Source organism: Miscanthus floridulus, chromosome 1 (genome assembly GCF_019320115.1).
Source record: "Miscanthus floridulus cultivar M001 chromosome 1, ASM1932011v1, whole genome shotgun sequence".
Taxonomy (NCBI): domain Eukaryota; kingdom Viridiplantae; phylum Streptophyta; class Magnoliopsida; order Poales; family Poaceae; genus Miscanthus; species Miscanthus floridulus.
Genome location: NC_089580.1, coordinates 73,368,296 through 73,440,384, shown reverse-complemented (window position 1 = coordinate 73,440,384; position 72,089 = coordinate 73,368,296). Strand labels below are relative to the sequence as shown.

At 43.2% G+C, this 72,089-nt stretch overlaps 1 protein-coding gene and 1 pseudogene across 1 annotated transcript; both read left to right on the top strand.

Annotated features, from left to right (window-relative positions):
* The first annotated feature begins 25,817 nt into the window (after positions 1 to 25,817).
* Positions 25,818 to 31,733, top strand: LOC136536149 (probable 3-ketoacyl-CoA synthase 20). Its single transcript, XM_066528538.1, has 2 exons — positions 25,818 to 26,644; positions 30,302 to 31,733. Exons 1-2 carry the CDS (start codon positions 25,931 to 25,933, stop codon positions 31,130 to 31,132), a joined length of 1,545 nt encoding a protein of 514 aa, XP_066384635.1. The 5' UTR covers positions 25,818 to 25,930; the 3' UTR covers positions 31,133 to 31,733.
* A 5,235-nt stretch (positions 31,734 to 36,968) lies between these two features.
* Positions 36,969 to 58,700, top strand: LOC136458665 (protein argonaute 16-like; annotated as a pseudogene).
* Positions 58,701 to 72,089: the final 13,389 nt, after the last annotated feature.

Here is a 72,089-nt window from a genome sequence, read left to right as displayed (position 1 = left end):
TACTGTGAGGCTAGCCAAACAAGGAAAACTTCAAGCAAAAAGGAAGGACCATCACGAGTCATCTACCCTTCGTCACATGGTGTCATCATGCTCCAGTGACAAAGGTAACATCCTAAGGTAAATGGTCATTATTTAAAAAGTTTTTCCTTGACTTTGGTAGGCACATAAATAAGAAACAAACATGTTTGAGTTACAAATTTACTTGATCCAATCTGATTAACTTAACATGTTTAGTTCTTTAAACTTGTTCCCAGCACCACTTTCTTGATCTCATAGTCTTAACCAAATAAGCTAAAAGGGTGCACACCTTATCTCTAGAAGATGATAGTCATAATCATGTAAAGATTAATAACTTATGCACAATCCTTCCAAGGGTTAAGAAACTCAACCCTTTTGGCCAAATGAACTTAAATGCTACATTCATGCTCAATCTTCTGATCTTATCACCCACGACATAATTGAACAAAGTACATAACATCAACTTCATCTTGGTCAATGTGCCTAAGGATAGAGAAGGATAAATTAAGTTTTGGTTCTGTTGGTGTTTTTCCACCAATAGAGTACATGCACTTGATCTCTACCCTGTCTTATGAGTAGGACACGCTTCAAGCAAAGTGTGGGAGAGTCAGTTGATTCCCCAATTTCTACAAGTAAAAGTTTTGAACCTGTCAACCCAAAATCAAAACTCAAAACCAAGACAGTTTTGGCGGAAGAAGGTGACATCACCATTAGAGGCGTCATCACAAGAATCCTCATCTTTAGAGCAAACCGAGGTACTTGATCAATGAACTTCACAAGGAGAAGTCCGGTTCGAAGGACTTACAATACCAAACCCTCACCGAAAGAGCTAGCTTGGGGGAGAAGCACTCCCGTGTATCTAGGTAAGTATGCTTTCCCTTTGTTCTAGTTTTAGCTTTATTTTAAATAGTTAAAAGAATGGTGAATGAAAAACAAAATAAAAAGTTATCTATATAATAAATATATAGTTATAGTAATAATGTGTGATCTAATAAAATTGAAAACAAAATAAAGGTGTGTCTAGTTTGATTTAATTCATTTTTAGAAGTTAAATAAAATAAAGAGGACTTAGAATAATCTCTTAAAAGGAAATGATGAATAGTTGCTCTGTTGTAATTCCTTTCAAGTACCTAGTTTTCAGCCACGAATTCTCCCGAGCTTTGGATATGACTGATTTGATATAAAGATTTACTCTAAACTTGAAACTCGTGGGTAGCAAATTCTTGATCTAAGTCTAGGTAATTAACGGATATGATATGAGAAGGTCTAAGCTGCTATTTATCTTGTTCCTTGTGACACTAAAGTTTTGGAGATTTATGTTTTGAAAAACATAAAAATTCTACGTGATGAGTTCCTGTACAACAAAGATTGAATTCCCACTAGAGCCACAGTTGTTATTTAGGCTAGAAAAACTTTCACATGTATGCTGCTTGCTTTTGCATTGAGTTTTGTCAAGCTTTGTTGACCCTTATGAGAGGTTTGTCATGCTCTTAAAATCAAGATCACGTACACACCACCCAAATATGCACTACTCCTACACTGGGGGTAGGCGCAAAAACATGCCTTCCATCTAGATCCACCCAAAAATATTCTATTCCTACACTGAGAGTGAACAACAAAAATATGCTTGATAGGTTTTCCATTCACCAAATAAATGCTCCAAATTCTTGTTGTTATCTCTCAAAGTTTTGTTGCAGAAAAGAGACATGGGGCTATGCAAAAGTTATTCATAAAAAAAAGGAGAAGAAAAAAAGAGTTGAAAAAATGGACAAGTGTCCGAGATAGCTAAAACAATAGGTACTTAGATACCCTCCTAAAAAAGATGAATAAGATAGCCCCTACTCTCTAGCAAATGTTTCTAAGTTTCCAAAGAGAGATAAGTTTTCAAGGAGCATAGTGGAATTAGGTTAGCCACCATATATTCCACACACATGAACATCTTGATTTGATTGTATGACTCAACTCTCTTTGGATCCATTGTTTGACTTTACAATATATGCATTGCAAGTATGCCCTAGCTTTCTTCCTGCCTATGAACTTCATATAAAGCCTTAATAGTAGGAAGAGAAGAAGGCATAACATCATTGTTGCCTTGGTGAGGATCCACAAATACCACATATATTGAGAGATTTGAGAGTGTCATACAATGGAATCTCTGAGTTTTATTTTGAAAACTTATAAAAAAACTCTGGAACAATGGTGGAACAAAGAAACTTGAGACATAGTGCTTGACTTGATCGTTCTATCTTTCAATTACTCAAGACCCAAGTGAAGGCTGAGAAGCCCCATGGTTGAAGGTAATATGGGTAACTTTGAAAGTTAGATCAGTTTATTCTAATCCAGAGATTTTTTTATTAAACACATGTGTACTTTTGAGGCGTGAAAGCATAGTAGCAACTCCTGATCCATTGCTGAGTTTAGCTTTGCTAAGGGACTAGCAAAGGTTAAGTTTGGGGGAATTGTTGACGGTAGTTAACAACCATTATAAACCACCAATTAAACACATATAAGGGCATAAATATAATCACCAATGAAGGTTTAGGGGTTTAAACTAATAAATTCCTTGAGTTTTGGTGAATCTATGTTTCTAGCAGGGTTTTATCAGAAAACCGCCAAGGAGGACCTAATCATCAAAGGAAATTACGGAATTCCACTATGGTACCTACGTGGGAAGAATCTAGAAAGTTCCAGAAGACACCTCGCCAAAGCTTGGGCCATTTAGCCATAATAGTGGGCCAGCTAACCCACTAGGGAGGCCACCTGGCCCAGTCCAGAGCCCAATCATTCTACCCTTCAACGTGGACTCTCCCACCGCCTTTGAGGATGCATCTAAGCCGTTGCTTAAGTTAGTTTGATCTAAGGGCTCACGTTCGACCCTCAGGGCTATATATACCAGCCCCTACCCCCCTCCCTCAGTAGATCCTAAAACCCTAATTCATATTCTCTTCATGAGGATCAAAGCTAGCTGTCAAGAGAAGATTAGTCCTCCATAGGATCTAGTCTTATAAATAGAAATAGTGAGATAGAGAGTGAGGGAAGAGTTTGGAGGAGATGTCGGCCTATCGGTGCTTGACTTGATCGTTCTATGTATCAATTACTCAGGACCCAAGTGAAGGCTGAGAAGCCCCATGGTTGAAGGTAATATGGGTAACTTTGAAAGTCAGATCAGTTTATTCTAATCTAGAGAATTTTTTGATTAAACACCTATGTACTTTTGAGGTGTGAAAGCATAGTAGCAACTCCTAATCCATTGCTGAGTTTAGCTTATCTAAGGGACTAGCAAAGGTTAAGTTTGGGGGAATTGTTGATGGTAGTTAACAACCATTATAAACCACCAATTAAACACGTATAAGGGCATAAATATAATCACCAATGAAGGTTTAGGGGTTTAAACTAATAAATTCCATGAGTTTTGGTGAATCTGTGTTTCTAGCAGGGTTTTATTAGAAAACCGCCAAGGAAGACCTAATCATCAAAGGAAATTATGGAATTCCACTATGGTACCTATGTGGGAAGAATCTAGAAAGTTCCAAAAGACACCTCGCTGAAGCTTGGGCCATTTGGCCATAATAGTGGGCCAACTAGCCCACTAGGGAGGCCACCCAGCCCAGTCTAGAGCCCAATCGTTCTCCCCTTCGACATGGACTCTCCCACCGCCTTTGAGGATATATCTAAGCTGTGGCTTAAGTTGGTTTGATCTAAGGGCTCACATTCGACCCTTAGGGCTATATATACCAGCCCCTACTCCCTCCCTCAGTAGATCCTAAAACCCTAATTCATATTCTCTTCATGAGGATCAGAGCTAGCTATCAAGAGAAGATTAGTCCTCCATAGGATCTAGTCTTATAAATAGAAATAGTGAGATAGAGAGTGAGGAAAGAGTTTGGAGGAGATGCCGGCCTATCGGTGCTTGACTTGATCGTTCTATCTATCAATTACTCAAGACCCAAGTGAAGGCTGAGAAGCCCCATGGTTGAAGGTAATATGGGTAACTTTGAAAGTTAGACCAGTTTATTCTAATCTAGAGAATTTTTTATTAAACACCTATGTACTTTTGAGGTGTGAAAGCATAGTAGCAACTCCTGATCCATTGCTGAGTTTAGCTTTGCTAAGGGACTAGCAAAGGTTAAGTTTGGGGGAATTGTTGACGGTAGTTAATAACCATTATAAACCACCAATTAAACATGTATAAGGGCATAAATATAATCAGCAATGAAGGTTTAGGGGTTTAAACTAATAAATTCTATGAGTTTTGGTGAATCTGTGTTTCTAGCAGGGTTTTATCAGAAAACCACCAAGGAGGACCTAATCATCAAAGGAAATTATGGAATTCCACTATGGTACCTACGTGGGAAGAATCTAGAAAGTTCTAAAAGACACCTCACCGAAGCTTGGGCCATTTGGCCATAATAGTGGGACAACTAGCCCACTAGGGAGACCACCCAGCCCAGTCTAGAGCCCAATCGTTCTCCCCTTCGATGTGGACTCTCCCACCACCTTTGAGGATGCATCTAAGCCGTTGCTTAGGTTGGTTTGATCTAAGGGCTCACGTTCAACCCTCAGGGCTATATATACCAGCCCCTGCCCCCTCCCTCAATAGATCCTAAAACCCTAATTCATATTCTCTTCATGAGGATCAGAGCTAGCTATCAAGAGAAGATTAGTCCTCCATAGGATCTAGTCTTATAAATAGAAATAGTGAGATAGAGAGTGAGGGAAGAGTTTGGAGGAGATGCCAGCCTGTCGGTGCTCTCTCTATGGCTTGTACCTTGGTGGATCCAAGTTCTACTTGAGCTTGTCTTTGAGATATCTCTAGTAATTAACTTCTGATTCAAGTAAGCATCTTGTTTATATTGTTCTTTAGGTTCATGACTCTTTTATGAGTGCTTTATTCTCTTCCTAGGGGGAGTAGAGTATTAATCGTAAGTGTAAGCGTGGTGCTTAGACTTAGGTTAATCGTGGATGCCCCCTGCATTACAGATCGGTGGTAGATCGCGTGTCTGACATCAGTACTATATAGCATCGTACTATATAGCATCATTGATCCTTTGTACTCCACCTTCTATCTGTAGGCGCACGTAGGACCCGGTTACTAAGGAAAGCATCCTCTGCTGGTGTCTTTCTTTAAGTAATATTCCCAGTTGAACAGTAAAAGACATAGGCTTACCCAAGTCCGAACTAGAGAACCTCATTTGTCCTCTCTACACTCCTGTTTTTCCTAACCTTGTTGCTACTCCTAGATAAATTAACCCTTAACCTATTCACTACCCCTCATTAAGTTAGACCATAGTTAGTCTCACACGTTTTCCTATGGATACGATACTTGGAATATTTTTGGGTGAAAGCTACACCGGTATCCATGCGTTTATGGATTTATCTGTGTTTGTTAAATATACCAACAGTCATGGATGAGTAACTATAGGTCCCATAGGTACACGTCAGATGGAGAAGGTACCGTGTGGAGATCTATGATGAAGCACCATCATTACAGATCGAGTATTGTTCGTCACAGATCAGAAATTAATTCAATGACGAAGCCTGTTCATCATAGTTCTGAATAAGATTGTCACAGACGAGCAGGAACAGTCATGCGAGTGATCTATGACAAAATCCTATGATGTTCTATGATGTTTTTTTGTGACGATACCTAATTTCATCATAGATAAGGGGGGTTCGAGGTTCATCACGGCGATCTATGACGAAACCAAAATTTTCGTCATAAAAAGCGATTTTTATGATGGTTTCGGATTCGTCATTAAAATTTTTATCATAGAAGTGGATATTCCTAGTAGTGTCTCTAGGAACACATTCATTACATCTTAACTTAGCGAAATAGTTATAATAGTAGAAATGCAATCCCTTGGACTTTGCTCCTAGTGATTTCAATGTTCTCTAGGAACATAATCAGGGTGCCATGTAAATAGCTCATTTACTTAGAATCTCATTTCTTATCCTTAGCTAGACTTTACTTATGTCTTGCTTAGTTTTTGCCTAGTAAAACTTGTATGGTAAAATATTCATCAATCAGCTTTGGCCAAAATGACAAATATAAGGCATATAAGTCTCCAAAAACAAGCTCTATGAACTAGTCTAATCAGCGTTGGCCAGAATAAACTAGAACAATATCTTGGTGAACATGCAAACACTAATCATCGTTGGCCAAAAATAGTGAAAGCAAGTCATACTTCAATTAGAGACTAATGTGGTCTTAGGGACAAAAATTAGTATGAATTATTTATTTCTCAAGTCCCATGCTTTATAATCTTATTTGAATAGAGCATCTCTTTCCTAATGAGACAGTCAATTCTCCCCTTCGAAATGTGGCTTAACTGTAGTGACACAATTTCAACAAGGTCTCATCATCTTGACTAATGATTAACTTAAAGATAAAACTAACATAAAGAAAACTCATATTACAGGAAATAAATCTCTTTGCCAACTAATAAGATAAATCGTAATGGAATAAATTTGATGATGTGTCCATAAACTCCAAACTCAAGAACATTTGTTTAGGATACAATGGATTTATCAAAAAAATTAAGATAGCTTATGCATCATCAAAAGCTAAACTTAAATCTGATATAATGCAAAGCTCCAAGGCTCGACTTCATATTTATTCCATCAATGGCTCCTTAGACTTTGCTCCCCTTTCTCCCCTTTCACTTATGGTTGGCAAGACCTGAGGAGAATTTAAGATATGCATTATTGCACCTTAGTTAATCCACCATCTGTTGAGGAAATATCTAAAGTAAAACTTATGAGACAACTTAAATTACATATCTTTTGAAGCCATTCTTATACTTATCATCAATTTGGTAACTTACAAATTTTGCAGACCATTGGAAACTTATCATGGTTTTCTGGCATAGAATTCATAAGACAATTTACCATAAACTCATTGGACACATCTAATCCAAGTGCCTTCAATTCATAAGCCATATCAAACAAGCTTTTAATGTGGTTACCCAAACCACTTATCCCATCAATATGGGAATTAATTAACTTATCAAAAAGGAAAACCTTTCTAAAGTATGCTTTTATGGAGTTGTGAAGCGCCTTAGCACTTAATCCCTTGGTGTTCTTTCCATCAGAAAGAAACCTCCTCATCATGTTAACTGAGAGGGAGCATCTTATTATCATTTTGGCAATCCTGTCTGATTTCTCCCATTTTTCTAGTTTTGGGATGTACTCCTTCATCCTCTCATCATAGTACTCATAAATAGGAGAAGGAGCATGTGGTTTTTACTCATTAAGTGCATAATCAAGGTCTAGCTCCTTGAGAATGGCATGCACCTGATTATTCTAAGTAGGAAAATTAGTGCAACTTGGGGGTTCTATGGTACTTAAATAGTCTGCATAATTTACTGAAAATTTTGAAGCAAAATAATGTCTCAATTAGTAAAATGTATATAAGATGTACTTAAAGCATGAAGTTAAAACAACGTTGGTCAGTATTAACATCATGCTTAAGAATTTTAGTTTGCATCAATGTTGGACATAAATTAATTATCAGTAATCTCCGATGAAACTTCTTGTTGGTTCCAATTAATCAGAGACCATCTCATTATACAGTGGTGGATATATTTGTATATACAAAAACTTATAATTGAATGCAAATCAAGCAAAACTTAATCTTAGGCATTAATAAAGCATAAAATGCTCATGAAAGCATAAGAATAATACTGGAACTAACATTAAAGACTCTGACTTAAAACTTATTTAAATCATGCATAAAAATATCTGAGTGAATTGCAGTAAAGAAAGATTTCTTAAACTTAAACATAAAATTTTCAGCAACATATCCCCAAAACTTGCTTAAAATAACTTAAAGATTACTAAATAAAAGGGATACTTAAAATTTATATGAAGTGGGAATACAAATCATTAAGTTGCTGATAATAAAATTGAAGCTAAAAATACTAAACATAATGAGGGCACTAAAACTTAAAACTTAATTAAAACACTTAAATAATGCACTAATAGTAAAGGAAACTTATTCCAAAAATAAATCTTAGTTCACCTCTTAAAAATAGGCACAACAGTAGCTCAAAAGTATTATGCTAGGGTACGGACTACTCATGGCCGAGTCGGCCTAGCCAGTTCTCCCCTCAAAAACTGAATAAACGGCCCACTTAGAAAATCCTGGTGGCTAGGATGAACTCATCTCAACGGACGACTAGGATTTGGCTAGACAAAAACTCATGGGTATAAATACACGTCAAAAACCCTAATATCGATAGATACTCATTTTCTTTTCTGCTTCTTTGCGTAGTAACCACATAGGGGAACTCATAAAACTCAGTGAACAAATTTATATTAACATAAACTAAACTCATAAATAATGAAAATTAACATTAACTTAGTCAAAATGTATATTAAAATGCTCAAATAAAGCGCTAAGAACAAATAATGAATCAATCTCAATTCTAAAAAACTCAATTTTGGCCTTAAAACTGAAAAGGCCCAGCAAATGGCCCATGGGGACGCCTCAGCAGGCGTGGCCTATTAGGCCCGGTGGCTCCCCACGAGGCCCAGTAGCGCCCCAAGATGGGAAACCCTAGCTACTGAGCAATCTGAGCCACCCATCTTAATCAGACCATCATAGTTTGTTCGAAACTCATATAGAAACAGGGATGAAACCCTAAACTCACTCAGCCACTTACTCTCACTCTCTCCCCTTCTTCAGTTGCCGCATAGAGTAGACAAGGAGAGAGCAGATTGGGACGGTGTGGCACAGCGGCGCTCGGCTCGCTGGTGTGCGCGTGCGACAGAGCCATGCATGTTTCCATCGAGCCCGGCACCAGGCGCCCTTATGTCGGTGTAGCAGTACCAGCAGCAGGTGGCGACGCTCATGGCCACCGACGAAGGCGGCCCTTCACTGTGCGCGTGAGGCGATGATGGCTACCGGCCCTGGGCGGCATGTGCGTGGCGGCAGCGATGACCTACCCCTAAGGGCATGCTGAAAGCTCTAGTTTGGTTTTGGTGAATTGATGAAACCCTAAGTGCTAACCTAGTTTATCAAAGTGATTATGAGATAGGTAGCACTACTCCAAGTGATTAAGCAAATGAAGATCATGACATGATGATGCTGATGGCATGGTGAAGATTAAATGCTTAAGACTTGGAAATGAAGAAAGAAAAACAAAAAAGCTCAAGGCAAAGGTGATATTGATAGGAGCTTTTCGGTTTAGTGATCGAGACACTTAGAGAGTGTGATCACATTTAGGATCGATAGCCATACTATTAAGAGGGGTGAAACTCGTATCGAAATGTGATTATCAAAGTGCCACTAGATGCTCTAACTCATTGCATTTGCATTTAGGATCTAGTGGAGAGCTAACACCCTTGAAAATGTTTGTTAAAATATGCTAACACACGTGCACAAGGTGATACACTTTGTGGTTAGCACATTTGAGCAAGGGTGGAGAAGTTGGTGAAATGAAGGAAGTGATAGTCACTGAGATACAGTGACCGGACGCTAGTCACGCAGTGACCGGACTCTGACCTAGAGTCCGGTCAGTGGCGCGCAGTGAAGGCCGTCCTTGGTCTCTTGACCGGACATAGGTGACTGGACTCTAGCTAAACACTATTTAGCATCCGGTCCTACTGATGTGGCAGCGCACAGTGAAGACGGTGAGTGATCGGACGCTGGGCGAGTCCGGTCAGGCATGACTGGATGCGTTCGGTCGTGAGTGAAACCTTACTGGAAGTGACCAGACGCTGGGGTCCTGTGTCTGGTCCTACACTGTAGTGCGTCTGGTCACAACCTTACTGCAAGCATGTGAACCTCGGGAGAAAATTGGTTGTCGCTTGCCCTTTAGTATTCTCCCGATGATTGAATTATTATTCATCTTGTGATTGGTTCACTCCTCTATGCGGTGGTATAATCACCTTACTTACTCATTTACATTTCTGCAAACTAGTTGTGACAAGCTCTTTAGTGTAACTAGAATTGAGAGCTTACTTTGTAACTTAAGTTCATCTAGTGGAGCTCTTTAGAGTAGCAAATGTGAGAGCTCTTAGTGAGTAGTGACGTAGTAAATTGTGTGTCTAGTGATCATAGTAACTAGAATTGTTGGATATGTGGCTTGCAATCCTTGTAGAGCTAGAGCAAGTTTGTTTTTTGCTACTTGTCATACTAATCAAATTACTCTAGTTGGTTTGTAGATTTTTAAATAGGCTATTCACCCCCCTCTAGTCATATTAGGACCTTTCAAGTGGTATCGGAGCTATGGTCACCATTTGATTGAAGGCTTAACAACCTCGGTGTCAAATTATAGCTCAAGTTGTGTTCAACCTTGTGGGGAGCAAACCACCATTCTTTTATGGCACAAGCTATGATTATTGGAAAAGAAAGATAAAGATGTATCTTGGTTCAATCAATGATCAAGTATGGGATGTGACCGAGAATGACTATGCTATCATTAATCCCAACAATCTCACCAACCAAGATAAGACCAACAAGCAATGCAATATAATGGCCCTCAACACCATATACAATGCCATTGATTCCAAGGTGTTTGAGCAAATCAAGGATTGTGATAGAGCAAATGAGGTGTGGAAGAGATTGAAGGAAACATATGAGGGCACACCGGAGGTGAAGAGTGTCAAGTTGTATATTCTCAAGGACAAGTTGACAAGTTTCAAGATAAAGGAAGATGAGAGCATTCCTGAGATATTCTATCGATTGCAAATGATTGTCAATGATTTGAAGGCATTGGAAGAGAAGATCAAGAATGATGATGTCTCTTATCGGTTCTTGATGTGCTTACCTCCAAAATTTGAGATGTTGAGATTGCTTATCATAAGAGGAGGATTGAAGGAGATTACCCCTAACTAAGTACTAGATGATGTCATGACACAAGAGACATACCATGTGGAAAGGGCAGGGGTTGACAAGGATGACAAGAAGGAAGACGAAGACAAGAAGAAGAAGAGTGTGGCATTCAAGGCTAGCTCATCATCCAAGAACAAGGGCAAGTCCAAGAAAAAATCAAGTGATGATGAGGATCTTAGTGATATTGATGATGAAGCCATGGCTCTATTTGAGTGCAAGATGGGCAAATTCATGAAGAAGAAGGGCTATGGTGCAAGAAAGTGAAGAGATCACACCAAAAGCAAAGAATATGTGAAAAGATGCTACAATTGCAAGAGCCCCGGTCATGTTGTAGTGGATTATCCCTACAATAGTGACAATGATGAGGATGAGAAAAAGAAGCACAAGAAGGACAAAAAGGAAAAGAAGGAGAAGAGGATGACCTTCCAAAAGAAGAAGGGTGGAGGATATGTGGTCACTTGGGATAGTGATAGTTCTTCGGATAGTGATGGCTCTAGTGATGATAGCAAGAAATCTATCAAGAAAGCACTAGCAAGCATTGCCATCAACAACAAGCCCTCCATCTTCGACACTCCATCGACATGCCTCATGGCAAAGCCTACCAAGGTAAAATATGATGTGAGTGATGATGATGAATGTGAAAGTGATGCTTGTAGGAGTGACGATGATGATGAGTACACCAAGGAGGAGCTCATGGAAATGTGTGAGCAAGTGCACACTTGTTTTGAGATGAAGAGAAAGGAGTGCAAAGAATTGCACAAGAAAGTCAAATTTCTTGAGAAATCTCTTGATGAGCTCAAAGCCACTCATGAGAGACAATTAGAAGCCCATGAGAAGCTTGGCAAAGCTCACTCTAAGCTTGAAAAGGCTCACTCTTCTCTCATTGAGAAAGTCAAAATAGAGGAAGCCAAGAAGGAGCAAGTGATCATGTCTTGTGATGTGGGACTAACATGTGATATTATTGATGAATCTTTTTATAAGCCTATTGTAGTTGCTCCCACTAACCCTTTTTGTAGCACTTCTACTTCAACTTCACTTTTGAGTGATGGTCTCACTTGTGATGCCTCATTAATGGTGGAAAATGAGACTCTCAAGAAGGAGGTGAATGAGCTCACTCGTGCTTTAGGCAATGTCTATGGTGGAGATGCATGCTTGCTAAAGTGCTTGGGTAGCCAAAGGTTTTCTCTCAACAAAGAGGGATTAGGCTATACTCCCAAGAAAGGTAAGGTGGCCTTTGTCACTCCCAAAGCTAGCTTTGTGAAGGGCAATGGTCGGTTTTGCAATAGATGCAAGCAAGTTGGCTATATAGAGCAATATTGTAGGATTAACAAGAACAAGCTACCTAATGTATGCTCAATTAGATTTGATTCTTGTTACATGCTTGTTAAGGGTGCCAATGGTGTGAAGGCTAAGTTCATTGGTACACCAATTGTGGGCCCAAAGAAGAAGGCCATTTGGGTACCAAAGACCTTGGTAACTAACCTTCAAGGACTCAAGCAAGTTTGGGTACCTAAAAAGAATTGATCTTCTTCTGTAGGTCAATTATAAAGCTGGAGGAAGGCATTGGGTGCTTGATAGTGGGTGCACACAACACATGATCGGTGATCCAAGAATGTTCAATTCAATCAATGAAGATAAGAGCAATGGGATTGATAGTATCACATTTGGTGACAATGGCAAAGGCAAGGTCAAAGGTCTTGGTAAGATTACAATATCCAGTGACTTGAGTATTTCCAATGTGCTACTAGTAGAGAGCTTGAATTTCAACCTATTATCCATAGCTCAATTGTGTGATCTTGGTTTCAAGTGCATATTTGGTGTGGATGATGTAGAGATCATAAGTGTAGATGGCTCTAACTTGATATTAAAAGGATTTAGATATGAGAATCTATACTTGGTTGATTTCAATGCTAGAGAAGCTCAATTGTCAACATGTTTGCTCACTAAGTCTAGCATGGGTTGGTTATGGCATAGAAGGCTTGGTCATGTTGGACTGAAACAATTGAACAAGTTGATCAAGCATGACTTAGAGGCTTGAAAGATGTCATATTTGAGAAGGATAAGCTATGTAGTGCATGTCAAGCCAGAAAGCAAGTGGGTAACACACATCCTAAGAAGAGCATCATGAGCACATCTAAGGCAATTGAGTTGGTGCACATAGACTTGTTTGGACCAACAACATACACTAGCATTGGTGGAAATAAATATGGATTTGTAATTGTGGATGATTTCACTAGATATACATGGGTGTTCTTTCTTGTTGATAAGAGTGATGTGTTTGCAACCTTCAAGACATTCATCAAGAGAATTCATAATGAGTTTGAAACAACCATCATGAAAGTGAGAAGTGACAATGGAAGTGAGTTCAAAAACACTAGAGTGGATGATTTGTGTGATGAGTTTGGAATTAGGCATCAATTTTCGGCCAAGTATACTCCACAATCAAATGGCCTAGTTGAAAGAAATAATAGAACTTTGATTGACATGGCAAGATCAATGTTGAGTGAGTACAATGTAAGTCATTCATTTTGGGCCGAAGCAATCAATATGGCTTGCTATTATAGCAACCTACTCTATTGTCACCCCATGATGGAGAAGACACCTTATGAGCTTTTGAATGGAAGAAAGCCCAACAAAGCACACTTTTGGGTTTTTGGTTGTAAATGCTACATATTGAAGAAAGGCACTAGATTGAGCAAGTTTGAAAAGAAATGTGATGAAGGTTTCTTGCTTGGTTACTCCACTACTAGCAAGGCATATAGAGTTTGGAATTTGGCTAGTGGTACTCTTGAGGAGGTTCATGATGTGGAATTTGATGAAACAAATGGTTCCCAAGAGGAAGATGAGAATCTTGATGATGTGAGAGGCACTCAATTAGTCAATGCAATGAAGAACATGGACATTGGTGATATAAGACCTAAAGAAGTGATTGATGTTGAAGATGACAAGAATCAAGTGCTCTCTAACTCAAATGAACAAGCTAGTGGTTCTCAAGATCAAAGTCAAGCAAGTGCTAGTGTTGATAAAGTGCAAGATCAACAACAAGTGGCTAGTTAATCATCCCAACGAAATGATCAATCAAATGCAAGCAATCAAATGCAAGTGCTCCAACCAACAAATGTTGCAAGAGATCATCCATTGGACACTATCATTGGTGATATTTCAAGAGGTGTGCAAACTAGATCAAGGTTGGCTTCATTTTGTGAGCACTTCTCATCTGTGTCATCCATTGAACCTAAAAAGATAGATGAAGCTTTGAAGGATGTTGATTGGGTCAATGCTATGCATGAAGAGCTAAACAACTTCAAGAGAAATCAAGTATGGGAGTTAGTTGAGAGGCCTATGGATCACAATGTGATTAGAACCAAGTGGGTCTTTCGGAACAAGCAAGATCAAGATGGGATAGTCATAAGGAATAAAGCAAGATTAGTGGCTCAAGGTTACACTCAAGTTGAAGGTCTTGACTTTGGAGAAACATATGCCTCGGTTGCTAGATTAGAAGCAATTCGAATCTTGCTAGCCTATGCTTGTGCCCACAACATCAAACTCTATCAAATGGATGTCAAGAGTGCATTTCTCAATGGGTACATTAATAAGCTTGTGTATGTTGAGCAACCTCCTGGTTTTGAAGATGAAAAGAAACCCAACCATGTTTTCAAGTTGAGAAAGGCTTTGTATGGATTGAAACAAGCACCAAGATCATGGTAAGAGAGATTGAGGGATTTCCTACTCTCTAAGGGATTCAAGATGGGAAAGGTTGACACTACACTCTTCACCAAGAAGCTTAGAAATGACTTGTTTGTATTGCAAATCTATGTTGATGATATCATATTTGGGTCAACAAACCAAGATTTTTGTGAGGAGTTTGGCAAGATGATGGCAAGTGAGTTTGAGATGTCCATGATTGGAGAGCTTAATTACTTCTTTGGTCTTCAAATCAAGCAAATGAAGAATGGCACATTTGTGAGTCAAGGCAAGTACATCAAAGACATGCCCAATAAGTTTGGCATGAGTGATAGCAATGCCATTAGGACACCAATTGGGACAAATGGCAATTTGGATAGTGATGCAAGTGGAAATATGGTGGATCAAAAATTGCATCAGTCTATGATTGGAAGCCTACTCTATGTGACCGCATTAAGACTGGATGTCATGTTTAGTGTATACATGTGTGCAAGATTTCAAGCCTCACCAAGAGAAAGTCATTTGAAGGCAACAAAAAGAATATTGAGGTACTTGAAGCATACACAAAATGTTGGTTTGTGGTATCCCAAAGGAGCAAAGTTTGAGCTAGTTGGTTACTCCAACTTGGATTATGCGGGATGCAAGGTTGAAAGGAAGAGCACCTCAGGCATATGTCAATTGTTGGGAAGATCACTTGTTTCATGGTCATCGAAGAAGCAAAATAGTGTTGCATTATCAACTGCCGAAGCCAAATACATATCCACCGGTAGTTATTGTGCACAAATACTTTGGATGAAGGCCACTTTGAGTGACTTTGGAATCAAGTTCAAGAAAGTGCCATTGCTATGTGATAATGAGAGTGCAATGAAGTTAACCAAAATCCGGTTCAACATGCAAGAATAAAGCACATTGATGTCCGCCATCATTTCATAAGAGATCATCAACAAAAAGGGGACATTTGCATTGAGAGTGTAGGCACCGAAGATCAACTTACCGATATCTTCACCAAGCCACTTGATGAGAAGAGGTTTTGCAAGCTAAGGAATGAATTGAACATACTTGACTTCTCAAATATGTGTTGATGCACCCCCCCCCACACACTTATATGACATGCCTCTCCTTCGAGCAATCCAAGGTAAAAGTTGATTGGCATGGCATACATCCTTGCTAAGGACATGTTTAGTACATTTAGTCATTCCTATCATGTTCTAGGCTCATTCATGAAAATCAAATGAATTTGATGCTTGTATGGTATCACTATTGCTTCTATGCTTAATTTGGTCTAGTGGTAGCATATGACATGTTTGTGGATTTGTAAACCTAGTACTTAATATAGAAAATGAGCTATAAGTGTTTAACTCAACATGGTACAAGATAACCCTTATTTGGAGGTGTGAAGAAGCTTGTCCTTGGATCAAATCGAGTTAAATATCTTTAGCAAGTGATCTAGATTGAACCAAATTAGGAAAATGATCCTCACTTCACATGGTTTCACTCCAACCTATCTAAAATTTGAGCTCGCCTTTTGTGCTAATTATTGACAAAGGGGGAGAGAAATTCACAAAGATAGTAAGATAGGGAGAGCAAACAAATGAAATGACATTGTAAGGGGATCAATCAAAATTGCACATAATTAAGGGGGAGCAAGCTCATAAACTTGTATGTTGTATTTAAATGCGCATTTCATATATTTGCCTGCATAAGCACAAGTTTTAAATTTCAATATCCATGCTTGTGTGGTGTATGCTAGTTGTAGGTTTGAATCATGAAATGGAAAACTAGCATGTATAGGTTAAGTAACTAGACTTATGCTCACATTATGAAAACTAGACCCTTACTTCTAATGTTGATCTCATAGGGTATTCTAGTTTTTGTGTATGTGTAGTTACTAATGGTGCTAAGGATGGTATATTGGTGCACTCCGATTGGTATCACGCTTCAAAGGTCCATCTCTTATACCTTAGCATCAATTGGTAGACATTGACTCCTATATTTCCTATCTAAGCATATGTGCAAGCTACAATCTAAACTCTTAGCACATTTGTAGGGGGGAGCAATTGCTACCACTTGGGGTTCATGAAACTTGTCCATATCCTTTTACACATGGTAAATATGCTTGGGCAAGCAACATGGATTCAATTAAATCTCAATTCATATCTTTGTAAAACGGTTGTCATCAATTACCAAAAAGGGAGAGATTGAAAGCTCTAGTTTGGTTTTGGTGAATTGATGAAACCCTAAGTGCTAACCTAGTTTATCAAAGTGATTATGAGATTGGTAGAACTACTCCAAGTGATTAAGAAAATGAAGATCATGGCATGATGATGGTGATGGCATGGTGATGATTAAATTCTTAAGACTTGGAAAAGAAGAAAGAAAAACAAAAAGCTCAAGGCAAAGGTGATATTGATAGGAGCTTTTCGGTTTAGTGATCAAGACACTTAGAGAGTGTGATCACATTTAGGATCGATAGCCATACTATTAAGAGGGGTGAAACCCGTATCGAAATGCGGTCATCAAAGTGCCACTAGATGCTCTAACTCATTGCATATACATTTAGGATCTAGTGGAAAGCTAACAACCTTGAAAATGTTTGTGAAAATATGCTAACACACGTGCACAAGGTGATACACTTGGTGGTTAGCACATTTGAGCAAGGGTGGAGAAGTTGGTGAAATGAAGGAAGTGATAGTCACTGAGATATAGTGACCGGATGCTGGTCATGCAGTGATCGACCTCTGACCCAGAGTCTGGTCAGTGCCACGCAGTGAAGGCCGCCCTCGGTCTCTTGACCGGACGCAGGCGATAGGACTCTGGCTAAACACTGTTTAGCGTCTGGTCCTGCTGATATGGTAGTGCACAGTGAAGACAGTGAGTGATCGGACACTAGGCGAGTCTAGTCAGGCGTGACCGGACACATCTGGTCGTGAGTGGAACCTTACTAGAACTGACCGGACGCTGGGGTCCTGTGTCTAGTCCTACACTGTAGTGCGTCTGGTCACAACTTAAATGTACTGATGACCGTTGAGATCAAGCGATCAGCATTTGAAGCAGGGCCACGTGGCGTGCATCGCGTAATCAGACGCTAGGGTCCTACGTCTGGTCGATCTGCCCGGTGCGTCCGGTCGCCCTAACTTTTCAATGAACTGAGAGCCAATGGCTCTATTCGTTAGGGCTCTCTATTTAAGCCCCATGGCTGGCTCAAGCTCACTCTCTTGGCCATTTATATTGACATAGCAACCTTGTGAGCTTAGCCAAAGCCCTCCCACTCATCTCCATCATTGATTCATCATCTTTGTGAGATTGGGAGAGAATCCAAGTGCATTGCTTGAGTGATTGCATCTAGAGGCACTTGGTGTTCGTGTTTCGCTGCCGGATTCGCTTGTTGCTCTTGGTGGTTGCCACCACCTAAATAGCTCGGTGCAGCGGAGGAGGATTGGTACGAGTTGGTGATTGTTCGTGGCCATCTCTCGGTGATTATGAGGGGACTTGTGCCTTCCCCGATGGAGCGCCGAAAGATAACCCTAGTGGATTGCTCGTGTCATTGAGTTACCTCACTTGTGGGTAGGTTCTTACGGTGTCCAATTGTGTGGACGAGGTTTGTGAAACACCTCTTAGCCGCCGAACCACCAAGTGTTGGTCGACACAATGGGGACGTGGCGTGTTGGCAAGCACGTGAACCTTGGGAAAAAATTGGTTGTCAATTGCCCTTTGGTATTCTCCCGGTGATTGAATTATTATTCATCTTTTGATTGGTTCACTCCTCTACGCGGCGATATAATCACCTTACTTACTCATTTATATTCAACTAGTTGTGACAAGCTCTTTAGTGTAGCTAGAATTGAGAGATTGCTTTGTAACTTAAGTTCATCTAGTGGAGCTCTTTAGAGTAGCAAGTGTGATAGCTCTTAGTGAGTAGTGACTTAGTAAATTGTGTGTCTAGTGATCATAGTAACTAGAATTATTGGATAGGTGGCTTGCAACCCTTGTAGAGCTAGAGCAAGTTTATTTTTTTGCTACTTGTCATACTAATCAAATTGCTCTAGTTGGTTTGTAGATTTTTAAATAGGCTATTCACCCCCCTCTAGCCATATTAGGACCTTTCACACACGCGCTGTGGCGGCCGACCCCTGAGGGCACGCGCACGGCAGCGGTGGCCCCATGGGCGCACGCGCAGCCACGGCTGAGCGCCCTTGAAGCTCATGACAGCGCTCTCATCTCAAGGCGCAGCGGTGGTGACCCAGCCTGAGCACCAGGTATGAGCCATCCGCTAGCAGCACACATGACCGGCAGGGTGGTGGCGACCCTGCCTAAAGCCGCTAGGGACGAGCCACACATGACCGGCAGCGGCAACCCGGCCTTGAAGACGGGTATGAGCCGCATAGGTGCTCAATCTCAATGTCACATGCTTAATCTTAAAGTTAAAGTTCTTGATTTGGGGAGAAAATTTGGGGATTTGGATTATGGCTGCTGATTTGATTCAATCCCCTCCTTCTAAATGCTTAACTCAGTTTAATTTGGTGGAAAACACACTTAATCATAGAAAATTAAACTAATCTGAGACTAATTGCTTAGATTGATTCCTAATCTAAAACTGAACGTGATAAACAGTGAACCCTAAACTATAATTACTTAGTCTAATCATAAACTTATCCTTAGACTGCCTCTAATTAAGATCTAATTACTTACTGATAGCATAAATACGGATCTAATCTGATGCTTAAACTGCATAAACATACACTGAAACAAATCTAAATATGCATATAAACACCATCTAAAAAACTTAGCAGAGGCTAAAACATCAAAAGAATCTTAAGGATGATGTTAGATCTATGACTGGCTCTGATAACAATTGATGAATTAAAACTTAGAATAAACATGATCTTAATCATAGTCTAAAACATGATCACAAAATTAAATCATACTAAATGTGGAATTCTTAGTCTAATGACAGACCTGAGCTAGGCGAGCTAGGTGCAGCCATTAGAACCTCTTCTGGTGTTGAAGTCAGTGTAGATGGCATGGTTCACCAGCTGAGGACTGGGATGCCCTCTAACGATGAACAGGAGGTTGCTCGGTGTTGCGGCGTCCTTCTCGACCCCTCTTGATGGACCTGGATGGGATGGACGTGGGTAGACGGCCTTCATACCCTCCAGCGCCTAATTGACTGGTTATGTGATTAGTCACACGTGTATGGAGCCACCAGGGGTGTCTCCTCTTATTTATAGATGCGCTGTGCGCCAGGGGGGCGAATCCTAGAAGATCTACGGGTTGCCGCCGATCACGGCAGATCTAATCTGTTGGATATGTATGGCAGGTGGACCAGAAACTTAATTAATAATTAATCTCATAATTAATCTTGGGATTAGCCAAGATCACATTCCAACAAACACCGCCTACCGAAAACCTTCTCAATCTGTCGCTCAGTCCTTCCTACACCATCAAATTGCTCATTGACATGCAACACTTCATTAAAATCACCCACACATAACCACGGGAGAGAGCTACGACCATTGAGCAATTTTAGACACTCTTGGCTTATATGTTGTAGTTCTCTCTTAGATTCCCCATAGAAACCAGTAAATCTCCTTTTTCACAATGCGTTTCAGTATCAAGAACCGCCACAGCGGCGTGCAGCTTGTCTAGACTATGTGTCCTGATATCCACCTCATTCTTCTTCCATAGCATCGCAAGCCCTCCACCTCTGCCATAACTCCCAATTCCCAGCTAGAGATGGCAATGGGGCGAATTCGGATCGGGTGGAGCCTTCGTGGACCCAAACCCGAAACCCGAACTCAAAACCCAAAACCACCGCGAACACCGGTTCGGGTGACAATCCACACTGTGCCTGAAACCAAATCCTGTTGATCCCCGAAACCCGAAACCCACCACTATATGTCAATACAAAAAAATAATAAGGGATTTTTAGCAATATATGCATGTGATATATTACATATTCATATGTATAAACAAGAAGCAATAAACAACACACAAATTTCATGACACAACTTAGAACAAAATTAATAGCTTACATAAATAATTCATTAATAAAAGCATATGAGTTTTTTTATTCAAAATGTTCTATATCGGACCTCTATTGGGCATCCGCGGGTGAAAACCGAAACCCAAAGCCGAACCCGATATGCTTCATGTCTCCAAACCCGAAAACCGTGGATGAAAAATTGAACCCAAACCCGAACCCGCTAGGCCCAAGATCTATGGATCTTCGACCAGAAACTGGCCCATTGGCATCCCTATGCCCAGCCCATGCGTGAAGACAAGCGATTTTAGGAGTCTATCCACTCTATGCCAACAGAAATATGTCTCCGACAAAAAGAAAACAGAACATGTCGATGTAGCTCACACAAGCTACGCACATCACGAACTGCCTCATTGTGTCTGATGGGAGTTGCCCCGATCGCACAATTTGAGTGTTGTTGCCCTGTTTCCGCTTCTTAGGTGGTGTTTAGATTCGGGGTGTAAAGTTTTAGGGTGTCACATCGGATGTTATATGAGGGTGTTGCATGGGGTGTTCGGATACTAATAAAAAAACAAATTACAGAATCTGTCAGTAAACTACGAGATGAATTTATTAAGTCTAATTAATACATTATTAGCACATGTGTGTACTGTAATTATTAGCACATGTGTGCACATGTGTGTACTAATTAGGCTTAAAAGATTTGTCTTGCAAAGTAGTCATAATCTATGTAATTAATTATTTTTTTAATCTATATTTAATACTTTATGTATATGTCCAAACATTCGATGTGATAAGATATAATGTTTTGGGAGTAACTAAACAATGGTTTAATCGTCTCCTTTACCGTACCTCTGGAACACTCAAAGCCCCCCAGCTAATTGGCTCACCCACGCGGTCACCAACCCACCGGAATAATGGCAAAGAGCTCACCGCTGGAAGATTCAAATTCGGAATAATGGCATAGACGACTCCACACTTTACACTTTCAATTTCCTCTTCGGCGCAGGAGGGCGATTAGTGTGGTGGTGACTTTCTATTTGGTTGGTATTAGAGTTGGCTGATAAGCTGACTAAAGCTGTTTTGTTGTGAGAGAAAAGTACTATAGATTCTGGCTGATAAGTTCAAACGAATAGACCTGAAGTAGCAAAAGGAGAACATAAAGGCCCTGTTCGCGTGCCCTTAAATCCGACTTGATCTGTTTCTTTTTTTATCCGAAACAGTATTTTTCTCTCATGAATTCTCGCACCATCCGGGTTGAGTAAGAGCTACCTCTCGCACCATTAAAGGTTTTCGTCCAACCGCTTAACGGATACTAGAAAGCTGGCGTTTCGTTTCGTCGTCTCTCCGATCCCGTACCTAGCTAGCTCGGCAGCAATACCAAATTGCAACTAAAAATAACACAGTACGGCCGGTCTCGGAAGACACAAGAGTAGACGAGGAAATACACACACATACAGTAGTATTTGAACACGTCCCTCCAAATGGTGAGACTTCATCGAAGGAAAACGAGAGGCGCACACACACGCACAGAGACGAGAGAGGAGTGTTTCAACAAATTCTGCTGTGCAATTGAAGGCCTGGTTTAGCGCATGTGGTACCCAGCCAGCAACATAGGCCGTGTGAAAATTAAGGCTCCGTTCTTGTACCTTTAAATCTGACTTGATTCGTTTCATTTTTTATTAAAAATAATATTTTTCTCTTATAAATTTCTTTAAATTCATACAGATTTCTTTAGGTCTCTGCAGAATTCATGGAAGCGAACGGGGCTTAAAAACGCCAGCCTGACCTGAAGCTCAAGACTGAACAAGACTGCTACCTGCATGCAGACTTCCGTTTGGACCGTGCATAATACTATAGAATGCAATGTCCATCAGTTCCATACAAATGTTCAGACCTCAACAGATGATCGCATTAACTATCGATGTACTTAAATACGCAATATATATAATATTTGAAGTAAAAAAGTACACTAACCTGCATGCATATGTCTACATCAGCTTCAGTTCAGTTAAGTTCGTGTAGCGTGTAGGACCAAGAAAATGAGGCCCGCCCGCTGAAACTAAGGCCCCGTTTAGTTCCCCAAAATCCAAAATTTTTTACGCAGTTCTCATCACATTAAATCTTGTGGCACATGCATAGAGTACTAAATATAGACAGAAAAAAAACTAATTGCACAGTTAGATGAGAAATCGTGAGACGAAACTTTCGAACCTAATTAGTCCATAATTAGATACTAATTGCCAAATACAAACGAAAGTACTACGGTACCCAAAACCCAAAAATTTCTGGATCTAAACGCGCCCTAAAGCACAAAACATGCCTTAACCCTCTGCAAATTGAAGCTGCACCACAGCAGCAAACAAACATCAGGGATTATTTACTGCCGGTTGATTTAGTATTAGTTTAGGGTCTATTTGATTCCATGGACTAAACTAAAATATAGACTAAAATGCTTATTTTTAGTCCATAAAATGTCAAACACATGGACTAAAATTTAGACTAAAGGGTTTAGTCCTCTAGTCCATAAGAAGATGAATAAACTGGACTAAAGTGTTCTGAAAACAATCCTGTCCCTCATTACTCTACATCCCACCCGTGGCCAGCAGCTGTGATATCTTCATCTCAACAGGAGTAATATTGTCTTTATATAACTGCATTAATGGACTTTAGTCTCTGAAACCAAATAGGGTCCGGACTAAACTTTAGTCCAGGAACTAAACTTTAGTCCGCGGACTAAGGGTCTGTTTGGTTCCATGGACTAAACTAAAATATGGACTAAAATGATCACTTTTAGTCCCTAAAATGCAAAATACATGGACTAAATTTTAGACTAAAGGGTTTAGTCCTCTAGTACATGAGGGGTGACTAAACTGGACTAAAGTGTTCTGGAGACAATCATGTCCCTCGTTACTCCATATCCCACCCGTAGCCAGCAGCTGTAATATCTTCATCTTAACAGGGGTAATATTCACTGTGTTCGGCTGGTACACTTCCATCTTGTTTCAGCTTGTTTTAGCTTATTCGCTCTTATAGAACACTATTGAATCATCCAAAACCATCCGAAATTCATTGTGCACTGCACCAGCCGAACACGGTGATTGTCTTTATACAACTGCATTAATAAACTTTAGTCCATGAAACCAAACAAAGTCCAGACTAAACTTTAGTCCAGAGACTAAACTTTAATCCACGAACTAAAGAAATCAAACATACCCTAAAAGAACCAAACATGCCCTTAATATAAAAAAAATAACATTCTAACTTATAATCCACGATCAAGCGAACAGTGGACCTACCAGCTGCGGTGGTAACGTGGTCCTACAAATTATGTGACCCGGGAGAGGACGAGAATTGAATTCCAGTCCCCTACTTTTGGGCTGAACAATGAATGAATTCACTGCCACCTACTAGGCTACTCACTACTGTAAACAGTAACTTTGCCGAGAGCCCGATGCTCTCGGTAAAGACGATCTAACGCTCGGCAAAATATTTGCCGAGAGCAGCTCTCGGCAAAGAGCCGTCGGCAAAACATCTACCGGCAAAGGATTCTTTACCGAGAGCCCCTTTCGGCAAAACATTTACCGAGAGTAATGTAAAGGCTCTCGGCAACAATAGCTCTCGGCAAACTGGCGCGCAATAGTAACGGTCAGGCGGGAAGTAACGGTGTGAGGGGCTTCTTTGCCGAGAACGACCGTCGGCAAATAACTTCTTTGCCGAGAGCGACCGTCGGCAAAGAATTGCAAAAAAAAAAAGATGTGCGGCCGAGGTGGTTTTCAAAAAAAAAAATAGGTTTGCCGAGAGTCGACCACCAAGCTCTCGGCAAACAGGAAGATTTACCGAGAGCTAGGCTCTCGGCAAAGAGGCATATTTGCCGAGAGCTAGGCTCTCGGCAAAGAGGCATATTCAAGGGTTCAGTACATCGAGGATGAACGAAGGTTTGCCGAGAGCCGACCACCAAGCTCTCGGCAAAGAGGAATATTTGCCGAGAGCCTAGCTCTCGGCAAAGAGTCCAGAGAGCTTTTTCTTATTTTGTTTATATTTCCAGCTTCAACGACACATATTTCACAAATATAACACATCATCCACATCACATATATCACAAATATGTCATCCACATCACATGTCTCACATTATAATCCATCTAAACATCTCAAATCCAACAACACATGTCCATCTCAAAGTGCTAAGTTCATGTCACAAAGTGCTAATACATGATGAAGAACAACAGGCTCACTCCCAAGGCTCCCACCCTCCCGACGGCGGCTGCTGCTGCGGCGGACGGTGTGGATACGGCTGGTACCCCGACCCTCCCGGCGGCTGCTGATGCGGCGGAAGTTGTGGATACGATTGGTGCCACGACCCTCCCGACGACGGCTGCTCAGGCACATCATTCGAACCCGCCGATTGATTCTACACAAATGAGAAGAAAAATTAATAATTATAGTAATACTAAGGCATATAATTGTAATCTAAGCGTAGACAAGTCAAAATTTACAGAACTAGGTATAAAATTATAATCTAAGCCTAGACACATCAAAATTTCGGCAGCGCCTCCCCTGCACGGTGAGGTTTCCAAAACCTGCAAGAAAACCAACGGCACGATGGCCGCCCACCACATATCAACGGCACGATGGCCGGCACACATATATATAAACGGCACGAAGGCCTCCTATCACATATCAACGGCACGATGGCCGACATGCACAGTAAAGAGCTTTTGTTAGAGAAGTTGAACTCACGTATGAGTAAGGTGGGTATGGGTAAGGCGGTGGAGGAGCGAACAGCTCTAGTGACGCTGGACGACCCATCGTGATGCCAAGACTTGCCACGTACTGAGCCAAGGCGTCAAACCTCACCCGCTCGGCAGCTTTTGTTAGAGAAGTTGAACTCACGTATGAGATCCCGCGTTTTTGCTCTCGGCAAAAATCGTGGCTCTGGGCAAAAAACGTTTTTGCGGTAGTGACTGCTCCGTAGAGTACTCACCTTCATCTCTCCCTCCTTGCAACTGCAATGCCAGCCAGCACAATACACATCACACATGGTATGGGGTAGTGGGTGCTCAAGGTACACACATGGCTTGCCAATGGCGCTGCATGCTCTCTGCTGTTCATGGCTACGTACAGTACATGCATCGCCGCAGTTATTGCGCTGGCAGCTTGGCACTGCCCCTCCCCCTCTCCCTGACTGCGGCGGCCCGGCACATCACCTACCAGCTGCTGCTTGCCATTAACCCTCCGTCCATCGTCCCTATAAATCCGCTCTCCGCTATTCCTCGCACTCCTCCAGCGACCATCCAGATCGATCGCGCGCCATTGCTTGCCACCAAGCTGCTAGTCTCCTGCCCTTCCTTGGCTTGGAGTATATACACAGCACAAGCTAGCTAGCTAGTAATCGCAACAATATATACAATGGGTAGGGAGGTGTTCGGTGGTGCGCCAACGACGACGACGACGCAGGCCAACAAGGTGGCGGCGATGAGCCGCCGCGTCATCCCGCTCCTCCTCCTTGCCGTCGTCGTCTTTCTGGCCCCGCGGCTGTCGTCGAAGCTGCCGGCCAGCCTCCTGCTCCTGAAGGAGAAGCTGGGTCTGAGCCCTGCGGCGGTGGCGGTGGCGTGCTGGGCGACCGCGGCCGCGGCGTGGGCATACGCGGTGTCCCGCCCCCGCCCGGTCTACCTGGTGGACCTGTCCGGATACGTGGCGGGGGCGCCGCACGAGGCGTCCCGCGCCAAGACGATCGCGCACTTCGGGCGGTGCGGGCGGTTCACCGACGAGAGCATGGCGTTCCAGAAGCGGATGCTGGAGCGGTCGGGGCTCGGGGAGCGGACCCACTTCCCGGAGTCGCTCATCCGCGTGCCCGTCGACATGTGCCTCCGCACGGCGCGGGAGGAGTCGCACGCCGTCATCTTCGGCGTCGTCGACGACCTCCTCCGCCGTGCGGGCGTGGCCCCCGCCGAAGTCGGCGTGCTCATCTTCAACTCCAGCCTGCTCAGCCCGACGCCGTCGTTCACGTCGCTCATCGTCAACCGCTACGGGATGCGGCACGACGTCGTCAGCCACAACCTCAGCGGGATGGGGTGCAGCGCAGGCATCATCGCCATCGACCTCGCCAAGCGACTGCTCCAGGTACGATACGACTACTATATACCACTATACTATGGCAGTCAATATGCATGCATGACAGTGTCAGTAGCTAGCTAGCATAGTACAGTACGGTCCATGCATGCTTTTTTTTTTTTGAAAACATCATGCATGCATCCAACCGATTCTTGCACGACAACCGAGGCCGGTCATAAGTGTTGTGCCAATGAATCACCAGCTTGGACGTACGGCTAGGAATTAATCGGACGCAATAAACTCTCAGATCCTATCATGTCAGGGTGGTGGTGTTGTACCAGCAATAACTCTCGCACTCCATTTAGATTTTCGGAATCTGGAGTATTAATTAATAATAATCATGCTCTTGAATCTCGATGAATATTGACCTACCAAGGTCACGTTCGTTTCCTTATAATCCATCTTTTTAGCTTTTTTTTTCAGTTAGAATAGTGTTTTTTTTACAGTAAATTAATTAGAACAATATTTTGGCTTTTCAGCGAGACGACGGGGCCTAAATCGTTAGCACGCAGTACGAAATTACCAAAAAGGAAAAGTAGGCTAACTATACCTACTGCATCACGTGCTTTAGTTTATTATACGTCAATTATTACTGCATGTGTATGAGACCTTCAGGCACTGCTCAAGTTATGCACAGTGATTTCGTCGCGCTTAATGAGTAGTAGTACTAATATTCTGCTTTCCAGGCTGGTTTTGCAGATAATTTATGTGTGCACATGGTTGCCAAGTACATATATTATTTAACCCTATTTTCCCAAGAATTGAACACACATGCATGCATCTTCGTATTATATATTTTTTTTAAAAACTAGCTAGGTTCTTGATATTCATTGGCATGACCTATGGCCCCGTTCGTTTATACGAATTTGAAAAAATCTATATGAATCCGGAGGAATTTTATGAGAGGAATCTTCTGTAAACAGTAAAATTCAATCGGAACGGTACTTCCTTCCGTACTGTAGTGTTTTGGCATCCTGATGACCGATGGATCGCTGTCGGGTCCTTTACTTCTTCTGAACCCACAATTTAATAGGGTAGCTGACAACGATCATGCCAATAAAGGCAGTAACATGAGAGCACAGACAAGAGCAACAACGCGTGTCCCTTCAGCGTTCCTCCCTTCAGTTCTTGCCCTACTCAGGCCTTGTTTTGTTAGACCCCAAAGTCCAAAAAATTGCTACAATACCTGTCACATCGAATGTTTGCGGCCTGTGCATGGAGCATTAAATGTAGACGAAAAGAAAAACTAATTGCACAGTTTGGTGGGAAATTGCGAGACGAACGTTTTAAGCCTAATTAGTCAATGTTTGGACATTATTTGCCAAATAAAAACGAAGGTACTACGGTAGCCCCAAATTCTAAATTTCGCGAACTAAACAAGGGCTCACTTGCATTATGCATGCATCTGGTGGCACAATTGGCACTTGGGAAACTAGTTCCAATTCCTGTTTATTTCCATATATTACACTGCTAGTTGCCTAGTTGGGGGTGGTCTTTCGTCCTGTTTGTTTGGGCTTGTTTGGCTTATAAGTCATGGTTAAAAGTACTATTGGCTAGTTTGGTGTGAAAGAAAAATACTGTTTGTTGGCTGATAAGCCATGACTTATAAGCCAAATACGACCAAACGAACAGGCTGTTTATCTTGGGTCACAAGAAATTGATGTTCTGCATTTAAAAAAGAAAAAAGAATTTGGTCGCCCACGCAGTCTCTTCAAAACATGACTTTGACCACTACTTTTTTGTAACTTATTTATAACGCACAGCAAGCGAACATTATTATGAATCTATTTGTTCACACAAATCCATTGTATCAATTCTAAATATAAAAAATTAACATACCTTGGAACTTTAGCATGATTGACATCAACAACCCAAAACGTCATTTGGTGAGTACTAGTATATGTGTAATAGTAGTACTAGCAAATTAAATGACTTGTGTCGATCTAAATAAAATAACCTCAGTTGTGTCGATTGGTTCACTCTATCGTAGTAATTCCACCGTTCTGTATGATTATTGTTTGGGGATTCATTGGGTTCGATATGGGCTATATATGTATAAAACTTTGATCGCTACTCCTTCGTTCTAATTTATAGAACGTTTTGGCATTTATAGATACACAATTTTATATTACGTATCAAGATATTTCGCATGTCTAGTTGCATAGCAATTAAAGCGTAGAAAATCCAAAACGATCTATAATTCGAGACAGAGGGTGATACCTTTTTATTTATTAATAAAATCACTAAAATTTAAGAGATCACTGTATCATGAAAACTTGCGCACAGGTACTACGTACTCGTATCCAAAAGTTATCTGACGGCAGCGGTCATATGTGGAGGTTTTTTATTTATTTTTTATAACCACACGCGTTATAGAAACGTACGTGAAAGGTTAACATTTCACAGCGTGAAAGTTCAGAAGTGAAAATACCTATTTGCGGCTCCATGCATGTGAGTGGGGTCAATATAATTGGTACTCTCCAGAATGAGCACACGTACGTAAGATTAACGTACAGCACATACATGATACATGTGTGTTTGTAACGGAGGGCACATATGCAGGGAGTTTTCACACAGCCATGTGCCGGTGCCCTGTCCTACTCCTTATTACTCCAGCATATGGCTGCACATCACGTACATAGACCCTTTTAGTTTTTACAGCTTATGGAGATTGGCCGGTCTGGGATTAGCTTGCATTGCATTGCCAGTAGAAAATGTGCTAGTAATTACAGTATAACTGCCAGCGTGGTTCGGTCGTCCATGCATGCTAGTGGTGCCAGTATGTAGTACAGTAACTATACGATAATGAATGTGCCCGCCCTTAATTACCGGCCGCTAGCTAAGCTAGGAGCGTCGTCTGCACCAACGGCAGAAGGAGGCCTGGTCAAAACGGAACCATGCATTGCATGCGAATGTCAAGTCTGGAAATGGTCCCCTCTCTCTCTCTCTTCCCAGTATCCCACGCACACCCATCGTCGTCGCAGCGACGACAGCAATAACTACTACTACTCCTACTGCTTCAGCATGCAGCTGCTACTACTACTCCTACTGCTTCAGCATGCAGCTGCTGCTGCTTCGGCATGCCTGTTCGCTTTTTCGTAAGGCCTTGTCAAATTTTTGCAATTTGGATACTGTAGCACGTTTCGTTTATATCTGACAAACTTTGTCCGATCATGAACTAGCTAGGCTCAAAAGATTCGTCTCGTGATTTACAACCAAACTGTGCAATTAGTTATTTTTTTTACCTACATTTAATGCTGCATGCATGCGTCCAAAAATTGATGTGACGGAGAGAGTGAAAAAACTTGGAATTTTGAGGCAATCTAAACAAGACGTAAATGATCGTAAATTTACAGCTAGAAACAACGTTTTTCTCTCACACCAAACCAGCTAACAGTAAATAATCTACCATATACGTGCGGTGCAGTGTAGTGCATGCATGCATCTGTGCAATATATGACAAGCTCTGCAGCGGGAGTAATTGGTAGTCTGACAAGGGACAGGCCCTCATGTGTGCGGTTCTGCTCGACCGCGCATGATATGTACAGTAGCTCAGCTGTGCTGGGGCCATTTGACCACGGTCATTCTGGCTAATCCCCCTTCGTTACAAAATAATTACGTACAAATCTTGTTTCCCCATATGTATGTGTGCATGCATGCATGCAGGTGCACCGGGACACGTACGCGCTGGTGGTGAGCACGGAGAACATCACCCTCAACGCCTACATGGGCAACAACCGCCCCATGCTGGTGACCAACACGCTCTTCCGCGTGGGCGGCGCCGCCATCCTGCTCTCCAACCGCCGCGCCGACCGCCGCCGCGCCAAGTACCAGCTCATCCACACCGTGCGCACCCACCGGGGCGCGCACGACCAGAGCTTCGGCTGCGTCACGCAGGAGGAGGACGACGCCGGGTGCGTCGGCGTCTCCCTCTCCAAAGAGCTCATGGTGGTGGCGGGGGAGGCCCTGCGCACCAACATCACCACGCTGGGCCCGCTCGTCCTGCCCATGTCCGAGCAGCTCCGGTTCCTCGCCACCGTCGTCCTCAACCGCGTCTTCCGCGCCAACGTGCGCGCCTACCTGCCCGACTTCAAGCTCGCCTTCGACCACTTCTGCATCCACGCGGGCGGGCGCGGCGTGCTGGACGAGCTGGAGCGCAGCCTCAAGCTCAGCGCCTGGCACATGGAGCCCTCCAGGATGACGCTCTGCCGCTTCGGCAACACCTCCAGCAGCTCGCTCTGGTACGAGCTCGCCTACTGCGAGGCGAAGGGGCGGATCCGGAAGGGGGACCGGGTCTGGCAGATCGCCTTCGGATCAGGCTTCAAGTGCAACAGCGCCGTCTGGAAGGCGCTCCGGACGGTCGACGGCGGCGAGGAGGGAAACCCGTGGACGCCGGAGGTCGACGTGCTCCCCATCCACGTGCCCAAGGTGTCGCCCATCGACGAGACCACCTACAGGTTCCCTGACGGCGCCACCTACAAGGTCTCTCTTGGTTAAAAAAATATATATTACATGATTGATTTCTCATCATCATGTAGTAACTTAATCGATCAAGATAATTAATTTAAGAAGAAGAAGCAGCGCAGCGCACCGTTATTAATTATTATTGCCAGGCTTGATGATAGTGACAGCTGGGCCTTTTTAGCTACTAGCACGGGCGGAGCCACGTTGGCCATCCTGGGCTCCGGCCCCCCTTGTCATTTGTAATTTTTCAAATGATGGCTATGACTTTGTGAAACTGCATGCATATTACTTGCTGCACAATTATTTTCTTACACTTGATTCTATAGCTGAGCAACAGAGCCAACATGACAGCGTGAAAAAGTTATCTAGCTTCTGACGCCGATGTCTTAGCCAAAGAAACAGAGAGAAATTTTAGGCTGATCTGCTATGGAGAGCTTGATCCGGTCCCCCCTCTTTCCTTTCAGCTCTGGCTCCGCCACGGGCTACTAGGGCTTGATTTCGTTACTGTTTGCCATGATTTGCATCATGTGTACGTAATTAAGGCTCTATATGAACTCGAGCCAAGAATTATTGATTTCGTCCATCCATCTTCTTTTTGTCCTTTGGTGATTGTTGAATTGGGAGATGCATGCGCACATGCACTTCAAGGACATGTGGTCCTAGCTATTGTAAGGCCATTGAACTATATAGAAGGAAATATTAATGCAATGCAAGGCAATACACAGCTTGGATTTTGTCTGTCATATTTGATTTTTGAAGTATTCACCTTAATTCTGAAGGCACACCAGAAAACTAATTCCTAAAAACCCAAATAATATCCTACTGTTGATTTTGTTGACTCAATCATTGCTGGTAACAATAGCTAGGTATTAGATCTTATTTGACTAAATTATCCAACTCTCTCCTTATAAAACAATCATTTGTGCCGATTATACAACTATAGAGAATAATATAATAAAGTTCTAAGGCCCCCGTTTGGAACGTGTTTTAATTTCCACGGCGGCGGCTAAGGTAACCACAAACTCATATAATCCCACCAAACACCTCGTAGTTCTTGCCACCGCCAGATTGAACTAGCAAGCATATTTTACATAGCATGGTTCTCTCGCGCACACGGCACCATGCGATCCCAAACTAGGCCTAAATCTACATATATATATAACACCCTAAGTATATCATCTCTACAATTATCGACAGTAAAACAATACGCCAAGTATGCCCTTGTAGGTGCTTCTAATTCAGCCAATTTTTTGTTATTATTATTACTGTTTAGAAAACTAATTCAAAGTATATATTATGTGCATAATGTCACCGTGCATATTATATGCATGCATGCATATACAGGAGCAAATGGCTATTTCCATGGCTAATAGGCCGGGCAACCTTGCGCTCGTGCTGCTGGACCAAGCTCGCGCTGCCGCACGTTCAGATACTACAACTTGTACTACTAGATTTAAGGAATAAAAAAAAACTCACGCTGCGCTAGGGTCCAGGCGAGCCAGCATCCAGGCCTCTTGGGTCTAGGCCCGGGTGAGCGCACGCCCTGCCCGGTGAGCTCGATGTCAGCCCATGCGTGCGCGGTGCGCCGAGCAGTGAGAAATTTTTTATTTTTATAATCCTTTTTATTTAAAACAAATTTTAATTCTATTCCCAGCTTGTCTTTAATTTCGTTGTGCCAAACTCTCTAGGGTGACAATGTGTGCCGGCTTGCTGACCGGCTGACGTGTCCCCCTACTGTGCCACCGCGTCCAGCGTGACAACTGCCGCGCCATCCCGCCTGGCACGATAAGTGTGGATACAGAGACACGCACAACTCTTCTTCCTACACCTCCATTTCCCCCTTCCCCTCCCTTCTCAAACCTCGATTTCCCATACTCAAATTGAAGGAAGATGGAGGGACCTCTCCTACAGAATATATGCGCTAGTTGTACTTTCACATTTCAAAATCTTTTAATGTATATTGGATTATGTGGGGTATAATGTTACACCAATTTCTAAATCTCTAGGTATTTGATGTTGCCATAGTCACGAATTAGAAAACATTAGATTCATGTATGGAAACTTCAATTTTATTGCTGATAATGTATGATGCAATGTATATGGATAAGATTATAAAATTTTTTATTCCTTAGTTGCAATGTAGATTAGTGTTGGTAGTCAATAATAGTGCATTTGGGCCCAAGAGCGACCGGTGGCGAGTGCTGGCGGCGAACGGTCGTGCGGCTGGAGGACAAAAAGAGAAGGGAGAGGAAGAAGGAAGCCGTGTGTGGCTCTATATGTGCCTGTCGACTAAATGTGCTCGACAGTCCACTGAGGGGTATACCCATGATGGTAGATTTGTCGTAGAGGTGAGCGAGATGGTGACAAGACATGAGATTTAGACAGGTTCAGACCGTCAGCTTGACGTAATACCCTAATCCGGTGTCCCGTCGGTTTGTATTGGCTATTGTATATGATTGCGTGTGTTTTGAGGGGGTCCCCTACCCACCTTATATAGCCCGGGGGTAGGGTTACATACTGATCAGGTCTACAACTAATCGGGTAACGAATATGATTTACCTGGAATATTACATTCGGCATATCCTAACAGATTCTATGCTATCTTCAGGATGTCGCCGAGGTGTCTTGCGGCGGGCGCTGAGCTGTGCCGTGAACCGCAAGTCATCATCTTGTGGGCTGGACCGTCCCTTGCGGTGCGGCCCATGTAGTCCGTCGTGGGTACATGGGGTCAGACCCCCCACATCTAGTCCCCGAGCACCTTGTATCCGCTTGGTGATGCCATCTTGATCAAGTCTGAGTAGCTTGCTGCGAAGCCGATCAACTCCACTGATGACTCGAGCGGTGAAAAGGAAGCCGACCAGGTTTAACTAGTGACTTGGGCAGTGAAAAAGCACGCCGACCAGTTCAACTGGCCTGCCGACCTGCAAGGGTGGCTGCCGACCAGTGTAACCAGCCAACGGATCTCGAACTCAGCCAAGTGAGGCTCACCAATAGGATGTAAGGAGCTCAATAGAAATTTTTGAGAAATCTTGGTCGATGAAAAGGAAGTCGACGTGATCATCAGAGCTGAGCGGAGGTAGTAAGCGACAGGCTTGACGCAATCACAACACCGTGAAGAAGAAGCAATACGTGCACCGCAAGGTGCATTATACACAATGTAGTCCTTGAGCCTGCTAGAAGATGAAGAATAAATCTTGTTGCAGGATCAAAGAAAAATATGTAGTCCCTAGCGTAGTTGAGAAAGCAACCAAGTCCCCGGCGTTGCCGAAGAATCAAGGGATCCAGAAACCAGTATATTCATCGCAAGGTGAAGTGTACACACTTAGTCCCCGAGCCTACTGAAAGATGAGAAAAAAATCTTATAGCAGAATAAAGAAAAAATGTTGCTTGAAATTCCCAAAGATATCCATGAAACAACGTTGTTGCGCTTAACTCCACTTGGTGGCCCACGTGCTACGTGGCTTTAGTTGTAGATCCACTAGGCCCATCTAATGGCCCAAGAAAGCAAGCGCGGAGATTTCAGGAGTGAACGCGGCGCGGGGGCGCAATTTCCCTAAAACCCTAGAAGTCGAAGAGTTGGGGTCAAACCGTTATAAATCCGCCGCGGCTTCGGGGCGCACTCCCCATTTCTTCGCCCGTCTCATCATCTTCCTCGTGCTTGTGCTCGCTCACCTGCAACCACTCCACCATTAGAGCAGCTCCAAGCGCAAAGCAACCTTCGCTCCCCAGATCCGCTCGATGGCGTCGAAGAGAAACCGCGGGGGCTCGGAGAAGGTGGTGTGTAAGATGAATCGTGACAAAGAGTGGGTGCGATCCATCAGCAACAATACGACGCTCAACAATTTGGTGGTGCATGGGGTCCTGCCCGACAGGGCGACAGTGGGATGACGCCCGGCGGCCGGTGAGAACTTTCCCACACCCCATTCCGACAAACTGGTTGTTTTTCGTGGATTACTTCTTCCATGGATTTGGCATCCCCATTCATCCTTTCCTCCATGGACTAATTGACTACTATGGCGTTAGTCTCTATAATCTCAGCCTGAACTCTATCCTTCATGTTGCTATCTTTATCAATCTCTATGAGTCATATCTGGGAATCCTTATCCACTTTGACCAATTCTGTCATTTCTTCTGCCTCAAAATCAGGGGGAGCCGGATCTAGGGTGGTTGGCTGTGCCAATCTGCAGCTGCAGGATGGGATGACGAGTCAGTATATCGCCATCCCACTTGACACAAATGTGAAGTACTAGGCCTGCAGATGGTTCTACATTAGGCAGGTGTAGCCATATGTGCGATGCAACATTGATCAGGTTTAGGTGAGCAACCCCAAGTGGTCAAAGAGGCCCAATTCCAATGGAATGGAGCAAGTGAGGGAGCTCCTAAAGTTGATAAATCGCAAGAGGTTGGATGGAGTCATAGTGGTGATGAATTTCACCTTTTGGCGGATCTAGCCCTGTAAAGAGAGGGCACATCTTGGATATGAATTCCGAGGGGAAACCGATGGGACCTGTGAGGTGCCCGAGGAGATCGATCGGAATGAAGTCAAGCAGTGCATCATGATGTTGTTCAACCTCGCGGTAATGATCAACAGAGGGCATTCAATGTCACGAGCCTTCCCCTAGTGGTAAGAGTTTGCTTGCATCATATACTTGATCTTTATCTTTATGCAATGTACTCATTTGTGTTCTTGAAGATTCATGTGCAGGACCGGGCGGTGTACTTCTCGATGGTGCCATCAGAGGACTGGCCAAGGGCTATAGATACCCGGCTAAGTAGTCCCCAGCGTCAGTCCAGCTCGGGGACTAGTAAGGAGAGGTCAGATGGCCCTAGCGATGGAGATAAAGATGCATGAACTGCCTATGTCCATGAGAAACTTTGGGGAAATGGCCAGCACAAGATGAGCTATCCCTGAAGAGGAGGAAAACATCAGGCTCCTCCCATCATGAGGAGGGACCTGTGAGCTTTGGGGCTACCGCATAGCCCTAGAGGCGGTAGATGGTTTTGTCGAACTCGTCTAACGACGATGAGGCAGCGGTTCTTCCTCCTATGAGCGCCAAGATGCTTCCACTAGCTACACCGGCTAGAGCGAAGACACGGGAGAGGCGCCAACCATGGGAGGCCACGGTCATAGTCCCCGAGACTGCTCTGACGACCCCAATGGTGGTAGCTAGGGACGTCGATCAAGTCCCCAAGCCTACCTAGGTGACTCTGGCTACGGCAGCTGAGGCCATCGGCCGGAGGAATGCTAAGACACCGACCAGCTCTACTACTGGTCAGGGTGGATCCAGATGGGCGTGCCACTTTAAGACAACTCGGTGAGAATCAGAGTTGTAAGTTTTCCTTCTTTTGTGTTGCTTCGATAGATTGATGCTGTTGTTTGACAAATCTGTTTCCTTGTCTTAGCACGGAGACGACTAAAGAGCTACATTCGTCGGTTGCCGAGGATGGGTAGCATAGAGCAGAAATGGGAGTTCCTAACGCCATATAGGGACAAGAAGGATCAGATCCGGTCATCCCCGCTATGGAGGAACTGCCAACTGGTAGATCAACCTCTCCCGATGGTGGCACGCATGATGAGGGTGATTCCAAAGACGCATCAGGTGGTTAAGAGGTGTGAGCCACAGTAGATGTGCCAATTGGTTCTACTAGAGTGGGAGCGGAGACCGCGGTGCCTGCGGCCGTAAAGCATGCGACACCCATGGCATCGCAGGCGATGGAGATAGGCCCCGGAGATCCTGTCCAGGCACAGTAGCTTCCGAGGAGGTCTCATCCGAGGATAGCTGTTGTATAAGTTGAAGAAATACCATGGGAGCCCGCCTGACCTCCGTAAGTCTTTCGGACAGTTGTGCAGCGTGGCGACGAATTCGACATGCTGGAAGAGGAGGAAGCAACCGCGGAGGTGAAGAGGCTAAGGGCTGACCTATCAGTGATGATAGGTTAGATTGAGGTAAGTTGATAGCTATCTTGTTGCTTCCTCCTTCTTTAGGTGTGTTTGTTGACCAATTGCTTTTGCAGGGTGTGATGAAGGCATCTGAGCAGCGCTGGCGGCAATTGGACGAGATGGCTCCTATTCTCGAGGAAAACAAGAACCTATAGTCATCGATGAAGGACCTCAAGGTGAGGCTGACCCAGACACACCATCAAGAGGAGGACTTGGAGGTGAAGCCTTGGAGAAGGAGCTCCAATTGCTAGAGGTGGAGAACCGGTCATTGACCGAGCGGCTTAGCTGTAGTGTCGACCAGCAGAGGGGTAAGACCATCAGCATTGTCCTATGGGTGTTTGATAGCATGACTTGCTTACCCATCTTTTCTTATGTAGGTCTGGAGACAGAGCTCAGCCTTTCCCACGAGGCCATCGCCCAACTCCAGAAGGAGAAGGAGGCAGAGGAGAAAACCGATAGGGTCACGAGGGATCTTGAAGGTGAGGGTATCTTCTATAGAAATCATTCTCGTAATGCTAGGAACATGTATAACATGTCACACCTTGTTGTAGAATATTGGTACAATGCCCAGGTGCAGTTCAATGTCTTTGGGGACTAGGTGAAGGACCAAGATGACAAGCTAGAGGCATTGATAGTGGGGATCAAACCTGTGCTTGACTGTGTCAGCTTTGAGTCATCTGAGGATCCACGTGGCTGCCCAGCGACCTACCCCCAACCGATCTTAGATCGGTGCTAGAGGGCCTAGGCAGACTTCAAGGCATTCACACGTAGCACAGCCCAAGGAGCCATCATCCATGCGCTCGTGGTGCTACGGTCACATTATCCTTCGATGAAACCCGAAGTGATAATGACCGGTGTGGGGGTATGGCCCCCGGTATCCATAAGACAAGACATGGGCTGCACCATCAGAGGTGGCCTAGCCCATAAGATCAAGGCATGTGGCGCATGTCACTGATCGACGTGCGCCGCAAGGCTACAAAAAGATATGATTTATTCAATATTGTATAATACCAAATATAATACTTTCCTTGTAACCCTACCCCTCCAGAGCACATAAGGAGGGATAGGGGTCCCCTAGTGGACATCCCCATATGGATCTTAGGCTCAGCCTAAGGCATCTGATCACACGCAAGATCATACGAAGCCAATACAAACCAACAGACCACAGGAGTAGGGTATTACGTTGCGCTGGTGGCCCGAACCTATCTAACACTTGTGTCTCTGTTGCCTTCTTGTTCTCAATTACATGCATCTCTGTCGATCAATCTACCTTCATGGGATACCCCTTGGAGGACTACCGATGATATTCTATCGATAGTTGGCATGCTAGGTAGGGGTGTGCATGTTGTTTCGATGATGAACAAGATGGTACATTTTGTAAGCTCTTTGTCCTCCTCAAAGCCCGACTAGATCTTTATGGTCAGATCGATCTCCTAGGTCATCAATGCTGACAGAGATGGAGAGATCATCGATTCGGTGCAGATCTATTCTACGCTGACCACACCCACACATGCAACAACAGATCCAATCTCAGAACCGCTTCCGAGGTCATCTTCACCAATGATTCATCACCCGCTCCCCCGCTATTCGAGGAAGCAGATCAATAATGACGATCTAATCGCATCCATCGATTAGGTTAGCTAGAAGCTCATCGACTGCCTCTCCCTCGCAGAATTGGCTCTGACCACTCTGGTTTAGCATCGACCACCCTCTTATTCCAATTTATCGATGGCTGATCAGGAAACTCCAGGGGTTACGGCCACCATCCATCAGGATGCCCTAAGGGACAAATTCGCCGACCAGATTGGAGACATCTATCCTCTCGCCAACCATTAATATAAGGACAACATCACCTGGACTACTTACTCTGACCACCTACCGCGTCACAATGATGATCGCCCCGAAGAACGGCGTCGTGACAACCGCAACCGCCGCCATGACGACAATTCAGAAAGCTCGAGGGCCGGGCAATTTCTTCAATGCTTACCAAATAATGCCATACGCTACCGACCAGACGTTCTGTCTAAAGCTAAGTCATGCTTTAATATTCTTCTAAAAATTCTCCAATCCTCATATATCCCCATGATGTTTCTCCAAGCTGTTTTCTCCATGTTTGTTCTCCAAATAATTTTCTTTCATGTATACCATCTTAAAGATGACATACAACTAAGTCTAAGGCAAATCCCCGAACATTCATGTTGATGCTCTGATGTCCCCAGAGATAGCCCTGTCTCTGGCTCCTCCCTACACGTGCACGAGCGTCTGCCCTCTACGTTATGGGTGATCGGTAGCGGCTCCTTAGCAACGCTTTGTTCTTCCTACGCGCACATGGGCCCCACGCTCTATGTTATGGTTAACAGGCTAGCTAGGGCTAGAGACTCAGCTACACACTAACTGGTCAGATGGTTTATATAAAATATAAACACATCTTTAGAATAACACTAAGTGTTCACACCAACTGATCGCCTAGCTACATATGCTATTTCATCACTGTTGCTGATTCTTCTCCGGAGTTTATATATTCTATTTTTACATCATGTACTACCCATTCTACACATTTGTTTCATAGGGGCATGGATCGGTCAATGAGCTTATGCTTAGGGACTGGACAAGATGATCATCGTCTAGGTGGTCGGACCACCTATCAGACGGATTTCACCACCACCCAACTGGTCGGACTGCTCGGCACTCACTCCTGCTTGGCGTTCACTTCACCGCCAACTAGTTGGTTGGACTGCTCATCGCATGGACTTCATCGTTAGCTACGCTGGGACTCCTCGGTGCTTAGATTCTTCGTGCAAGCGTCACCAGCTAAGCCGGGGACTCATCGGTGCACGGATTCTTTGTGCCAGCATCACCAGCTAAGCTAGGGACTCCCTTGGTGGTCAGATTTTTCTACATCTCACCGGTGTGCTATCAAGCTGCTCCATGTTGTTCGGATCAGTGTGTTGATCTTGGGCAGTAATTCTAGGGCCTTCATACGTGCATGTCAGATGATGTCGGCAAGCTTTCAGACTTCTTTTCTTTAACCCTGCTATAAGATTCATTCTTCATCTTCTAGCAGGCTCGGGGACTAAGTGGCTACACTTCACCTGGCGGTGAATGTAGTGCTTATTTCTTGATTTACCCTCCTTATTGACGGAGTCTAAGTGGCTACACTTCTCCTAAGAGGAAGAATTTTCAAATTTCATCTTGAGCCCCTTACATCCTTCTTATGTCTCTGTTGCCTTCTTGTTCTCGATTACACGCATCTCTTCCAATCAATCTACCATCGTGGGATACCTGTTGGAGGACTACCGACAATATTCTATCGACAACCGGTTATGCCCAAGGGACGAGTGCGGCGAAGATCATAAAGCTGGAGGATGAAGCGGAGGAAGCGGTGGTGAAGCTTGCTAGAGACGTCGACCTATTCGGCAATCTTGTCCAGTAGATTAGGAAAAAACTTATGTTGAAATGTTTTGTAAACTTGTTTAGCAGCTTTTGTTGAACACTGAGTGTTGTTTCAGAGTTACGCTTAGTTCATATGTTAAATATGATTTAGTTGTTTTCTAGTTAGTTTTATACCACATCACCAGCCTTGGCTAGCCTTCAAGCTCTATAGCATAGAGTGGCTGGCACCCGTGTACGCGTAAGAGAAGAAAGCATCGCCAAGGAGCCGCTTCTGACGGTCCATAGCATAGAGCATGGCTCATGCATGCGTAGGAGGAAGCCAAGATCAGGGCTGCTTCTGGATGGCATGTGTAAAAACATGGCTGGTCGGCATGTGGAGTGGAGTGTATGTTGGCGATGATACGCATGGAGAGTTGGTGAATAGCATAATGTGGAGACATTAAGTAATGGAGATTAGTCGAAGAGTTAATAGTTTGGAGAAACATGGCGATAAAATTTGGAGAAAAACATGGAAAACATTCAAAGAAATATTGGAGAACATAATTGGAGAAACATAACGGTGAAAATAATGGAGAACATAATTGGAGACCATAAGTGGAGAACTTGGCACAAACTTTATTAAATCATCAAATATAGAGAAATACATATCTTTGTTTTAGAAGCGCTTCAGGGGCAGAAACGCCTAAGGAGATCGATGTGCCAAGAATTGGGGATGTCCACGCCTTCGAAATCGCATAGTGTTGACGGTAGTTAACATTCATCACAAAATGTCAATATAACTTGCATAAAAGATTAAAATGGATCACCAACATAGACTTAGGGGTTTTAACTAACAAATTCCATGAGTTTTGGTGAATCTGTGTTTCTAGCTAGATTTAATCAGAAAACCACCAAGGAGGACCTATTTGTCAAAGAAAATCATATAATTCCATAGGATAAACAACGTGGGAAGACTCTAGAAGACACCAGGAGGCTTTCCACCAAAGCGAAGTCTGAGCCACTAACATGTGGGACCAGCCAGTCCCACATGTAGGTCGGCCTATCCCTGGGACCATCAGTCAGCCTCCAGCTTCCTATGTTTGTTCTCCACCACTTCCTAGATTGCATCTACGCCATTTATTAAAGTCGGTTTGATCCGAGGGTCCAAGATGCTTCAAGGGCCTATATATATCTACCTATACCCCCCTCTAGGGTATGTGATGCATTTGATCCTAAGAGCCTGAGGGCTAGAAACCCTAATCCATATTTCCACTAGGATTAGAGCTAGCAATCAAGAGAAGATTAGTCCTCGATAGGATCTAGTCTTGTATTAGAGATAGAGAGATAGAGTGAGAGGGAAGAGTTTTGAAGGAGTCCACGGCTTGTACCCTAGCAGAATCAAGTTCTTGAGCTTGCTTCTAAGATTTCTCTGGTAATCGACTTCTAATTTAAGTAAACATCTTGTTCATATTGTTCTTCAGGTTTGTGACTCTCTTTGAGTACTTCAATCCTTGTAGCTCCTGGGTTAAAGTAGTATTCGTAATGTAAGCGTGGTGCTTAGACTCGGTTACTTGTGGATGTACCCTACTTTTTGGATCGGTGGTAGCTCACGAGGGTGACTCCTATAGCCTCATTGAATCCTTTGTAGTCCACCTCCCGTTAGTAGGCCTAGCAGGACATTGTTGCTATAGGAAACATACTTTGCCTATGTTTTCTCTAGCAGAATTGAACAATAGAAGACAAAGCTTACCAAATTTAGAATTAGAAGACCTCTATGATCTCCTCGATGCTCCTATTATCTAGCCTTAATTGTGAAGTTGGGTTAAGTAAGATTTAGTTATTTTCACACACGTTTCCTTGAGTTTGATATAAAACTGGGTTACTCTCAGTGAAGTGCTACATCGGTATATTATCCGTGTGCTTGTGGATTATTCTGTGTGCATTAATTTATACCAACAAGCATTTCTAGCGCCGTTGCTGGGGAAACGGTTGCTGAGTTAACTTCAAACCTAGCATATCCTTGTATCATTTGTTCTTCTATCTTTTCTTTTCCTTTTTACCATGGATCCAAAATCCACCCCTATCTACCAATACGCCGCACCTATGAGCTCACGCTTACAACCATTAGAATTTGCAAAGCCTACCCTAACACCTGGCTATGAGCTACGCCCATGCTTAATTAACATGGTTTAGGATCAATCCTTTTTAGGTGAAGATGATGAAAATTCATACTCCCACCTAAATGAGTTTGAGCAAAGCTGTGCATGCTTACGCATTGTGGGCATGTCAGACGAAACATTACGATGGAAGTTTTTTCCTTTCTCTTTGAAGGGAAGAGCTAAATGTTGGTACAAGCAAACCATAGGGAGTAGACAAGGAGATTGGGAAGCCTTGTGTTCTAGCTTTTGCTTGCATTTCTTTCCAATCTCTAGAGTAGTCAGCCTTCGTTCAGAGGTTCTATCTTTTAAACAAGAAGAAAAAGAATCTCTAGGCATGGCTTGGGAACACTTTAATGCTCTCATTAATACTGACCCTCACCTTGCCATTCAAGACCCCATTCTTCTTCAACACTTTTATATGGGTCTTGATAGGAAAACCTCAAAGCGTCTTGATGCGGCCTCAAGAGGCTCATTCCTCCATGCTTCTGCCAATTCGAGGAGAAGCATTCTTACTAAAATCCTAGAGAACACTCCTAAAGACGTAGAAAAGAAGCCACTAGAGGAGGAATCCAAGATAGCTAAACCAAAACCATTGCCTAACCCATCACCAACCTTAGCTGTCCCAAATCTCGAGCCACCAGAAAAGGAGGAAACTCCGATTTTGGATTTCATGCTTGAATTCGAGCATGACCTTTTTTACGAATATGGAAATACCTTGAATTACCATACTATGAGGAGACCCTAGAAGCCTAGGAAATCATCATCCAATGAAGAACCCTTAGACCCTTCTGAGGAAGCTTTCCTTGAAAAGACTACAAAAGAGCTAGTGTCCATAATAAGCAATGAATGGCTAGAAGAATAAGAGCTTTCCTCTGATGTGATTCATTTAGATTCACCTTCTATTTCCATTCATTGCCAAATCAACAAAGCCCCTTTTAATGCTCTTTATAATCTAGTTGTGGGTGTTAATATCATGTCTGCATCTTTTGCTCATGATTTATTTGAAAGATATGCCATTAACCCCAACAACAAAGTTATTGAAAAGTCTTTTAGGACACATTCTTCCAAGTTTGGGGATACTTTATGTCCTCCATATCTAGGTACAAGGAACCAAGGTTCATTTGAACTTTCATATCTTTGATATCATGGAGTTCGACATGTTGATAGGACAACCAATTGAAAGACTTATTGACGAAGGACAAACGGGAAAGTTGAATATAAGACTCGAGAAAACCTTTAAACTCTCTATATCCATCACTCATTCTCCAAATGCTAAGACTGAGCCAATTCCCGAAGAAGACCCAATGGAAGAGGTTAAAGTTGCATCTCTTGATGATTTGATCGAACCCAACCTTGAAGATGATGCCTAGTTCTTCATCGAAGAAGAAGAAGAAGAAAATCCTACAGAGTCTGAACCCTTAGATGAATTACTAGAACCACCTAAGCCCACCATTGAGCTTAAACCCATGCCTTTTGGTCTTAGATATGCTTTTCTCAATAATGATTAGGATTATCCTGTGATCATAAGTGATAAACTCTCTCAAGAAGAATCCCTCCGCTTGATAACTGTCTTAGAAAAGCATCATTCTGCTCTTGGCTACTCGCTCCAAGACCTTAAGGGAATTAGTCCTGTTCTTTGCACCCATCGCATCCTGACTGACCTAGATTCTACACCATCTAGGGAACCACAATGTAGGCTTAATAGTGCGATGAGAGAGGTTGTTAAGAAAGATGTTTTGAAACTCCTGCACGCCAGGATCATCTATCCCATTCCATACAATGAGTGGGTAAGCCCAGTTCAAGTTATGCCTAAAAGGGAGGCATGACTGTTGTTAAAAATGAAAAGAATGATTTAATCCCCCAAAGAACCATCACTGGATGGCGGATGTGCATTGATTACCGAAAACTTAACAAGGCAATAAAGAAAGATAATTTTCCGTTGCCCTTCATTGATGAAATGTTGGAGCGACTAGTGAATCACTCTTTCTTCTATTTCCTTGATGGGTATTCAGGTTATCACCAGATACCAATCCATCTAGATGACCAAAGCAAAACCACCTTTACATGTCTATATGGAACTTATGCTTATCATAGAATGTCTTTTGGATTGTGTAATGCTCCAGCTTCTTTTCAAAGATGCATGATGTCTATATTTTCTAATATGATTGAAGAAATCATGGAAGTTTTCATGGATGACTTTTCTGTTTATGGAAAAAAATTGATGATTGTCTTAAAAATTTAGACAAGGTTTTGCAAAGATGTGAAGAAAAGCACTTAGTCCTTAATTAGGAAAAATGTCATTTAATGGTTAGAGAAGGCATAGTGCTTGGACACTTGGTGTCTGAATGAGGGATTGAGGTAGATAGAACTAAAATTGAAGTAATTGAACAGTTACCTCCTTCCGTAAATATCAGAGGGATCCACAGTTTTCTTGGTCATGCGGGGTTTTACCGCCGCTTTATAAAAATGTTTTCACATATTACTAGACCGCTTAAAAATCTTTTGGCCAAGGATGTTCCCTTTGAATTTGATGATGCATGCTTGAAATCTTTTAGCATTCTTAAGAAAGCACTCATCTCTACACCAATCACTCAACCCCTTGATTGGTTGCTACCTTTTGAAATCATGTGTGATGCTAGTGATTATGTTGTGGGGGCAGTTTTGGATCAAACAAAAGATAAGAAGCATCATGCAATTGCTTATGCTAGCAAAACTCTAACAAGACCTCAACTTAATTATGCAACAACCAAAAAAGAACTCCTAGCTATTGTTTTTGCTATTGATAAGTTTATATCTTACTTAGTAGGAGCTAAGGTGATTATTTACACTAACCATGCTGCTTTGAAATATCTACTCACTAAAAAAGATGCTAAACCTTGACTTATAAGATGGATTTTGCTGCTCCAAGAATTTGATTAGAAATAAAAGATAAAAAGGGAGTAGAAAATTCTGTTGCTGATCACTTGTCCAGAATGCAGTTTGAGAATTCGCAGGAAATGACCATCAATGACTCTCTACGGGACGACATGCTCTTCAAGATCACAAAATCCGATCCCTGGTACGCAAATATTGTTAATTTCATGGTTGCAGGCTATGTACCACCAGGGGAGACACTACAAGGTTCCACCTCTAATGTCATGCCACATGATTGTAACACCACTAATTTGGTTGCCATAGGAGGGTCGTATTGCAACCTTTCTATAAAATGATTGCAATATGTGCCTATAATGCAACGGACTAAATGTGTTGTAATATGTGTGGTTTGTCGTTGCAACAGGCATGTCCACTGCAACCATTTAAGAATTTTGTTGCAATTAGTTGGCATTATTGCCATGGCACTTTTGAGTTGCAATAGTATTAATTTTCGTTGCAATTACTTGGTGTTATTGCAACTATATTGGATTTGGTTGCTTTTGCTTATAACTATTGCCATGGTTTTTCTGGGTTGCAATAATCTTCCATGGTGTTACAATTGCTAGGGTGGTTATTGCAACAAGAATTCTAAATGGATGCAATAGCATGTTCCTATTGCCACGGTTTTCTAGGGTTGTAATAATCTTATGTGGCGTTGCAATTGTTAAGTACTTATTGCAACTATAATCCTAAATGGATGCAATATCATGTTATTATTGCCATGATTTTTTTGTGTTGCTATAGACTACCACTTACAACGGCCTAAAAGTGTTGCAATATACCAAAAATGGTTGCAATAGAAAAAATGCTCCACGCATTAGACTACCCCTGATGCAACGGCCTAAAAGTGTTGCAATATACTAAAAATAGTTGCAACAGATAAAATACTCCACACATTTCTGAATAATATATTCTATTAACAAAAAAATGCTCCACTGAGGATTTGATCCTAGGAACTAAAGTACAAGCAAACCATCATCTACCATTGGGGTACTGAGGTGTGTTCGACATTAAGTAGACTTTATATTACTTGTTTACATGATGAAGATGGCTAATTCACTTCATTTTTCAACATGGACGATCACCGTCCATATCTTCCATGATAATTTTGGAAACCAAAAAATTGTCCAACATGCTGATATTTGTGCATATAATAGAAAACAAACATGGGTATAACAGTTTAAGGACCAACTCCAGCTATTCATTATCCCGGACAATGTGATAGTTTTCAATAAAAAAACCAGAAACACATTACTATTGAACAAAAGATAAGTATTTAAACAAAGAAATCATCTTCTAGGCTTTCTGCAATAGTGTTGTGCTAGGTAGGGAAAAAGAAAAAAAATAGTAAATCAGTTTCAAAGTTTTTGAAACTTTTACAAGACAATTTATTTAGCCTGAATTTTAGTTTCATTAAAATTTCTATAATTTTTCTTGCACAAGAAACCTCCTAGCTGCCTTCCTGGGCTAAGCGGAGCCCTTCCTCCCGTGGATCCTGGGAAAAAAGCTCTGGCGCATTTACCTGGGCTGAGATCGCTTCCTCCCAAAGTCCAAAAATCAAAATAGCATAAGTGCTCTCAACAAGAATCAAACCCACAACCTCAGGTTACAAAGGGCAAAGAACCTACCACTATGATAATGTTGTATATGTGATGTGCTCCAGTGTTAGATCTATTTTAAAGTTTAAAACAAGCAGTTAAGCTAAAATGAGGCAGAAAAAGCTAAAGTTGCTCATCGTAGGTCCACATCCATCCACATATGCACCTACCGCTTACATGGCATGCTGATGTGGCTTTGTGAGGCTTGTCTTGGCTGAGGCATTTCTATGACACAAATCATAGGATCATGTATCTGTTCTTCATTATAATAAGGCCAAATTACAAGGCTGGCAATAAAAAACCAAATGCGTCCAGCACATCACCCAACTATTGCGTAGCGTGGTGGTGAGGTCCTCGAGTCTTAACTCTAGAGACCCTAGTTTGATTCCCCCACCGCGCATCTTTTATTTTTTTCCCAATTTCCAGTGGGCGCGGCCGGTGGCCGGGTGACGTGGCGGGCAAGCGGCCAGGTGATGTGGTGTCCTTGCCCAAGGGTTGCCATGGAAGCAATAGTGCAACAAATTGTGTTAAAAACTATTAAATACCACAAATCTAAACCAAAGAACTTGTAGCTCAGTGGTAAGTGTGGTGGTTCCTAGCTAGGAGGTTCCATGATCAAATCCTAGATTTTCATGTTTTTCTCTCTTTTTCCCAATTTTCCATTTTACTCTCTTTTTTTCCTGATTTTCGGTTTCAAATATTATATTTGCTTTTCTATTTTCATTTTCCCTATTTTTTTATTTCAAAAATTCTATTTGCCCCACTTGTGTCATGACAATCGCGCAACTGCCAGGCAGCGACGCCTTCGGTACCATGATGTGCTCTGCCTTGCCGCTGGTCTCGGCTCCGGTGCCTATGCATCGCCACCACCGGAGGTTTCGGGCGATGTTGGAGAAGCGCCTATGTCTTTGACTCTTCCTATATGGAAGTACTAATCTATTTGTTCCTTGTTCCTTTTATTTTGTTACTTGATATTATAGGCGGGCATACGAGAACATTCAAGAACTACAGCAAATTAATTACCTTGCAAGCATCTTCTCAAATAGATGTTGGGCGTCGTCCATGTACACATTGCCCACAACTAGGGTGCTGTCCGGCTGCCATGCCGTGCCCCTCGCCCATGGATGGCTGGCTTTAGATGATGTGAGGATGGTTTATTCTATGTACACAATTTCTAGCTTCTTTTCTTCCAAAAAAGAATAGATAAAACATGTTTTTTGCATAACAATTGGTAACATAACTTCATATTTTCTAATATCATGGTAATTATAAGGTTCTATCCAATTTTGAGGTGAATACGAGTTCAAACATGTAAAGTGCTACTTAAATCTCAAAATTTGACTTGAGTTACTACGAACTATGTGAGAGATGTCTCCATTTGTGAACAATGTATGCTCCAACTTTATCAAAATACTTAATTTTTTCACAAGCTTAGTTATGAACCAAAAATATGTTGCCACATCAATTTGTAGAATTTTTTTGATCAAATTTAGATATTATTGTAATTATTATGTGCTAATTTGGAGATAAATTTTTGAATTATCTCTAGAAGACAACATAATTTTTCTCCATCTCCAATACATGGTCTATAATGGAACATATGAACCTAAAAATTATTTTTGTGAATTTTTTCGAATCTTATTGGAGGGACACGTAGTTCAACTTAGGATTACTTTTAATAAAGACATAGAAAGTCAATTAAATGATAGAAAATACCAAATCTACTTAGAAATTATTCAAACTCCTACATGACAGCTTATATGTTGCCTATTACATTTGAAAAATGTATTCATCGTATTTAATATAGTTTATGTATAAGTTGCTTCACAAAGGTGCCTTAATTTCTTATTTTAAAAAAAGTTGCTTCACTAAGCTTTTCAGGCGCTGGGCTGAATTTAGTTTGGCCCCCCGCCTCCTTCGGTCCAATGATGACAGCCTAAAAATTTCTCACAGTTAATTGACGCTACTACCCATCCTCCTCAAATCCCTATATTTTTAAGGGTATCTTCGTAATCTCATCCCGCACCCGCGCCCCAAATCTCATCCACGTCTCCACAATCTCATCCACCACAGACCATTTTCTCCACCACAGACTGGATCTCCTTAGTCGCCGCCACACCCCCGTCTCCTCCTCGTCCGCCGACCGCCGCACCCTCATCTCCTCCCTCCACCGACTGCCGCGACGGACACGACTCCTCCGTTAGCCAAACCGACCGCCCCTCCCTCCTCCACCTCCGACCGCGCCTCCCTCCTCAGATCCGTCCACGCCATTGACCTCTCTCATGGATAGGGAGGCACAGCGGCCCCACCCCTCCCCTCCCTCTGGCCCCGCCGCCACCAGCCTCCTAGAGCAGTCGCTGCTGCGCCTAGCTGTCGTCGCGGCGGCCTCCCCCTCGGGTTCCCTCGCAGGATGGCGTGGCGGCCGAGCGGGGACGAGTACTCCTTGATGGGGTCGAGGAGGACTATCTGGTGGGGAGCTCGAGGAGGACGATGGCGGCGACCTCGACTTCCTCCTCCCTCCCTGCGTCATTGTCGGGCTCGACGAGAACGGCCTCAAGAAGGTCATTGAGTACCGCTTTGACAACGATGGCAACAAGGTCAAGGTCACCACCACCACCCGCGTCCCCTCACCCCCATGATTCTAGATGTGCTTCGACTGCAACGCTAAGAACCCAACCTAGGCCTCCGTCACCTACGACATCTTCCTCTACCTCTACTGCTCCGCCGTCCACTGCAGCCTTGGAGTCCACATCACCTTCGTCAGGTATCTATGCTACCCTTCCTACCGCTGCTAACTGCCTTCTCCCAATCCGCTGCATTTTTTATTTAAATGTGAGCTCCTTTATCTTTGTTAAAGGATGAACAGTCTAGGATTGCCTTCACTTTGTGTGAAATGCATCACAAGTATCCATATTGTTTTTCTAGTAAGAATGGTTTCTGAATACTCAGTTGATGTTCTTTGATTTTTGGGAGGATTGAAGTTGTTATGTTTGATTAACTCACTATTAAATTTTAAGTAATTTCATCCAATGATGGTTAATTAGATAATATATGTTCACAGTATTGATGAGTTCTTATTCTTATGGTCTATGTATGCAAGGATGGTGTGAGTGAGTCTCAATATAACCAAGTACTGAACATTGAGCTTAATCAAATCTTAAAGGTGACATTTAGTTTACCTAGGAATTCCTTGGCTTTCTGGCATCCTTTTCTAACAAGAGCTCCACAATACATGCTTATTAGAGTATGGGACAGGGGGATCTTCCGAAGTTCACAGTGATCATTGCTCAAAAGAATCACCACAGAAAACTCTTCCAAGCTGATTCGCTAGACAACGTTCCACCTGGTAAGCTCCCATATCCCACTTAATACTGCTAAAGGTACTTACCACTTAAACAGCTTGAGCAACTGGCACTTTTGCTTTGCATCAAGGACTGTCGTAGACTCTGGTAATGTTCATCGAAGGCAGTATGATTTTTACATGTGTGCTCTTGCTAGACCAATGATAAGTTCTCCTAACATAGTTTTGGATTTTGGTTGGCCATGCTTGTCAGTTGTGTTAGTTTATTAACCTAAATAACTTGACTTCATGTGTTGCTCTTACAGGGTACCTCAAGACCCACCCACTACCATGTGTTGCTTGATGAGATTGGCTTCTCGGCAGATAATCTCCAGAAGCTAGTTTTTTCACTTTCATATGTGTAAGCACATCTGTTTATGTATGTCTTACTCATTTGTGCTAGAGCTAGGAGGATGCCAACATATTTATGCTTGTTTAGGTATCAGAGGAGCACCACTGCAATTTCTATTGGTATGAATAACTACTTAATTGCTGTTTGCTTCCTCTATTTGAAGATATTAACTCTTTGTTGTGTGCTTGCCTTTGTACTATTTTCTTCTTTCTATTTTTAAGATATTACTTGTTGTTTTATTATTGTTGTTTTTCCTTCTTCAGTGGCACCTATCTGTTACGCGCACCTAGCAGCAGCTCAGATGGGGCAGTTGATGTGACCACGCCAGCGTCAGGGACCTCTCCGACCACCTCAGCGATCTCTCCGGCCACCTTGGCGACCTCTCCAACCACCTCGGTGACCTCTCCGACCACCTCGGCGACCTCTCCGACCACTTCACCGACCTCGACGACCTCTCCGACCACCTCACCAGCTGATACACCACTCCAATTCCCTATTGGACCAATCACCCATAGCCACGCCTAAAAGATACAGCAAGAGGTGCACGCGCTACTTTGTGAATTTCACTTAAACATTGATGGTAATTTCAAGCTACCTAAGTCGTGCATGTTGTTACTACTCAGGTTCTCCAAGAAGGAAGACAAGGATACATTAAGGATGGATCAGAGAGAAGAGCTATGTTCGAGTCAACCCAGCATGACAGAACCATCCAGAAGAAATAGTCACATCTTTTGTCTCCCAAAGGCTATGAAGGAAGGAGTTATGACCAAACATTAAAGACTGCACAGAAGCCCAGAAGACACGCAGAAACTGAAGACCACTTCGTGAATGCTCTAGGCCATTGACCTTCCACCTCCCAACCTGGCTTCTTTAGTTCACATCTATCTTAGAGACTTCTCATAGTATAAATATTACCTCTAGGCTACTAGAAAAGGACTTTTGATGATTTGATAATTCCAGTGATATTGCAGCTGAGCTGCCGAGTGCTTACTCAAACCCTTGTTCTTCCTTGTTCTTCCTGGACTTGTGAAGAGATTCCTCTAGGATCCACTAGTTCGTGCTTTGCGGGTTCCAGTATGGCTGCCCTGCCTTATGTGGATTAGCTCTGGTTGTGGTTCTGCGGTCGTTCAGAGATCGAGTCAAAGTCTTTGTGGTTTCGGTGCCTCTCTCCCCGTCGCCTGGTCGCATCCAACCTTGGCCAAGTATAAAGCTAGTTACTCCGCTGTTCTTCAGCAAGTTATCCTTTTTTCCCACTGCCTTGTTGCAAGTTATTTTGATCATGACCTACTGTCATGAAGATCGGGCCAACTCCCGTACTAAAATAGTTCAGTACCTATCATCTGGTATTAGAGCTTCGGATTGACACGGTAGGTCTTGCCGTCATCCACATAGTTATCCTTGATTAATCTACTTCATATATTTGTGTTTATTCATATCCTATAGTCCAAAGCCACACAAAAAATATCTATAACCTTTTCGCGGCACTGTTACATGTGTTTTGTGTTCATCGAGTTGCTAGTCACCACCGTTTATATATATATATTGAGTTGTTTCATTCGTTACCGCTGTCAGTGTTATAAAAAAATAGATCAAAAAAAGGAAGAAGAGAAAAGAATTTGAAGGATATGTGTTGCGGTGTATTGCTGAAAATTTTAGTTTACATATTTGAGTTGGTAGTGATCTTGTTAGCAGCAACGTCGTATCTTTGAGCACATCAAACCACTCGATTGGTAGTACCGTAGCCCTCCTTGTTAGCCACCTATAGCTCCACCAAAAACCTAAACCGGGACGTTTGATTTGCAATCCTTACGACCTCTCTACCACCCCATTGAAGCTGCCACACCAGCACTGTCACGGTCCTTGAGATTAGGAAAGAACTTGGGTAAGTAAAAGGTGAGATCGAGTGTTTTTCACAAATTTACCTATTCCATTTTTTTCTTGCAACTAGTCTAACATGGCAGGATCCAATTTGAGTATTCATGGTGGAAACCATGGAGATGGGGAGCCCCCTATCTCATGGGCTGAAGTGCGCCACATGGCAAACTTGCTGGTGGAGGCGATGGAGAGGATGCTTGATGCTCGTCTTCCCGCGGAGGGAGGCCGAGGGCCACATCGCCGTTATGAAGAAAATCACCGGGAGGAGTCTGGTGATGAGAATTCTGGTTTTGGCCATGGATTTGATCGCTTCAGCGATGGCCATGGAGGACATGGTGGTGGTCGTCGTGCTGATTTTGATAATCAGCATGGTGGCCGTCGTGCACATGGACGTCGTGTATGATTTGAAGATGAAGAGTCTGAATACAATGATCATGAAGGATCTTATGATGATGAAAATCCTTTTGCACATGGCGGAAGGTTTGAGCGACGTCATCATCACTGACGTGCTGATTTTGAAGATAGGAATCATCATCATGGTCGTCATCATAGAGATGACCTAGACAACATTGCTTGAGTCAAATTGAGCATTCCAAAATTCACTAGAAAGGAGAATGCTGATAGTATCTTGAATGGGCTAAATAGTGTAATCAAATCTTTAGGGTACATAACCTTTTAGATCAGCGTCGTGTAAATCTTGCTTCGGTGGAGTTCTTTGGATATGCTCTTACTTGGTGGAATCAAGTACAAGAGAATCAACTTGAATTGGGTCTTGGTTATATTAATACATGGGAAGAGATGAAGCGAGTGATGAAAAGGCGATTTGTGCCTTTGAGCTATCAGCGTGATCTCAGAAACCGGCTGCAAATGCTAAAGCAAGGGAAGAGAACAGTTGATGAGAACTATAAGGAGATGGAGTTGCTGTTGGTACGGGCTGGGATCAGAGAAGATACAGAGTCAAAAATGGCAAGATTTTTAGGAGGACTCAATGAAGAAATTTCTGGTTTTGTTGAGATGTTTCCCTACCGTACCTTGCAAGATCTAGTTGATCAAGCTATGCGTATGAAAAGGAAAATTCAGCAAGAGTCCCATGGAAAATCATATGGCAGTCATTCTATTGCTGTCCCTTGGCGCAAATAGCATTCCAGTATGTCTTTGGGTGGAGGACGATCTCAAGGAGCTGCAGCTAGATCTTCTCCATCAATTGCTAATTCAAAGATGGCGGCTTCCATAGCGTCATCGCCTGCAAATCAACAGCGGTTTGCTGCAAATTCAGCAACCCCAACCGTTGCCTCAGGTGCCGCTTCTTCTACTCGAAGCAGAGAAATTGTATGCCATAAGTGTCACGGCCGTGGGCACATTGCTACCCAATGTCCAAGCCATATGACCATGTTGCTAAATGAGAAAGGCGAATGGGAATCAGAAAGTGATCCAAAAGATGATGGACCAATATTTGATGAAGAAATTGAAGAGGACGCGAGTGAAATTCAGCCTGATGAAGGAGATCATAATTGTTTTATTTCTCTTCGTGTGCTTAGTATTACTGCTGAAAAGAAGAGAATGGCCAGCGGCACAATCTTTTCCATACCAGAGGCATGATTAAGGACAAGCTATGTCGCATCATCGTTGACAATGGTAGCTGCAATAATATTGCAAGTCAAGAATTAGTTGAAAGATTGGGACTGAAATAGCGGCGCCACCCTTCTCCATGCAAGATACAATGGTTAAATGATTGTGGTGCGCTACGTGTAACAAATATTGTGACCGTTTCCTTCTCCATTGGGCGGTACAATGATCATGTGGAGTGTGATGTGGTTCCAATGGAAGCATGCCAATTGCTATTAGGAAGGCCTTGGTTATTTGATCATGATGTTCAGATCTTTGGAAGAACCAACAAGCTATCTTTCATGTACAAAGGAGAGCGAATTTCTTTGCTTCCTTTAACACCGGAGGAAATTTTGAAGGATGATCTTAAGAAGAAACGGCGAGAGAGCGAGAACCACCTATGAGTGACCCACAAAAATAGTGAGGGATAGATTCCAAAGCCAAATAAAACCCCACAGCCTCAAAGAACCAAGACACCAGGAAAAGAGGGTTTAGTTATGATGGATAGGAAAGGGGATCTAAAAGAATTGAGTGCACCCAATGCCATGTTCGTCGTACTTCTATACAAGGACACTCTTCTTTCTACTAACAACTTACCCTCTACCCTACCAAGTGTTGCCTTTGATGTGTTACAAGAATATGAGGATGTCTTTCCGGATGAAGTGCCACCAGGACTACCACCTAAGAGAGGAATCGAACATCAAATTGATCTTGTGACCGGTGCTTCACTTCTAAACCGTGCTGCCTACCGCACCAACCCAGAAGAAACCAAGGAGATTCAGCGACAAGTGGAAGAATTGATGAGAAAAGGGTACGTATAAGAAAGTCTGTCACCTTGTGCTGTTCCTATCCTTTTAGTGCCTAAGAAAGATGGGTCTTGGAGGATGTGTGTGGATTGCCGAGTAATAAATAACATTACCATAAGGTATAGACACCCCATCCCTTGGCTGGATGATATGCTTGATGAACTTAGTGGTGCTATCATATTCACTAAAATTGATTTAAGAAGTGGATACCACCAGATTCGCATGAGAGAAGGAGATGAATGGAAAATAGCCTTTAAAACAAAATTTGGGTTGTATGAATGGCTGGTAATGCCTTTCGGGTTAACTAATGCACCAAGTACATTTATGAGATTGATGAATCATGTACTTGGAGCTTTCATTGGCAAGTTTGTTGTCGTTTACTTTGATAACATCTTAATTTACAGCAAGTCTCTTGATGAACATGTTGAACATATCCAATGTGTGCTTGTTGTCCTACATGAACAGAAATTGTATGCTAACCTTGAGAAGTGCACCTTTTGCACCGACAAGGTAGTCTTTCTTGGATTTGTTGTTACAGGACAAGGAGTGGAGGTAGATGAAGAAAAGATCAAGGTTGTACGGGACTGGACGCCTCCACAGAACGTGAACCAAGTAAGAAGCTTCCTTGGACTTGCTGGTTTCTATCGGCGGTTCGTGAAGGATTTTAGCACTATTGCTACACTAATCAATGAGCTGACAAAGAAAGAAGTGCTCTTCAAGTGGGGAGAAGCACAACAAAAGGCATTTAAAGAATTGAAGATGAAGTTAACAATAGCCCTAGTCCTTGCACTCCCAGATTTTAGTAAGTCATTTGAAATAGAATGTGATGCAAGTGGAGTTGGAATTGGAGGTGTGCTCATGCAACGACAAAGGCCAATTGCATACTTCAGTGAAAAGCTAAGTGGTCCAACTCTAAATTATTCAGTTTATGATAAAGAATTATATGCTCTTGTTCGGAGTCTAGAAACTTAGCAACATTACCTTTTTCCTAAAGAATTTGTGATACATTCAGATCATGAATCATTGAAACACCTTAAAGGACAACTGAAACTGAACAGAAGACATGCAAAATGGTGTGAATTCATTGAATTATTTCCCTATATTGTCAAGTACAAGAAAGGAAAAGAGAATGTTGTAGCAGATGCGTTGTCTCGATGACACACTTTGCTAACCCAACTTGACACTAATATTCTTGGATTAGAAAACATAAAAGGTTTATATACAACTGATACATATTTTGCTGAACCATATTCCAAGTGTCGAGATGGCAAATGATGGAAAAACTTTCATGTGCATAATGGGTTTTTGTTTCGAGCTAACAAACTATGTATTCCAGATTGCTCTGTTCAAATTTTACTTGTGTAGGAAGCCTGCGTAGGAGGACTCATGGGCCATTTTGGCGCCAAGAAGACAGAACAAGTCCTTACCGACCACTTCTTTTGGCCAAAAATGAGAAGAGATGTGGAGAGACATTTTCTTCGTTGCGAATCATGCCACAAAGCTAAGTCTCATGTGAATCCTCATGGATTATACACTCCTCTGCCTATCCCTACTATGCCTTGGGAAGATATCTCTATGGATTTTGTTCTTGGTTTACCTCGAACCAAGCGGGGAAGGGATTCCATCTTTGTTGTGGTTGATCATTTTAGCAAAATGGCACATTTTATCCCATGCCACAAGAGCGATGATGCTTCACATATTGCTGAATTATTTTTCAAAGAAATTGTACGACTACATGGAGTGCCACGAACCATTGTTTCTGATCGTGACACCAAATTTTTGAGTTACTTTTGGAAAACTTTGTGGGGAAAACTTGTAACACGGTTGTTGTTCTCTACGACGTGTCATCCACAAACGGATGGACAAAGTGAAGTTGTGAACCATACTCTATTAATGCTACTGCGAGCTATCCTCAAGAAGAACTTGAAACTTTGGGAAGAAAGTTTGCCACATGTCGAGTTTGCATACAACAGGGCAGTACACTCGACCAGTAAATTTTGTCCATTTGAAATTGTATATGGGTTTAAACCCACTGCTCCGATAGATCTTTTGCCTTTACCTATGCAGGAACGTGTAAACTTCGATGCAAGCAAGCGAGCCGAGTTTGTCAAGAACCTTCATGATAGAGCTCGAACAAACATTGAAAAGATGACAAGGATGTATGAGAAGCATGCCAATAAAGGTCGAAGGAAGATGTTATTTGAACCAGGAGACTTGGTTTGGGTGCATCTACGCAAGGATAGATTTCCTGAACAACGCAAAAGCAAGTTGCAAGCCCAAGCTGATGGTCCTTTCAAAGTGCTACACAAGATCAACGACAATGCTTATGAAATTGATCTGCCTAGTACTTATGGTGTGAGTACCAGTTTTAATGTGGCCGATCTATCTCCATTCTTTGGATTAGAAGAGTCGAGGACGACTCTTTTTCAAGGGGGGAGGATGATGTGACCATGCCAGCATCGGGGACTTCTCTGACCACCTCAGCGATCTCTCCAACCACCTTGGTGACCTCTCCGACCACCTCGGTGATCTCTCCGACCACCTTGGTGACCTCTCCGACCACCTCGGTGACCTCTCCGACCACCTCGGCGACCTCTCCGACCACTTCACCGACCTCGGCGACCTCTCCGACCACCTCACCAGCTGATACACCACTCCAAGTCCCTACTAGACCAATCACCCGTAGCCACGCCCGAAAGATACAGCAAGAGGTGCACGCGCTACTTTGTGAATTTCAATTAAACATTGATGGTAATTTCGAGCTACCTAAGTCGTGCATGTTGTTACTACTCAAGTTCTCCGAGAAGGAAGACAAGGATACATCAAGGATGGATCAGAGAGAAAAGCTACATTCGAGTCAACCCAGCATGACAGAACCATCCAAAAGAAACAGTCATATCTTTTGTCTCCCAAAGGCTATGAAGGAAGGAGTTATTACCAAACATTAAAGACTGCACAGAAGCCCAGATGACGCGTGGAAACTGAAGACCACTTCGTGAATGCTCTAGGCCATTGACCTTCCACCTCCCAACCTGGCTTCTTCAGTTCACATCTATCTTAGAGACTTCTCATAGTATAAATATTACCTCTAGGCTACTAGAAAAGGACTTTTGATGATTTGATAATTCCAGTGATATTGCAGCCGAGCTGTCGAGTGCTTACTCAAACCCTTGTTCTTCCTTGTTCTTCCTAGACTTGTGAAGACATTCCTTTGGGATCCACTAGTTCATGCTTTGCGGGTTCCAGTATGGCTGCCCCACCTTGTGTGGATTAGCTCCGGTTGTGGTTCTACGGTCGTTCAGAGATCGAGTCGAAGTCTTCGTGGTTTCGGTGCCTCTCTCCCCATTGCCTGGTCATATCCAACCTTGGCCAGGTATAAAGCTAGTTACTCCGCTATTCTTCAGCAAGTTATCCTTTTTTCCCACTGCCATGTTGCAAGTTATCTTGATCGTGACCTACTATCGTGAAGATTGGGACAACTCCCGTACTGAAATAGTTCAGTACCTATCAGCAGTTCATGAAATTCAAAGAGTTCGCTGATACCTCATTAGGAAGTGGGGTCAATTTGTCATCATCAGTAGCAATCCTAGAATTGTCGTGGCTTCATGCTAATGTGTGTAGTTCCATGTTCTTCTGTTGAGGTGATCTTGGTTGACCATTGTGTGGTAGGGCTAACTCTTTGTGAAGGAACCTGATATGATGGGTACATAGCAGGGTAACCTTAATTACGCCATCCTGGAATTTTGTATGTGCATATAGCTTTAAGACTAAATGATACATTATCATATACCTAATAAAATGCTAGCTGATCAAAGTTTTGTCCTTGCAGACACAGCATATGCTTGATCAGATTCTTCCATCCCTTGCAAGTTGGCCCTGAGCCGACCCTATAGATTGGGTATGCCATATGTACACCCTGCAGAAGTGCAGGTTGCTTCAATTCTTGTCATTCGCTAGACCTTTGCCTCTTAAAACTCGCTGAAGTTACCGATGAAGTTATTCAAAAATTCATTCATTTGGATGTTCTATTCAGGAACTAAGGGACATTGCAGCAACTAAGGTAGTGAAAGGGAAGCCTTTCTTCCTGGAGGTTGACATCAAAGGACCTGGTCTAAAACTTGATAACATGGGAAAAGCTATTCTTACAGTGAGTGTATACAACTTTAGCTACTTACTATGACAATCCATAGAGCATGTAGCCAAATGATATTTTTTCTTTATCATTTACATCACTGAAGATGATTAATGATGTAATGTTTGGCCTTCATGCAATCTGTTCTTTCTGAAATATAATGTTTGCATCATTTTGAATGTATAACCAAAATAATCTATTTTGTATTCTAAATATAAATGCATTGGCATTCTGTGACCAACTCCAGAAATCTGACTAAATTAGGGTGTAGCCCATTCTACAAATTGTCTTGTCTGAACAAACATAAAGTTTTGTCTAACTGAATGTTTAAAAACTTACCCTATCTATGCTTCTATGTACCATGCTGAAAACTAAAACTATATACTTACCTGCTAAACTTGTGTAGTAGAAAAGGAAAATCTCTATCAGCACAACCCAAACTTAATTTGAGGTCACATAATATACCAATGTTACTAATTTTTTCATTTTTTTTAGGACCAAGATTGAGTTCGAGTGGAGTGCACAAGTGATGGGACGGTCAACGTCAATCCAACCATTGTTACAAGTGTTAGACATAGTTCATTACATTTTGATGCGTTGAAACTAGCTAGTGTGTGTCGGATACCTTATGTGTTTCAGTTGTTGTGCGTGTGTTATCGACTAAGTTTGACATTGGATGTGGTTTCATTAATGAGTTGTACGAACAAAGAATATTTTGGATTAATGATTGTCTAAATGCTTCTTTCATCATATATTGTTCGGCATGCAATTATTGTTTGAAGCAAACAAAGCGTTGCAATATGGACTACCGACAAAATAATTTGGCGTTGTAATACATGATATAGTAACAAACAAATAGTGTTGCAAAAAACATCATACCAACAGAATAGTGGGCGTTGCAATAGTCTCCAAACTGTAGCAACACAATAGTTAGCGTGGCAATAGAGGGTCCAACAATAGCAACCAATATTGATCATTGCAATAGAGAGGCAACCTCTAGCAACCAAATATTTACCGTGGCAATAGACAGAGGCACCTATAGCAACCACAATGTTTAGTGTTGCAATAGAGAACCTACCTCTAGCAACCAAATATTTATCGTGGCAATAGACGGTTCCACCTATAGCAACCAGTATTGATCGTTGCAATAGAGAGGCTACCTCTAGCAACCAAATATTTATTGTGGCAATAGACGGTTCCACCTATAGCAACCACCGAGATAGCGTGGCAATAGAGGGTCCATCTATTGCAATGCTATTGATGCGTGGCAATAAGGTCTATTGCAACACCCAATATCATTGCTAGTGCACCTATTGCCACGCTTTGGGTACGTGGCAATAGGTATTTCTAGCAACAACAGGTGTGTTGCAATAGTAACTATTGCAACACCCACGATGGTTGCCTATACTATGGGTTGCAACACTACATGGCATTGCAACAACACTCCTTGGTGTTGCAATAGGGGAAAACCTATTGCAACACCAAAATGAGTCGTTGGGCAAACCTTTTGCCACGGTTACTATGGCAACGCCTGCCAACGAAAAAAGTGTTGCAATTTTGTCTATCGCAACCATTTTTGGTATATTGCAACGCTTTTAGGCCGTTGCATCAAGGGTAAAACCTCGTAGTGAGAACAAAAGGAAGCTCATCTATGAAAGTCATCTCCACATATGGGATAAACCGTACCTCTTTAGAGTCTGCTCTGATGGCCTACTCAGAAGGTGTGTACCGATGGAAGACGGCATTAGGATCATAGAACAATGCCACTCATCACCATATGGAGGACACTGATTCGAAGATCTGGCAAAGTGGATTCTTTTGGCCAACCATGTATGAAGGCATGAAGGACTTCATCTAGAGATGTGGAGCATGTCAGAGGCACGGGAATATCAATTCAAGAGATGTCATGCCACTTACCAACAACCTCTAGATTGAACTTTTCGATGTCTAGGGAATTGACTACATGGGACCATTTCTAAAGTCAAAGAACTATGAATATATCTTGGTGGTAGTTGACTATGTCTCCAAGTGGGTTGAAGCCATGCCATGCAGAGCTACTAAGGATAAGAACTCCAAAAAGATGTTTGAAGAGACAATATTTCCACGTTTCGGAGTTCCAAGAATGGTGATTAGTGATGGAGGCACTCACTTCACTGACAAGAACTTTCACAACTACTTGTCGAGACATGGGATCTATCACAACGTCACTACTCCATACCACCCTTAGACAAGTGGCCAAGCAGAAACATCGAATAAACAAATCAAGAACATTCTGCAGAAGACGGTCAACGAGATGGGGACTACATGGAAGGATAGACTACCTGATGCATTATGGGCTTATAGAACGGTCTATAAAACACCACTTGGGATGTCACCATATCAACTTGTCTATGGAAAGACCTGTCATCTACCTGTTGAGCTAGAATTCAAAGCTCACTGAGCTATCAAGCGATGGAACATGGACTTTGAAGCTGTAGGAACCAAGAGGAAGATGCAACTCTCTAAGCTTGATGAATGGCGTGAAAAAACATATCACAATGCCAAGATATACAAAGAGAGAACAAAGAGATGGCATGATAAGAGGATTAAGAAGAAGGAGTTCACCCCTATTGATAAGGTATTACTTTTTAATTCTAGGGTTAAATTATTTGGGCACAGAAAACTTCGAAGCAAATGGGAAGGACCATTCAAAGTTATAAGCACTTCGTCGCATGGAGCGGTAACACTTCAAAATGATGAAGGAATGTTATTCAAGGTAAATGGACACCATCTCAAGATCTTTCTAGAACCTAAAAACCACCTGAGGATTTGGATGAGGTAGATTTTCTAATTTTACCATAGATTTACACCACTGTCATCCTCTTTATGTTTCATAACGGATAAATATTGTTTTCTGGGTTAGATAGGGATTAGAAACCACCGCGAGAAAAATCTCTGTGGGAGGACACCATGTGGGACCAGCCGATGCCACCTCCAAACTGACCAACCCCACTATCAGCCACCTCACGTCCGATCAATTCTATCTCTCGCGAGTGACAGGCAATCACTCGACTTCTATCGAAGTCCTGTAGCATAGCAAACTACACGATCATGTCATACTAGTAAGACTCATAGGATATATATATATATATATATATATATATATATATATATATATATATATATATATATATATATATATATATATATATATATGCAAGTGGGTTTCATTCAACTCCTTAAAAATTTATGCACAAACATAATGTAAAGTCCAGAAAAGTAGGGGTTATGCACCGAGGCTTGCCTAGGTAAAATATAACCAAAAGTGAGCATTCCATCTTCATGACATGATCCCTGGCACCATCTTTTTAGCTACTCCAGTTGATACCATTGATCCACTATCATTCCTATTATGATATGTATTGATGCAAATGTAGAGATGGCGCAATCAATCAAAAGGCAACAACAATTCATAAAATATGAGTGCATAAACCAAGCTAACAAGCTACTCCTATGACTAATATATTAGCTAAGTATTGACCTCACGAAACAAGCATCATTTTCATCGACAAGTACTAATTCTTAGCATATCAAGTCTCTTTTTGATTTATTAATGATTTAATATACTCAAAACTAGGGCACATTAACTACTCTAGTAAACTAATTATTATTGGGCTACAAAAATTACAGTGAGCAGCTAAAAATATTAGGAATTTACTGTAAAATTTTCAGAGCCAACACTATCACCATTTTCTCACAAACATTCCCACAAGTTCCCATTTTAACAATATTAAACATTTTAAAATAATTAGAGCAATCCTGGAAACATTTTAAAACTAGATGAACCAATTACACTAATAGATAGATCATGATTTTAGGAACTTAACAAAATTGGTTTGGCATTTTGTGATTTTTCTACACTTTATTTTTAATTTTTGGAGAGCACTGAATTAATAAAACAAAAACAACACAAAAAGGAAAGGCCTGAGCGGCCAGGCTCGACCCGCAGGCGCGCGCGGCCTACTGGCCAGGCGTGACCCAGTGGCGGCGGTAACAGAACGGGTAGCCCAGGCGGGCAGGTGGTGGCCCAGCAGCCGGAAGCGGCCAGCCCACGCGCGGCCCAACTTGAGAGGTGCCGACTCAATTGCGAAGAGGCCCTGAGCTTTTAACAATTCTACCCATGGTACATCAGGCACTACACAGTACTATTCATCTAAGTCTAGTGTTTCGCATCTGGACCCAAGGAAAAGTTCTATTACAATACTCACCCTTCTCCCTCCTTTGGTGAAGCAGAGGAGTAGAGGATGGTGACCCCAGCCGATTCCCGCTAGAGGGATAGCGGCCAGGCGGCACAGGAGCAGCAGCGGACTCAGCCATGCTCGCGGGCGCTGGCGGCCTAGCCAGAGACAGGGCATGACACAGCGGCCATGCGTGGCCACAGTAGGGGCATCCCGACGTGGAAGATGGCAGGTGCTGCGGGGTGCGGCGGCTGGCGAGTGCAGGCTCCTCGACACCCGGGCGGACATGCTATGCCCTCGGCTAGGCCCTGCTCGTGCCGGGGCAGGGCACAGCGGCATGGCCACGTGCGTGCAGCACGACGATGGCCCGAGCAGGGGCCACGGTGGCTCCCGGCGACACGGGCTACCATGATGGGGTGGCGAGGTCATGGCCTCAGCAAAGCAGAGGAGGCACAGCGCGACAGAGGAGGCTCGGTCGGCTAGGGCGCAACGGTGGCAGCGGGGCACGACGACGGCGCTCTTGGGCGCGGTGGTTGCGCAGCGGTGGAGGAGCAGGGATGGAGTCACGTGGGGGCACCATTGGGCCATAGGCATGCGGAGGCAACGAGAGCATGGCCGCGCCAGTGTGTGGTGGTGGTGGTGTAGGCATACCGGGGCAAGGGGCACGAACGCCAAGGTGTCGAGTGCAGTGGTAGGTGATTAAGAAAGGGTCTGTTGCACCTTGGATGGCTCGGTGGTGCTGTAAAGAACACACACACTACTCGATAGGGGTGCTACAAGATGTGCTACACCACTACTGGGCTGCTGGTTCTATAAAGCACATGCTCGGCTGGCGCACCCATTAAAATTTGGACAAGACACTAGCGAGGGAGAGAAGGAGTGAAGGACAGTGGCGCAGGCAAACAGCCATGCCGGGGTGCAGCGCGCGTGCGGGCAGCGTGAAAAGTGGCAGCGGAAAACTAGGGGCACATCGAGTCGCCGCGTGGGACCGACACACCACAATGCGATGAGAGGAACAATAACATGGGATCAATGGCCACAGCGTGATGGGATAGCGAAGGCAGCCAGCTCCTTCGTGCTTAGGTGGGTCATGCGATGGGTGGAGCACCACATCGGCCAGACAGCTGGCAGGCAGTGCATGCGGTGACCGTAGGCCGAGCCATTCAACGGTGGGTAGTGATGCGCACAAATATTAAAGAGACGCAAAAACCATGGATTAGCTCGCTAAGATCCAACCAAAATGCACTACCCTAGAGTTGACACTACCATCTCCCCAACGAAGCAACCCATACAACCAGAAGATGACCAGCGAGAAGGAAAGAGAGGAGCCAAGATAGACTGGTCGCGCAGAAACATCGGTTCACGAACAGAGCACCACTAACATGGTTAACATGTTCAAAGCATAATTGGGAAATTTTATGAGAGCATCATGACTTCCAGACCAACAACAACCTACATCATGTTCAAGTACACATCTTGATGCAACTAGTCATGCAAAAACATAGATATATTGCCTAACCAGTTTTGTTGGAATTTAAACGCCAAAATGGCATTGTCTACAATTCTTTTCCAAAACAAGCCCTAAACAACTTTTGACCACAAGATTGTTTAAAAATTGTTAAGCATCGAGACAAGTTGACTAGTGACACTTATTTATTTGTTTTATTCACAGAAGCAGGTCACACAAGATTCATTTATAATTCCATGTGTGCTTTAAACTTTTAAACCCAAAAACTTGTTTTACTAATTACTCTTAGGCATTAACCTAGGTGCTAAGCAAGCTCATAACACCCAAGGTGTTACAACCAACCCCCCTAAAAAGAATCTTGTCCCGAGATTCAAAGCAAGAATTAGAAGAGGGGAAACGCAATTACATTTCATAGATTAGAAATTACATGAAAGATTACATGACCTCGAATACTATACATGGGGATTTAGAGATATATGGTTAAGAGCAACCTAGTACAACCAAGGCTTAATCCAAAAGTCGAGATAGACGAGAACAATGGAGAAACAACAAGATAATTATTATCCAAAACATGGCGTATGACCAACACATCTAGAAATAGTAGACTGAGAAGTCAAACATCGTGAACCCTAAGACTGAACTAACCAATGGTAGACTTGAACTTCTTTGAAAACCAGATCCTTTCTTCTTCTTAGATTACACAATCACCTCGGACTGATGAACCTAATTCTTTAGATGATGACTGGATCTCGTAGCTCTGCTTCAGATTCGAGGAAAGGGGAATGGAGAAGAAGAACAAGGACCAAGGGCATCTTATAGTGGCGAATGGAGGTGGGGCGCAATGCACTGAAAGTGGAGATGGCATGGATGGGAGACACTGATGGTTCACGCCATGGGGATAAGGTCGGCCATGGTGCGCTTCCTATGTGAGCAGTAGAGGGGTGAAAATAAAGGAAAGGAGAGAGGGTTTGCTCGATGAGGGAGGCATGCGGGTGGCCGTGTCCCCAAAAGAAGAAGAGAAGAGGGGGAAGGGGGTCTAGTATGGGGATGAGAGTGTGGGGTCGAGAGCTGACCGGATGCCGGGAAAGGAGAAACGCACAGTGCACAAGGAAGGCAAGTGCGGCAAGATGTCATGGCTACGCGAGATCGGGGTGCTAATGGCCCCGACACCGACGGCATCCGTAGGGCACGTAGCGAAATAACCCGACATGCATAGCATGATCTATCAGGACGTAGGGCTTGGGACTTGACATCCACTCAGACCTTTCCAAGCACTACCTACTACTCGAGGCTAACTTTTCCCTAGTATTCTTCTTTCCTTCCCTTCCTTGTCCACAATATGCACCAACCCTTGTATGAACTGAGACCACAACATACAAGCTTCCTTCGAAACCACATTCTCTTATGTCCCTTGAGAGAACACTATGTCATCAACCCTTTGTGGATTTCCCATTTGAACACTCGAATATTTTCAAGAAGAATATTTGTAGCAAAAGCGGTATGGCTGTGTAACTTGGTAAAGGTACTTAGTCAACAACCTCGATACCAGCGCATGCCGAGTAGCGTCACCATGTGGCAGCTGTTCCATAGGGGCCCTCGATTTCATTGCGGCACCATAAGCTATTAACTAGGCAACTACTACCAACTTACATGCAATGAAGGTGGTGGGGTCATAGACCATAGAATGAGAGGAGTATTGCAAGGAAAGATTCAAACAACAAGGGTTCCCTTCACAACAAGGTACAAGGAATTCAAATCCAATGGCGGATTTGATTTAAAGAGAGTTAAGTATTCTGCTAGGACATCCACAATTAGTCAATACAGTATCCTATGTTATTCAATCACGGCTGATATGTTGGTATCTGAATGGAAACTTCTCTTATAACCCACTTAACATCGCCCATGAAGACCCTAAACACATCTAACAAGACTTAAGGGCAGATGGACACAATAAACACTGTGAAATAAACAAAATGCACATTCCAATGGTCTTATATGGGTACAACATATAGGCATTCACTCTCCCATTCTCAACACGTCATTCACCTTCCCTACAGTCGAACTACCTCAACACTACGGATGAAAAACAATGGCAAGAGTACAATGCTAGAGAACAGCGATGAAAAGCACTACCAACTATGGTACACCTTCCTAAGGCAACTAATCTACTCTGTTGGACCACCCATCTTCATTCTCGGGCTTGACGGATTCTTCTACTGCCCTAGCTATGGATCTGCCTCCTCTCTTGGTAGTGGCTGAGTGAGAGGAATCAAGGGTTCTACTTCTAACACTTCCGAGGGTGGAGGTGCTGGCGGTACTGCAACATCGGTTCTCCTTCTTTCTGGTGGGTGGACAGGGATCCCCTCCATGATCAAGGGATCCTGCAGTTCAGCCGCTAACATCCTTCGCTTGGCCTTAGTGACAAGGTAGGCCTCTCCCAACTGATGGACATGTCGATCTTCAGCCTCCTTTAGAGCTTCCGACATGGTAGTCTCCCGACTCTCTATGGCTACTGCACAGGCATGCGCTTTGGCGAGCTACACCTGGAGCATCCTGGAGAAGATCTTGGCTTCCTCGGTGCGCTGGAGGCACTTCCTTAGCCCTAAGTCTTGCCAGTCATACTACTCATCTAGAGCAAGCAAATATGTGGTCAAGTGCACCACGGTAGGACTATCCTCTTACGCATCCCACCCTTGCAAAGCCTCCATGTGAGCCCCTCCATGGCCGTTGATTCTTTTCCAAAGGTGGAAAGAACCTCATGGGGGTATGAGTAGTGGGCTCTTCATAGATCTGGCAAAGGTACCGTAAGGCTTTGCAGGCCACAACCTAGTAGGTGTCGATGAAGCGAAACCTAGTTGCGGTCACCTTCTAGGCTTCAGTGATGTCGGGGAACTCTTCACTCTTCCCAATGTAGATGGTAACCTCACACCACTCAGTGCCCATGCTTTTCATACTCACAGCCCTCATACTCGGGATGATCTTTGACTCTGAGCTTTTGTAGAGTGGCATGCAGGATTTTAGGAAAACCCTCAATGTTCAGGCAGTAACTACTAACCCAGGCTCCTGCCATCCCTAGCGGTGGTTGCAAGGAAGGGCTGAGCGAAAAGCTTGCTCAAACGAAAAATCTAGGCGAACTAAAGTGCACCGAGTGGTAGTATCAATGGCTAAGACAGACCTTGCTTATAAAAACAGAGAGTTCAGTGGTCCTAGTGCGGTCCACCAAGGTTCCTACATGGGATCACTATGAAGGAATCGACCAAATTTTGTGCGTTCGAGGTGAGCGATGTTTGAGGCCATTACTAACTAGTACAACTGTAGGGCAAGTGTCCTACATGAGCATAGAAAAGAGTACGGAGAGACATGGATCACGACCGACGTGAACCATAGCCAAACGCGGAGCACGAGCCACAGTGCAGAAATAAATCTCTGGAACAAGGACGAGTCAGTCGTGCATAATACAACACGCGTGACACCTATGGATGGTGTATCCGCAAGGCATACGGGCACTACAATGCACAAAAACAGGACTATGCATGGGCAACCATTCTTAGATTCTTGGCACATCGTTTCTCTCCCTATAGATAGTTGATACTATCGGGGACTATGCTCGGGGGGTTAGTGTACCTACAGAACTTTGATTAAGCCTATCTAAGTCAGTAGAGTGCAATCTATCCTGGATACATAACTATAGTTAATATGGCTACTTATATAACTTCACATACCAAAACATCCAAACTTTTTTTAAAAAGAATTAGTTGTCAAGTTTTATTTTAGAAATAGGTTCTGAGCTTTATTTCCTCATTTATGCTCTAATACAACTATGGCAAGAACCGCTAAATTCTAATGCCTCCCAGAGTACTTGTTCTTCCATTAGACACTAAGTACTCAAGGAGCACACCAAATTCGCAGTTCCGTCGAGCACACCCCAGGGGAGAACCCGAAAATCCACATTTTTGCCATCGGGATCATAAATGGGAGAATAAAGCTTACATCAATCTTAACTATTCTTACAATCACTTTAAATACATCAGAGTATAATATTTATTATTATGACAGCGGAATGTAATCATATTATTAGAGTTATGAACAATTTAATTTAATAGTGGAATATAAACATGAGTTTAGAATTACAACAGAGATAAATACCTATTCATGAAATGATGAAGCATTGATATATAAACTTTGACAACAGATTATAAAACTTCCATTAATAAAATATTTAGTGAGAGTTATAAATAAAAACTATGATCGTAGCGTAAAGGAATCCTCTCTGAGCCCACCAGGAGGAATCCACACACAAGGGTCAGCTCTAGCATCCACCTGTCACCAGCAATAGGGGGAAATAAAACCCTGAGTACTCAATTGTACTCAGCAAGACTTACCCGATAGGAGGAAAGAAAAGACTTCAAAGGATATGCAAGGCTATCTGGCTTGTGGGTTTAGAGCATCTGCAGGAGCATTACTAAAAGTGCATCCTTATATTCAATTTTATTAGCAGTCAACATTGGTTCATTAACTAAACCATTCTATGTAAGCACATGTTGATCACTTTCAAGCAGGTGGTACGCAATCAGAATCATTTTACCATCCTTCATCTTTCTAGTTTTTTACTCCGGTGCCAGATTGTAAGACAAGTTCATACCGCGATCACCCAGCGATTCACGAATTCACTGTGCCCAACTGGCTACCCTGAAACACATGCCCCACGATTATGCCCTAGGGCACAAGAAAGACCAACCCTACTACCCTCCTATCAAGGGGGTTCAGGTCCCATCCAAACTTTGACTCCAAGCCCCCGCCCCTTGAGTCCCAGGAACTCTCAGTGCGGTTGCGTTGGACCTCACCCCAAAAACCACCCTGAAAGTGGTCCGGAAAGAGCCAAAACCCCATGACAAGAGAGTAACAAGTCTTCTCATGCCCATACACAAGTATGTGTTTAGGATAATAAGTCTGTGACCTGCCTAGAGTCCAATGCAACAGCCGGTCCTTAACCGACACAGACAAGGAAAATAGTGTAACCAAGCTATTCCCCGTTGGCCGCTGGACACAACCTCTTACACCCACCAATACCCAAACCATATCCCTCCCTGCTGGTCCCATTTATCATTCGTCTATATATATTCCAAGTGATAATAATATAGTACAATAATAATATATTCCTATCTCTCGTGAGTGACGGCAATCACTCGACTTCTATTGAAGGCCTGATAAGCATAGCAACTATACGATCATATCATACTAGTAGCTCATAGGATACAAGATATATATATATATATATGCAAGTGGGTTTTCATTCAACTCCTTAAAACTTCATGCACAAACATAATGTAAAGTGCAGAAAAGTAGGGGTTATGCACCGGGGCTTGCCTGGGTAAAAATAATCAAAGTTAGCATCCATCTTCATGACATGATCGCTGGTACCATCTTTTCAGCTACTCCAGTTGATACCATCGATCCACCGTCGTTCCTATTATGATATGTATTGATGCAAATGCAGAGATGGCGCAATCAATCAAAAGGCAACAACAATTCATAAAATACGAGTGCATAAACCAAGCTGACAAGCTACTCCTATGACTAATATATTAGCTAAGTATTGACCTCACTAAACAAGCATCATTTTCATCAAAAAGTACTAATTCTTACCAAATCAAGTCTCTTTTTGATTTATTAATGATTTAATATACTCGAAACTAGGGCACATTAACTACTCTAGTAAACTAATTATTATTGGGCTACAAAAATTACATTGAGCAGCTAATAATATTATGAATTTACTATAAAATTTTTGGAGCCAACACTATCACCATTTTCTCACAAACATTGCCACAATTCCCATTTTAATAATATTAAGCATTTTAAAATAATTAGAGCAACCTAGGAAACATTTTAAAACTAGATGAACCAATTACGCTAATAAATAGATCATGATTTTAGGAACTTAACAAAATTGGTTTAGCATTTTTGTGTTTTTTCTACACTTTATTTTCAATTTTTGGAGAGCACTGAATTAACAAAACAAAAACAACACAAAAAGGAAAGGCCTGAGTGGCCAGGCTCGGCCCGCAGGCGTGCACGCGGCCTACTGGCCAGGCGCGGCCCAGCGGCGGCGGTAACAGCGCGGGTGACCCAGGCGGGCAGGCGACGGCCCAGCAGCCGGAAGCGGCCGGCCCACGTGAGGCCCAACTCGAGAGGCGCCGGCTCAATAGCAAAGAGGCCCCTGAGCTTTTTACAATTCAACCCATAGTACATCAGGCACTATGCAGTACTATTCATGTAAGTCTAGTGTTTTGCATCTGGACCCAAGGAAAAGTTCTATTATAATTCTCACCCTTCTCCCTTCTTTGGTGAAACAGAGGAGAAGAGGACGGTGGCTCCGGTCGATTCCTGCCAGAGGGATGGCGGCCAGGCGAGACGGGAGCAGCAGAAGACTCGTCCGTGCTCATGGGTGCCACTGGCCTGGCCAGAGATGGGGCATGGCATGGCGACCACGCACGGCCACAGCAGGGGCTGCCCGACGTGGACAATGGAAGGGGTACTATGGGGTGTGACGGCTGGCGAGTGTAGGCTCCTCAGCATCAGGCGGACATGGCATGCTCCCAGATAGGCCCTGCTCGTGCCGGGGCAAGGCGCAGCGACCTGGCCACGTGCGTGCAGTGTGGCGATGGCCCAAACAGGGGCCACGGTGGCTTTCGGCGATGTGGGCTACCGTGATGGGGTGGTGAGGTCACAGCCTCAGCGAAGCAGAAGAGGCACAGCTGGGGCGCAACGGTGGTAGCGGGCCACGACAACAATGCTCCTGGGCGTGGTGGCTGCATAGCGACAGAGGAGCAAGGATGGAGTCATGCATGGGCTCCATTGGGCTGCATGCGTGCAGAGGCAATGAGAGCGTGGCCACGCCGGTGTGTGGTGGCGGCATACCGGGGCAAGGAGCGTAGACGCTAGGGTGCCGAGCGCAATGATAAGCGAGGAAGAAAGGGTCTGCTGCAGCTTGGATGGCTCGGTGATGCTGTAAAGAGCGCACACACTGCTCGGTAGGGGTGCTGCAAAGATGCGCTGCACCGCTGCTGGGCTGCTGGTGCTGTAAAGCACATGCTCGGCTGGCGCTCCCATTAAAATTTGGTAAAGATGCTAGTGAGGGAGAGGAGTGAAGGATAGTGGCGCAGGCAAACAACCGTGCCAGGGTGCAGGGCGCACGTGGGCAGCGTGAAA

Excerpts from the sequence above, each read along its gene's own strand:
- LOC136536149 (XM_066528538.1), top strand. The coding sequence starts at position 25,931 with ATGGGTAGGGAGGTGTTCGGTGGTGCGCCAACGACGACGACGACGCAG. Across the intron at positions 26,645-30,301 it reads TCGCCAAGCGACTGCTCCAG|GTGCACCGGGACACGTACGC; the intron begins GTACGATACGAC and ends GCATGCATGCAG.